This window comes from Salvia splendens, chromosome 12, assembly GCF_004379255.2.
Source record: "Salvia splendens isolate huo1 chromosome 12, SspV2, whole genome shotgun sequence".
NCBI lineage: Eukaryota > Viridiplantae > Streptophyta > Magnoliopsida > Lamiales > Lamiaceae > Salvia > Salvia splendens.
The window spans coordinates 20,991,498-21,063,586 of record NC_056043.1 but is presented as its reverse complement, the minus strand read 5'-3'; the positions used below and the strand labels follow the sequence as shown (position 1 = coordinate 21,063,586).

Sequence of the window (72,089 nt, the reverse complement as noted above, 5' to 3'; positions counted from 1 at the left end):
CCTACATGTTCCCCCCACCATCACAAAAATAACCCCCACTTGTTCTACCAACACACAACTATTTACAATAAAGAACAAACAATTCACACACACCCAAATGAAGCTGGAAAACCACACCCCTAATTATAACAGAACACGCACACAACCACATATCCCCCCACCACCACCAAACCACTCACAATAAATAACAAGTCATTCAAACACAAAAAAAACTGGAAACGGAACAAACACACAACAAATCCACACCCCTAATCTGGAAAAAAGCGGAAACCCCCCAACCCCCCCTCCCCATCCCCAACCAAAATACTCCTGCCCATGCTGGGGACCACAACAAACAACAAATCCAATGTCCCCTACAAACTCAAACCCTAAATACAAGCTTGAGTTCACTGTCAAACCCACAAACAATAAAAATATTGATACTCAAGCTTGGGAACAACAAATAAACAACAAATCCAAATGTTCCCCAAAAAAGTGAAACCTTTTAAACTGAAACAACCCTAATCTATATAAAATGAGATACATTTCCAAGCACTTTTAATTAAAAATTTCACGTGGATTACGTCTCGGATGCGGTGGAGTTTGAATCGGACGTGGTGGTCGCGGTCAATTTTGAGACTGATGCATTTTTTACTAGCATTAAATAAACCTGCAAGTATATATAGTGTAAATAGTATAGCTAAAGGTCAGTACCGGATACCGATCACGGGAAAAACTATCACAGACTGTCTACCTTCTGTTAAGCTTCTACTACTATTTGGAAAAACAAAGGTTTCTGGGTTTTGAAAAGTAAAATTTGTAAAATGAAGAAAGCAAGTAAACAATTGCAGAAAAACCACAACGATAAAACAGATGAGATAAGGGAATTCAGGGATGTGCTTTCACAGTTATGTACAAGTTTCAACTACAACACAACACCCTGGCACAGTTCATACTTTGCTACAACAAGTCACATAAATATTGTCCATGTGACACAAAGTAGATTACAGACACTAGGGGCATCAATCCTAGATTTGTAGCTCCTAAAAGCTCGTAAGACTCCTAATGTTCTCGCTCTCAATTAAGGGGAAATAATTGTAACGTCAATTAAGCTCTTGTAACAAACAAACCTCCTCTCACGATTATGTTGCACGTCAATATATCATCATAGAATGTGTCACTCAAACATGGAGCAATTATCCAACACTTAGAATAGAAGCAAAGTAATGAACAAAACAGATATTAAACAAATAGGAACTTTATAAACCAAAGTCGGTCTAACACATCCTTGGAATTCTATGACTTTAGTTGCACATAATATAAGCTAAACACATAGTTTGTAGGAAAAACATAGAAAACATGAAAACTAAAGCAATAGAACCCAAATGTTGAATCTTGTAGTCTTCGTCTTCTCTTGAATCCACACTTCGAACACCTTTGATCTTGATGAACAGTGGATGGAACTCTCAATGGTCGCTGGCTGGCTCGAATACTCAGATTTCCATCTTCGACTTTTTGCTATCTTTTAATGCTCTATTTTGCACATTTCTCATAAAACACATCAAAATACCAAAATAGATAAAATATGCAAATAATGGACACGTAATGCAACTTTGACACTCAAAACAACCAAATAAATGCCTTAAAACAGTGCAAAATCCGAACATATCAGAGACGAAGGTGGTGGTTGCGGTCGATTTTCCACGGTGTATTTTCACTCGGGGGAGGTGGATTTCAGTCGAAGGATGTATTTTCATCCGGAGGAGCTGGCTGACTGTGTACCGCCTTCTTCCTCCTTTCGAACTTCCATTGGCAGTCGTGAGGGGCCCCGTAGCAACAGAAATAGGAGTCATAGACGTACTAGCTCTTCTCCTTCTACTTCCCGTTCTCCTTTTCCTTATGATTCTTCTTCTCCATCTAGGGTTTTTTCGTTCAGCCGAGAAACTAGGTTAGCTCTCGTGCGCCGTCGTCCGGGAATAGTATTCGCCATTCGATCGCCGCTCAGAGAACAAGGGTTCCGTCGAAGTGAGAGGGGAAGGGGAAGTGTGAGGGTGAGAGACGTTTCGAATTTTGTTTTTGAAATTGTAAGTGTTAACCCACTCACTTTGTTTAGTTTACCGTTCTATTTCATTTTCTTTTTTAGTATATTTATTTTATATTTTAAACGATAACTTATATGGTCGGTGGAAACTGGACAGAAAATCACAACAATAGGACATGAAACAACACAAATACGAAAATTGAAAAATCACAAGATTGGTAAGAATAATTGCATTTGAATGATAACAGTGGTGTGATTTGCAGTCGAATGAAGGTGTGGGCCTTACAATAGAGGGGATGTGTGTATTGACTGCCCTTCAAAGGCCACCACTATTAACACAGGGACAAAACTTCATAAAAATCACCCAACTAAACAACTAAAAATATGCTATTTAAGCCAAGGCATTCATAACCAAAAAATACCTAACCTCATTGGTATCAAAACCATGTATGCTTTTCAAGAAAGGGCGTACGTTACCTTCTCTTCGTCTTTAGGTCGCCACATAGATTTCTTAGCGCAAAGCAATCCTTCCTTGTCCCTAGAGACGGACATGCGAATATCCCATTGAATAGATTTGAATATGGCCTCAAGCTCGGTGATGACATCCACCTTGTCCCGGATGATGATCTTTCCTTCGGGTCTTAAAATCCGATCAACTTCCGCTACCAAGGCCATGAAATTACACCTGTTAAGACCAATCGACAAGATTTAGAAGATCAAGCATAAAACAGCAGTTCGCTTGTCAAAACAATGGCAAAGTGTACGCACTTTTTCTTAATCTTGGAGAAGAGGTGGTCAGCATGAAGAAGATCATAAGATCTTGGGTAGGTACTGAATGATTCACACCAGTCATGATAAATTCCAAATAGGCCGCGTTCATAGATTACAGGAAGTGTATCGGGAGCATCTATATTGATAATATTCATTACCCAAATATTCATCTCTCTCATAGCAGCTGCCAATCTGCAAAGTGGGGTACAGCAAACAGTGAGGCGGTAGCGCTATAATACATGTCACCAACATATGTGAAGAGTAATTTCAAAAAGCAAAAACATGATTGTGTCAGGCAAGTAAGAAAATTAGTGACCTCTTTAAACTAGAATAAATTGGAAAAAGGGATTTGTTTGCAGATTGAGGAAGCAAATTAGGGAGGAAAGACTGCAGATGTCCTAAAGAGTATAAACATGAAGTCAACTTTTTCGTTTCCCTTACTTACCCTCCATAGACTGCTCGCATATCCATGACATTCCTTACATTAGGCCAGTCTATTCCAAGTCCTTGGAGATATGAGTTCTTTACAACACGTTTCCAGTGTTTGTAATCGGACACAAAATCTTCTGGAGCTGGTCTACCATAAACTCCGACCTCCGAACTTGACAGCCAGTAAGGCGCTTTCTGCAACCTCGCAGGCCATTGTTCGGGCCATTGAGATCCACGTTCTGAAGAAGCAACAGGTATTTTGTGCATGCATGCTTCAAGAGGCACATTCCTGATAATATCAACGTAAAAGGTCAAAATATAAACAGGTATCTGGTTATGCTACGTTACCTCTGAACTTCAGAGACCAGTGTATAATCACATTGACATAATAAAAAGATTCTGATTTGCAAAACTATACCAGGCAGCACTCGGGTCATCAGAATCTTGACATAAGGGAGGGTCATTCTTTGACCTTTGTTCATAGCACTCATTTGTCTTAGGTTTGCGATAAACCGCAACTCCTACTCCATTTATTCTGTCCTGGGTTATCGAAACAACTTCCCAGCATATAGCTTTAGTCAATTTCTTCATGGCTGTCAAAATTACCAAGAAAGTGACAACTTGTTAACAATCAATGATACATATTAGCTTTACGTTGAAGAAGAGTAACTAAAATGTACCTTCCCATATCTCAACATCTTCAGCAAGTTTTTGGTAAACGGGAGTGGCAGACCAAACAAAGAAGCCTCCAGGTCGTAGTAAGCGATTCAGCTCCAATAGAAGTTTCCCACCTAAATTTTAATGATCATAGCATATCAATAATTCTTGAAAGTCACCAAAAGGTATATAAGCAAATGGAGGAATTAAGTACCTTCAATGTGCCAAGGCACCCGGCAACGCGCACAATGGACGATATCAAAAACTCTTCCAGGATATGGAAGCCTCTTGGTACCCATGACAGCAGATATTGCCGGAATTCCTCTTTCAAGTGCAAACTGAACCTGAGCCTCATGCTCATCTTTTGGAGCAAATGACATGGTTAAGACATCCCTATCAAAGAGGAAACCCCCAAAGCTAGCAACTCCGCAGCCAACATCCAGAACCACTCGGGATCGGTTCCCCCAGGCAATTTCGGGCACGGACTACAGAACATATGATATGGAGTAAGTTAAAACTAAAAGTTAGAAACTATTATAACCACAAAAGTATAAAACACCAATCAAAGAATGACAGTGATATTAGGCTTTGTGTTTCTTGAGTGCTCAATCAGCAGTCCAAATTATTCTTTCAAAAGTTGAATGCAACAGTATGAATAATTTTTATAATGTGCATATAGATGGCCTAAAAATTTAGCAACAAAGAAACTAGGCAAAGAATGAAAAGATTACAATTTAATATTGCTAAACCAAATCCAGATAAAATATAATTTGACTTTTTAAGATCATATATGGTGCCATGGTGATATCAAAGATGATTCATACATGGAAAAATACGAAGTATAAACCAACTATAAAAAATGGGAGATGCACACCAGGCTGATATAATCAAGCACATAATATATTACCTGCTGTATGAAGTCAATGTAGTGAAGAGCACCATGCGGAAACTGGGTTCCACCACCAGGGAAGGTAAGGTATTCACCACTAACTTTAACCCAATTTTGGTGTCCTTTAAAATCTGCAAGTTGGGTGTAGGGAATGTTATGGTACCAGATCTGTGGAAGGGGACATAAGTCAATTAGTAAAGAAGAAAAGCAGCAAATTAAATGCATAACACAATTTCAACAAATTGTTGTACCTTTTCCCGACTTTTAGGCCACTCTATTGAGCGTTGATATTTTTCAGGAAGGGGAACAAGACAGGTAGGTGGATTTTCTGGACAATGTCTCTCTCTGTGTTCATAGTGTCTAGTTGTTCTAAGTTTCTTTACTGCCTGCAAGTTATCAAGGCACGGAATGTAATCGGGTCCAGCTGTTGTGTTACAAAGCTTCCAACTGTATTTACTTGGGTCCTGAGAACCAGATGACTTTTGGGCTTCTTTCTCATTTTTTGACTCTGCAGCCTGAGTAGAAAACGATCCATTTTGAGTTGTTGATTCATCTGCCAGATCTGATTGGGCCCCAGATGGTAACACATCATTGGATTTTTCCTTTTCCTCAGTGGAATTCTCTTTGTCCGCCTTCTCCTCTGTCTGACCATCTGTTTTACCTGAGTCTTCTTCAGCCTTCTCATTATCTAATTTACTTTCTTTAGTTTCTCCAGCTTCGGAATCTTGATTCACTTGAACTTTATTTTTCTCATCATCTTTCGATCCATCTCCTTTCTCTTCTCCGCCATCTTTCTTTTCATCCGCTGATTTCTCTTCCGGCTTTTCCTCTGTGGTTTTATCCGTGTCCTCAGGAACATCATTTTTCTCCACCTGGCTTGCATTTGAATCCCCTTTGGTTGCATCCTCAGGTAAATCCCCCGGGTTATCCTCAAACTGCTTTTGTTTAGCATCATCATTTGGAACATTATCAGCGTTGGTAGCATCGTTGTTGTTCTTTGCACTGATCTCAGTTGCAGGTGTTCTCTCCTCACTTTTATTCTCCTGTGAAACATCAGTAGTCTCACCAGGGGCTACAGAGGAAGACGTCATCATCCATACCCCAGCTAGACAAAAGGCTATGAAAACCACAATTGTGACTGTCGAACAATAGCCTGACGATGATTTCCTAGCATCAACTCTAGAGTATTTCCCTAAAGCCATTGCTTCAACTTCTATCCTTCAATTATTTGTTATAGCACACCTAAACACAATAAGATCGGGTCAATCAAAATAACATCAAAGTTCATCAAGATAGAGCAAGCAAGGTACAGCTAAGATGCACACCGTTAAGATACCTGATTTGAATACAAAAATAGAGGAGTAAAACAGAACCGCTCAACAGCTGAATTTGATTTCAAAAATAGTAACCATCTAAAATACGCTAACTCATTTCGAATCAGTTCGCATTTTGATACAGACCAAACAGGAGAACTCATCCCTGTTAGGAGAGAGAGCTCATTATATACCCCACATCGGTTGTGATAGTAACCATCTAAAATACGCTAACTCATTTCGAATCAGGTCGCATTTTGATACAGACCAAACAGGAGAAATCATCCTGTTAGGAGAGAAATTGAGTTCGTAACATTCGAACAACCGATGTGGGAATTGTATCCGTAACATTCGGAACCGATGTGGGAATTGAGTCCGTAACATTCGACCCTCCTTTAAGGGCCAACATCCTCGTTGGTCACGGCGGATTCTTTGCCCGGCCACCACTCTGTGGGTCACCACTCCGAGAGGTCCCAAACGTACTCGTTGGTCACGGCGAGTTCGTTGCTTGGCCACCACTCCGAGCCGTTTGGGCTCTCAATGAAAGCACCAATTGATACAGACCAAACAGGAGAACTCATCCCAAAAACTAGCCTGTTAGGAGAGAGAGCCCATTTAGTCTATATACCCCACATCAATTGTTCTCACAACCGATGTGGGAATTGAGTCCGTAACACATTACCAGACACATCTAAGAAGTTCTCGCAGCAAAATTCTCGGCATTCCTAAATCCCTAGAAATCAGGGGAAAAAACATAGCCAATACTGAAAAACACGAAATTCAACAGCGCAGATCTACGAAGCAAAGATCTAATCCAAAAACACAACACAAACAACAATTTTCACTCCATATTCCTCAATGCAGGCGCGATATAAACGAACAACACAAAAATCAGCTGTGTGATTTTAAGTACCTCTGCCTCTGAAAATTTTGAACACAGAACAGCATCAACTGGACTGATTAGCCCATACACGAATCGTCGGAGAGCAGGACTGAATGATTCAGCTCTCGAGGAAGAAGATTGCAGTGTGGGAGTGAGGAGTGTATATATAATATACGCGCTCAAAGATAAAGGCTCCAAATATTTCCTTTTATAGTGGATTTTAACGAAAGATGTCTACATTTGCAGAGCATTTTTGCGCCTTAGTTTTTACCTTTTTTTTGTATTAACTGTTTGAAATCAGGATTGACAGTTGGGTGAATTTTGGATGGAAAGAGAATGTGGAGAGCCACAGAATGGCCGTGAAAGACGATTTCCTTTCTTTTCCAAATTGAAAAGGTCTCTATAATCCAAGGTCACATCTTTTAGGCATGTCAATTGGGTTGAACCATCCGATTTCGGGTAATTCTATCCAGTGTGGGCAAGCAAGTTAGAACGTTTTTGGATTAAAATTTTCAAATCTAACCCTTAATAATTTTATTGGGTAATTGATAAAATAAGAAAGAATAAAAAAAATTGAAATTGTATAATCGATTGTGGAACCCATAAATGATAAAGAAAAAAACAATGTAAAAAACTAAAAATGTTGTTCCTATAGAATGGATAAAAAAGGAAATACACTGTGACCTATTTCTATGGGATGGATATGGAAAATTTTAGGCTAATTCATCAATATAATCAGATTGAATACTAAAATCAAAAATTTTAATTATTATTCTTGATGATCCTTTATTCATTTAATTCCCGAAATAAAATAAAAATCTTAAAGAAATTGCATGATCTCTATAATAAATAATAGGAAAAGATAACTCATTTATCTATTATAGAATATTTAATTTTAAGAATTTTAGAAAATAAAATTGTATTCAAACTGGATATCACTACGAAATAACATAGATATAAAATTTTATATAAAATTTTAAAAATTAGTATTTCATCTGTCCCAGTGAGACGTTCTTGTTTGGCTATTGTTTTGTGAAAATATACTCCATCTATTCCATAGCAGTGGAGTCATTTTATCATTTTGGTACGTTCCATAGTAGTGGAGTCATTTCTCTTTTTAGTAAAAGTCGACACATTTATTCTCAATTACTTTTCCCTCTATCTTACTTTATTCCGTCTACTTTTTCATCTCTCCTACTTTGTTATCTTGTATTTAATACATTACACACATTTTTCTTAATCTCCGTGCCGAAAAAAATGCCTCCACTATTATGAAACAGAGGGAGTAATAAATATTTAAAGTAAAGAGAACGTAAAGTAAGAGAGGGAATAATATAGGAGAAAGTCGTGTCTACATTATCATCTTACTTACTTTACTTTCTATACGCTCTAAATAACGACAGAATAAAAACGCATCACTAGTAAGTCAGTCATGAATACGGTACTCCTTCCGTCCTAACTAAGTTGAGTCATATTCCTTTTTGGGATGTCTCAACTAAGTTGAGTCATTTCATTTTTTAACAAAAAATCAAAACATCTAATCACTTTTACTTTATTCAATCACCTACTTTACTTTCTCTTTATATTTCCTACGTTATTCCTCTCTCCCTCTTTTCAACACAATTTCTTAATCTCCGTGCCCAAAAGTTGTGACTCAACTTAGTTGGGACGGAGGGAGTACTAGATAAGAATGATTTACCATATGTATTGGATTTCAAAATACTTTCTCGGTCCATGAATAAAAGGCTTAGTTTGACTAGACACGGGTTTTAAGAAATGTAATGTATTAGTAGTAAATAAATGAAAAAGGACAGTGGAATGTTAATCTTATCTTTATATACTACTGCATTAGTTTTATATAATAAAATGTGACTAAAAAAATTAAGTGAAATATAGGGTCCATTATCAATAGTACTAAAAAAACAAATGAGACATTTATTGGTGGATGGATGAAAATTATACAATGTGACGATTATTGATGGACACAGGGAGTATTTCTTATAGGAAATTTAATTTTTTCGATTATTTTACTAATTACTCTCTCTGTCCCATAAAAGTAGGGACACTTTCCTTTTCCGCCCTCTATAAAAATAAATCTTTTCTATTTATGAAAAGTTCTTCCCAACTCATTTTGCATATACGTTAATGTATTTACAACTTATATCATTAAGACCTACCATTAAACAATAATAACAATGTGAGTCTCACTATTTATTAATACTATTTTAATTACCCTTCTCATCATCTTTCTTACTTTCTCAATTATGCATTAATTCTTGTACAATCCCTAATGTTCCTATTTTTATAGGATGGAAAGAGTATTATAGTATATTACAAATCAAAAGTACATGTGTATATATATTAGATATAAACTGAATGTTTAGTTTAATTTTAATTTGTTGTACTTATTTAATTTTTTTTTTATCAAAATTGTCATTGAATTATCGAATTAATTTTTAAACGATACGAAAGCATGGACATTAGTTGCACCTAATCCAATTTATTGAGCCAGCCTTACTGATAAGACTCATTTCATGCATCGGTTTAAGGGTAAAATGTATGCTACTTGATCGGTTTATCGCGCAAAACAAGTGTTAAATGTGCATAAATGCCACTTGACAAGGCAACAAGGCCGAACTGATCAAGCAAGTACAAAATGCGATAAAATGCCAAGGATCGGGGGAGTTAATCAAGGGGGAGTGATCAAGCAGTTAGGCGGGGACCGCTGGCTTCTAGAAGAAGAACACGTGAGAAAATGAGCTGGATATGGCGCACCATTCTGTTATCAAGGACGACGTTCTAGAAGGGGACACGTGCTAGCTTATGAGATGCAAGGGCGGAGCTGAGTCAGGAATCTGTTACTCAAAAGCGTCGTCATTCTAGAAAAAAGGGCACATAGCAATCAATGAAGATCTAACCGTTCAAATTCAATTTCCTTCTGTCAGAGTGAAGCCCCACGAGTGTTCTACCTCCATTTAAAATGAATTTCAAGTCGATCGAACAATGTATAGACCTCCGATCATAACAAAAGCCGAGAATGCGCAGTGCAGAAACTTGGAGAACACTATTTTCTCTCTTCTTTCCTGCTACACGTTTTTCTCTCTCTCTTTTCTCAATACAAACGGCTCATATACTCTTGGTAGGTATTTATAAGTTCTCCATTAACCGATTTAAATAAATAAATGGGTCAATACCATGTGGATCTTTTTTCCACAAGTTGAGCGTCCTAACCCAACAGTTTCGACGTACAACGTAAAATGTCCCCAATTTTGAAGTAAAAGTCAAAACACCCAAAAGATTGAGGGATTAGACACACTCCTAACTAGCCCATGTCATCAACAGAAGTGACAAGGTTTTGGACACTTTCAGCAAGAGGTGCCAACGGTTCCGGAACCAGCAGTTTCGGTTTTGGAAATTGCCAAACCGGAACCGAACCGCGAGGGTGTTTCGTGGTTCTGGTTCCGATTCCGGTTCCGAACCGGCGGTTTTCTGGTGGTTTTTTATGATTTTTCACGGTTCCAAACCGTCGTTTTTTGCGGTTCTGGCTTGGTTTCACGGTTTTTCGGTGGTTTTTCACGGTTCCGATATAGAACCGTCCGGAACTGGCGGTTCCGGCACGGTTTCGGTTCGAAAATTGTAGAACCTGAACCGAACCACCATTCAAAAATTGACGGTTTCGGTTCCGGTAAATTCTCACGGTTTCGGTTCGGAGCCGTAACCGGTGGTTACGATTTCGGTTTTAACCGCCGGTTCGGTAAACCTTGGGCAGGTCTACCTTCAGCCACGTAACTGAATAAAAAGAGGATACACAACCCTTAACTTTTGTAATTTTGTTAATTGACGCATATATTCCACTAATTCATTCCACTCACATTTTAGTATAGAAATAGAATTCACATTTCATTAACTTTTTCCACCCAATTTTCATTGCATTTGTTAAAATCCGTACTAAGTCAAATAGTACTAATTAATAGGTGAAAGGGGGGGAGTAATACAAGTATTAGTCCATTTTTCAAATATGTTGGGAGTATGGTGAGTTTTATAGTGTCATTTATGTGTGGAAAGTAGTACTCCCTCCATCCCATAGCTATCCTCATTTTCTGTTTTAGTCAATTCCATATTAGGAGTTCCAGTAACAATATTTCATAGTAAATGGTAATAGACACCACATTTCACTAACTCTATTTCACTCACATTTTATTATAACATAATCCGTATAAAAATGAGACTCACATTCCACTATCTTTTTATACCAATTTTCCTTTACATTTATTACAACTCTCGCGCAACTCAACTGAGACTGTTAATTTTTTTATGGAATGACAAACTTTTAGATTATTACTATGAAATTGAAAAAAATTTGAGATATTTCAATGCAATCTTAAATTCGTGAGCCAGCCCAAATAGCCAACTAATTTTATAGAGTTAGAGCTGTAAATTTGAAATCCGTAAAAACCACTACCCGTTTAGCCTGCACCTGATTAACTGCAACTTGAGTAAGTGGAAGGGCTTGGAAAGAGACGAAAACGTGATTAGAATGCGGATCAAGTTATATGGAATGATAACCGAACTGGTAGGATCAGTTAGCAAATGTCGTTGCCACTTAATCACTGCAGTCTTGCTAACGCTCTTTCTTCCTTACCAAAGTAATTTATAAACTCTCAATTTTGCAGTACTTTAACAGTAAAGCGGCAAGTTCGGGGTCGATCCCACAGAGAAGTTGGTGTGTCGAGTGTGTGAGTAGTGAACAGGGGGGTTGGCTGCTGCCACGCTTTAAATTGGGAGTTTTTAACTACTGTTTTTACTCTAGGCAGAATTAAACTAGCTAGCTTGATCAACAGAACTTTAACTACTGGGTCAAGTGAATTGCAGGTAACAGTGGAAAAATAAATGTGAGGATGAAAATGAAAATAACTTTGATTAAACTAAACTGAGTACAACGTGAAATTTAAACTAAGCTAACACTTCGGAAACTAAGAAAGCGGTAAAAACTAAGAAGAATCTCAGCGGGAAACTTAAGATAACGCTAACAGAAAACAAGTATTCTGCAGCGCTTCTTTGATTGCCCTTTTTAACTACGCACTACTTTATCTAAACTAAGCTATTCTAGATAACTGGACTAAGCTATAGAACTAAACTAAGCTAAACTAGACGGAAAGTAAAAGATCGGATCCCCTGTTTGTGATGGCACACCCTCTATTTATAAGCTCGATTCGGCCTCCAGCTGGATAACGATCTTGACAGGGAATATTCGCTCATGCTGAGAATGAGCGACTCATTGATTGCTACGTGCCATTTCTTCTAGAATGACGACGCTTTTGAGTAACAGGAAATTGAATTTGAACGGTTAGATCTTCAGTTGTGAATTTTTTAACGTGACTACAGTTTTTTGAGATGTTTATTTCATATATTTTGAAGTTGTAGTGATTATGTAGTATCTTCGTTGTGTTGTTAAGGATTAGATATCATTGCAAACTTTTTGGTTGTATTCTCTCCTTGGTGATAGTGGATTTGGTAGACCGGTGGGTCTCGTGGATTTGGTAGACCGGTGGGTCTCATTGCAAACTTTTATTTCTCGTGGTGAGCCGTTTGTATTGAGAAAAGAGAGAGAGAAAAACGTGTAGCAGGAAAGAAGAGAGAAAATAGTGTTCTCCAAGTTTCTGCACTGCGCATTCTCGGCTTTTGTTATGATCGGAGGTCTATACATTGTTCGATCGACTTGAAATTCATTTTAAATGGAGGTAGAACACTCGTGGGGCTTCACTCTGACAGAAGGAAATTGAATTTGAACGGTTAGATCTTCAGTTGTGAACTGTTAGATCTTCAGTAGTGCGAAAACTAGTGCTAGATAGTGATGTAGAGTCATTGAGCTTGTAAAATACTACTCCCTCCATTTTTAGTAGACTCATTTTCTTTTGATATGAAGATTAAGAAAAAGATGTAAAGTGTATTAAATAAAATAATACTCCCTCCATCTCCGAATAAGAGTCGCTAATTTCCATTTTTGGCTGTCCCTCATTAAGAGTCACCCTTCATTTTTACCATAAATGGTAGTAGGCCCCACATTCCACTAACTCACTCCACTCACATTTTATTATAAAACTAATATAAAAATGTGGGTCCCACATTCCACTAATTTTTTCAACCAACTTTTCTCTACATTTTTTAAATATTCGTGCCCGGTCAAAGAGCGACTCCTATTAGGAGATGGAGAGAGTAATAAAGTAGGAGAGAAAGAAAATGTAAAAAGAATAAAGTAAAAATAAGATATGTGTTACTTTTTTTTGATAAATGAGGAGATAACTCCATCACCATAAAATGTTTCAAAATGAAAAAAATGACTCAACTACTACGTAACATAACTAAGGGAGCATTTGGCTAGAATTGTCGATATAAATAAACGTGAGAAAATTGTAATGAATGTAATAAGACGAATGACACATGGAGCCAAGTTAAATAATAGCACCACAAAATTGAATTTTCGACAATAATGAATTCCATATAAAACACAATATCGAATTTCCGACGACAATGACTTCCAAATAAAATTACTTCCATTACTCTGTCAATAATGACTCACTTCAGCCATCAGTTTACACTCTCTAACATCTCTTGATAATCTAGGAGCATAGCAAAAGATTGAAGCAACATATCATTGGCGTATCGAATGTCCTCAAACAAATAATGTACTCTACCAACCTCATCAATATTAATAGTATAATCTACTAATATAATAGTAGTTCATAAGTCCAAAAAAAACTAGTTCCATATTTCTATTTAATTGTGTTTATCAAAATCAGTTCCATATTCAAAATTTATTGGAAATAACTGTTCAAATAAAGCCATTGATTTGTACTGCATGACTAGCAGTAAGTCTTTGTGGCCACTTGTTAAAGTATCTCTTTCATTTCCAGGCACTGAACTGCAATTTTATTGACAGAGGGAAGTTAGATGCTTGAACATGCTACTAAACAAGCTCAATCTCACCATAACCATGATGATGTCCCACACACTTTACTTGTTCTTGCTCATCTCAATATATTCAACACTCAAAATCAGCAGCGCCCCATACACCGCCACGGAATTAATTCTCCTAAGCTGCGGCGCATCAACAATCACAAACGACACCAGCCTCCGGAGTTGGGAGAGCGATCAAGGTTCAAAATACTCGCCATCAAACGCTCCCTCCATCTCTTCAGCTTTATGATGCTTCGACTATGGAATCTTCGGTATCTCTTGTCCCTTACAAGACTGCTCGTGTTTTCCACTCCGTTTTCACATACCCTTTTCCCCTCAGTCCAGGCCAAAAATTCCTTCGCCTTTACTGGTACCCCAATGTTTATTCCAACGTCGTCAATCTTTATTCTGTGTCAGTGCAAACGGATACACCCTGTTTAGAAACTTCAGTGCTTTCCTTTATTCCAAGAATATAGGACGACCTTCTTTCATGATCGAGTTCATCCTTATCACTTGAGCAACCCAAAGACTTGACTTAATCTTCATACCCATGCTAGAATCTTCTGCTTTTGTAAACGGAATTGAAATTGTGTCCATCCCTGATAAACTCTACCTCAGGGAAGAAGGCGAGCAAATGAAATTTGAGAAAAGCTTGTTTAATCCTCTCAACAACAACACGGCTTTAGAAAATCTTTACAGGAGGCGGCGGCAGGGTTGCGATAGAAGAAGATAGTGGCCTGTTTCGGGGCTGGAGTCCGGATGAAGACTACGTATTCTGCTGTGACTATGGTTCGACGCCGCATAACGAGGAAGCTGTGATTAACTACACCAGCAATACTCCTCCCTATACTGCTCCGCCTCAAATATACACATCTGCTAGAACAATGACAAACCTCAGCACAAGTTTAGAGTGGGCATTTTCTGTTGATTCTGGATTCTTCTATTTGCTTCGCCTACACTTTTGTGAATTTATTCTCCAACAGCAAAACGAAAGAGTGTTTACGATAAGCATCAATAATCAAACAGCAGATATTGAAGTTGATGTCATCTCCTTGGCCGGCGGCATTTGGGTTGTGAAAAATCCGCACCATTTGGTAAGTCAAAGTAGTGCATAATCAATACCGTATGCTCAATGCTAACGAACATTGATTAGGAAATAAATAATTTATCAAGATCTCGTCTTTCAGTAGATAGCATAAAGACTTGTCTCGCTGTTAGATCCAATTCAGTGCTCTACCCCACCAATGTCATCTTATCTCAGTAAGGCTTAGAAATATGCGGACTAACATTGCAACCTTTCACGATAGGTAGTCTAGGCATATCTGGGTTGTGAAATTCTTATTTTTCTTTGTTCAGAACTGACCGTGTTACCTTAAAGTGAACGACGCCCACAACCGGTCTACTAAAACAAGGACTTAGAATTTGTTAAGTTACTTATACATTTAAACATGCAATAAACATCCATTAAACGTAAAACATAACAACATTATGACAAAAATAATTTGTTGCATCCATTGGAAAATAAAATAAGAGTTTTTATAGTATTCAATCTCTCAAAGGTGATTTATAGTATACAAGCTCTAACAGAAACAAGCCCTATAAAACTGCTCACACTTAAACCATGCTTGTCCTCAAGTATGGAAGAACAAAAAAAGAAAAAAGGGAAAGTTACATGCATGGTTCCCTTGACTGACACCTGGAAATTAAGAATAAACTCGACTGACTCTACTAGACTCGACACAGAACATACACCAAAACAATCAAACAAGCATTCACATTTTTTATGTCTGAAACTGGTTGAACTTTTGGCAACATTCCCCACAAGCTCAAGGCCACTCCAATTATTTTGCAGTCTCAAATTTCTCCCTCCTCTTTGGGTAGTTTGACCAGTCTCTCAGTTTGTCAAGATAGCCCCTACTCTAGCCAACTGTTAGATTCACTCGGTCACTCATTTCACCAAAAATGTTGGGACCATTCTCTCATTCATTTTACCTTACCACTGATGCTTTGAGTTCTGCTGACATAGAGAAGTTCCTTAAGGTCTTTTCATTTGGTTGTAATGTGGCCAGGAGCTCGTAGTATGTATAGGTGAGAATTCTAAGGGTTTTAAGTTCAAGAAGTGTAACAATCTGTAGAGGACATGTGAACTTAGGGACAAAAGTTACGAGCAACCTCCCTTTTACAATTGCCTTCCCTCACCCTAAAGATATCCCATGGCCATTTTGGTCTTATTCAACTATTTTTTCTCCTATTAGGCCAGGTTACAACTTCTTTGTCTTAATTTTTTTTCAATAACTTTTCTCTTCCTTATCTTTTTTCTTTTTTCTTTTTTTCTTTTTTTTGGATCAGGTTACAATTTCTCCTGTCCTGTTTCCTTCCTTTTTTTGGGTCAGGTTATAACTTTCCTGCCCTTTTCTTTTTCTCTCTATTTTTGTACCCTTGTTCATCACCTATTCTCTACCCCGGTTGGTGAGCTGCCCCCACTCCTGTCTCCTTGTTCACATGACATGAAAGGTAAAGGATCAAAGGAAAGGGAAATTATGATTCAAACTCAAAGGGGCTCGCTAGGGGTGCCTTTACAATGTGGCATATTCCTTAGATTCGAAAGAATTAGGCTAGGATCAACTGGTTCTCCTATTGCCTTTAGTCCTTACTCCCCTATGCCATTTCCCTCTAAGCATCAAGTGGCAGCCACTCTGTTATCTGTTTAGTAGAAAGTGTTATACTCTAGGCTTTTAACTCACTTTTTAGAGGGCTTCACAATTGATCTAAAAGTTTGGGTTCTTCCATCGTTCTCACTTCATTCAAACTGACATCAACTTGTCTAGAAAGAGGGATCTCACAGATCGACATGCAATTTCCTCTTCATTCACTCTTGCTAAAGGGTGGGTTTATGCTCTTCATTACAGCCAGCTCACACATGTTTTCTTAATAGGACTAAACACATACTTATCAAGCATACTGACTTAACTATCCTGCCAACTGACCTATCAACCGATCAATTTAAGATTCGACATGCTTCGTTCAATTTGATCCAAATAAATGACAGGTACAACAGACATCATGCATAATCAAGTCAAGTACTCCTCTTATCATGCTTCTATACACATACTCCACACTACTCCCCCCCCTCACTTTATCTTAACTTGCCCTCAAGCTAGCACGATAAAGTGGAAAAGAGTAGTAAGTGTTGCAAAACCACATAGCACATAAAACCATATGGACAAACACCAACTTCTCACACTTAGACCGAGCATCGGGCTAAGTGGGAGAAGACATCAACACTTACCAAAGAAAACATTCAAACACAAACAAACTTCTCACACTTAGACTGGGCACCAGGCTAAGTGTGATGAAGATAAGCAAGAACAACTGACATATATGTACAGAAACAAAAACTTAAAATACTTTGTCGAGGGGTGGTCATTTCCTTGACTGACTCTTTCTGGAGTCAGCGGTTCTGGGGTCCGATTCATCTCTTCCAAGCGGCCTTCTGCTGCTAGCGCCTTGTGCTGTGGATGGGGATGTACCTTGCCTTTGCGGGACTAGATGTCTGGCCATCAGGGTCACCATCTGCTGGACTGAGTAGACAGCCGCTCTAACATCCTCATTATGTTTCATATGCAGCTCCAACTGGGTTGTCTACAGCTTTATCTAGGCATCGACATTCTGGGCTAGTCTCTCCAGGAGTCCCTCTATCCTTGCCCTCCACTCTTCCGCCTGCTCTGTTGGCCTAGCATTCATCTCAGGCGCAACAGCCTCAATCAAGGTGTGCGTAGTGGGTGTGGCAGTATCGGTTTGTGTGTTGTTCCCCTTCTCAACTGCAGTAGTCTTTGACACCTTAGGTTTGGTCACTTTGTAGAAAAAGAGCTTCCCGCCTTTCCGCGTCATAACGCCCACATTGACAAAGAAGTCAGTCTTGAACGACTCTGGTTCTGGGCAGTAGGCCAGCCTTGGTATTCCTCTTCCTATAGTCACGTCGAAGCAATTGTTGAACATGGCACCTAGTATGTGGCAGATGTTCAGGTGGCTGGAAACGTGTTTGGCTATATTGTGGCAAGTTCGAGCGATCCAATACCCCAAGTGCACTTTTCTCTGCTCCTCATGCACCACATGAAGTATAATTCCACTTCAGTGATGGTGCTGGTAGTGTCGGCTTGGCCCAACAAATTGTAGCCCAAAAAGAGTTGAGTTAGTTGGAGGATGGGGTATTTGATGCAGTCTGCTCTGGACGTTGTTGGCTGGAACTCTACGGTACTTTCTGGAACAAGTAGCTTCCAGACAGCCTGCTGATTGTATTCTGGGCTCTCCTTGGCTTGACCAATGTCTCCCCAAACCATTCACTCTCCTGGTCCGCAGTGTACAGGCTAAGCCTCACGGACCATTCTCGAATGCTCATCCTCATCTCCCTCGTGAACATTCTGAAGCTGATTGACTCTTCCTCCAGATCCGTTGTATTATTAAAGTGGAAAGAAGTGAAGAACTCCTTAGCCAACTCCACTGGAATGCGTGGCAATTGCATATCCAAGAGCTACTCAAACCCTATCCTTGTTATGTATTCTAAGAATTCCGCCTCACCTCGTACAACTTGTAGGGAGGGTTGATGTAGTTGCTTTCCAAATCGTTCCCTCTTGCTTGTCCCGATTCTACTATCGCACTCATCATCAATTTTGTTCGTCTAGGCGGATGTGTATCTTCTCAAACTGTATTTTGGCCACCTTGGGCCTCTGCTCCGACGTATGCCTGACCTCGTCATACCTCCGCTTTGATCGATGCTCGAATCTCACCGCCTCATCTTCCTCGGACTCTGTCTCTTCTTGTCTCACAACAGTGGGGTTCCGTTCTTGAATGACCAAGGTCGATGATGCCTGCCTTGGCTTCTTCTTTCTTGGGGCAGCAATGACTTTCCCCTCCCTCTTTCGCTCTCTCCTTTCTTTCTCGCTATCGGCCATCTCAGCTGGAGAATCGGGTTCTCTTCGACTTGACAATTCTTCTATCGATGTGCAGAAGACATCCACTTCTTCTTTTGTCTCTTCGTCCATAATGAGTCTCCTCCTGCGAAAAGGTCTCTAGCCGCGCTCCTAGCTGGGCTCTCCATATATCTCCTAGTACTTTGACCTGGGCCTCCCCTTTGTTGTTCTTCTTCAGACCTCTTCTCAGAGGTCTCTTCTCTAGCCGGCCTCCATTGATAAGTGTGAACGGTAGCGGCTCTCACCTCGGCAGTCTCCTCATTAGGGGGCACCTTCTCTGCCTCCTCCTCTTCATCAGTCACTATCACAATCTCCCTCCTCTCTGGTATCTCAACTTTTGTTTCAACGCCCTCCACTCGTTTCCACCCTCGCAGTAGGGTTCCAATCGACATTAAGATTCTCTTCCACTTCCATATCCACCCTTTTAACTTCAAAATTTCTTGCAGCCAATTTCGCTGCGACCTCCTCAGGAGTAAGTAACGGTTGCTCTGCCTCTTCTGTAGGATGGTCCATGGGAATTGACTCAAAGTAAGTCTCCACCGGTACTTCAGTTGTAGAACTCGGCTCTACCTCCGTGGTTATCTGTCTGACGACGTCCATAACATCATCTGTTTTGGTGGTGGGCTCCTCTACACTCTTCTCGGCAATAGGCAACTGTTGCTCCACCTCTTCACCCTTTTCCAGTAGTTCCTCCATCTCTACCCCTACTTCATTTTCTTCTTCGATTACAAGGGTTGCATTACTGCGCGCATACTCTACGTCTGTATCACTGGCCTCTATGTGGGGGTTGTGAAATTTGTTGCACGGCAGTGGGTGGTGCAGGGTTAGCTTCAATTTGGGTCAAGAACAAAGCAGGGTCCACGTTTGGTTTCAGCGACCGGATCATCCTCTCGAGCTCGTCTCTAGAAATCGTGATAGTGGAAGGGCGGCTGCTCTCGGAGACGTCAAGTGCTGTGTTGGTTGAAATTGCTCCATCTATTCCAACTTCTCGGTGCACGGGCCTTGAACTTCCCGTGGATTTGGTTGTTGAAGTACTGCCTGAATCTTTTTGTGACTTTCGTTCCATTTCTCTTGGTGGATTGTGGTTGATTTTCAGTGCTAGGGTTTACTTTTCACTAGAATCCGCAATGAGATAAAGGGATGAGAATTTTGTGGGTAGTTGTGGGATCAGAGTAGGGGGCGGTTCAAATATGCACTATTTTATTAGTGAGTTTTCAGTTTTCCCCCCAAAACTCATTTTCCCCCCTTTTTCCCGACATGTGTCGGTCACTTCCCCCTCTTATACACTTAAAAAAATTTAACAACACTACCTAGTTAACGTGGGAGTTTTGACTCGACTGGATCAAGTAAGTTCTATCGAATGGAGCTCTTGATTTTCTCGTACGACAACTTAATCTAGTTAGTTCTAGACTCCCAAAAATATTTTTGAAATTTTAAACTTTTCAACTTGTTTAAAAGATTTTTCTTTAAAAAGGATTTAAAAAGATATGGATACCAACTTGATTGTTGGTGGTTGCTGTTGGGTTGTGTTCTGGTCTGTTCACCTAAAGTTTGGATGTTCCCTCCATAGAGCATCCCTCTGTCTCCCAGGGTTCCAACCACCATTTTGATTCCAATGTCCAACCGCGTTCACCTGAGCTTGAAAATCCAGCTCCCCTGGAGGTTCGTAGTTGGGGTAAATCTCTTCTTGGCGTGATAAACCTTCACTTTCTCCAGAGGAGCAGACTGGTTGTTTTTCTCCATAGCAGCTAGGATCGCTTTCTCCAGTCTATCCATGCGGGCTTCCATTCTGTCCTCAGTTGCTTCCACAGGCGAATTTGCCGCTACTCGCCTCAATATCATGGTCCTCGGAGTATCATACGCTTTCTTGGCATTGATTAGCCTATCGAGGACCCTCTTGGCTTCACTTACTTTCAACTTAGAGAAGTCACCGCCGCTAGAGGAATTCATAAGATCCTTACTTTCTAGTATCATTCCCTCGTAGAAATTGTTATAGATTTCCGTCTCCACCATATGATTATTGGGGCAGGCATCCAGCAGTCCCTTGAATCTATTCCAGTACTGACCTAGAGTCTCATCACTCTCTTGATGAGCTCCCTGTATCTCCATCTTCAGAGCATTTATCTTTGTAGATGGAAAGAAATAATCCAGGAATGCAAATCTGAAATTGGTCCATGTCCTGATGGAATTGGGGGACAGTTTCATAAACCAAGTATTTGCCTCTCCTTTCAATGCGAAAGGTATGGCTCGCAGATGGTAGTCCTCTTCACTTGATCCTGTTGGGCGATTTTGTATCCCGCAGAGTTTGCAGAACTCATGCATGAAATCATAATGGTTATCGATTCTTCTCCCATAAAAATGCGGCATGACGGCCAACACGTTACTCTTTACTTCAATCCCTAACTGTCCGAGGGTTACCACGATAGCTTGAGCTGGCTCACCATTCCAGTGAGCATTGAGAGATCCAATCTCAGGATTGTCATCCACTATGGCAGCCATTCTAACTGGTCTTTCCTCTGTAACAACCTCTTCATTTGGTTCGGTGAACGGGGGTCGATCCTCCTCTCCTTCAGAACTCGAATGGGATGGTCCGCTTGTATTCAACCCAGATTTGGTGGTAACAGGGTTTGCTACTTCCCTGATTCTCCAATTAGACTCTGTATCCCTCCAGTTAACTGCGTTGTTCCAGCGTCCAAAATTCGAGCTCCGGTACATAAACTGAAAAAGAAAATAAAAGAAATCAAAATATATACACCAAGTATCTCAAACACATACACATAAACGCCATCCATCCCCAACAACAGCGTCGTTTGAAAGCTGGATATTTCTCACGAGTGTTCTCACGCTTACGCACAGATTAAAACATATAAGGTTCACGCACTTGATCAAGGCAAACTGTCAACAGATCAAGTAGACTACTGACTCGTCATTGGGTGTGCAACCTGAGAGACTTGGGCTTTCAAGACCTTAACGCACAATAATATGAACTAGTAAAGGGAAGTAAGGGTCAAATCCCATAGAGACGGAGGCGTGTTGAGTTGTGTTTGGGACATTTGGGAAGTTTTAGCTGCTGCCCCGCTTTCACAGTGGGTTAAGTTTTACTTCTAAGGGACTGGACTGCTCAAGTCGCGAAACTAAACTGATCAACTAAACTAGACAAGCTTAAAACAGAACATAACAAATTGATCAACTTACTACTGCAAAAAGTAAGCGAGACCACAGAAATGAAATGACGCACTACAATAAAGCTGCAATGACAAAAAATGTGACAGAGACGGCTATACTAACTAACTACGACCTTCTTCTTCTACAATCACCCAAAAGCAAATCAACTGAGCAACTACAACAACTATAGCAGATCTGAACAGAGCATCTAGCGCAAAACAGGAAAGAAAACTAATCTGAATTAGATCCATGCAATTCAAGTGAAAACAAAACAGAAAACTACTCTTACTCCATGCAACTGACATCTCAAATTCAGATCCAAATGTGAACAAACAGATTCAAAGAAATCCAAACATTAAACACAAATCTAGACTATAAACACAGATCGAGCAAAATCAAACTTAAACAAAACAAGTTCCAACTCAGAAAACATCAGATATAAACCAACTCCCATAAAAAACTTCATTTCATAAACAAACTTCAACAACCACCAGCTCAAATCCCGAATTCCAAACTCAGATTCAAAGATTGAGCAACAAAAACAGATTGTAACAAGAGTTAACTAAGAGAAACATCAAAACAACTAAGGATTCAGAAATTATTCGAGTAAGTACACTGAAAGCTAAGTAAACAATGTTTCAACCCCTCAGGATTTAAGAAAAAACGCAAACGGATGAAGGATTCTTCTAAGATTCAGCTCCCTTCTTCCTAGATGAGGAAGAACAGAGGGATGTAGTGGTAGAACTTTGACTCCAGTGGCTGCTCCCCTCCTTGCTCCATGCTATCTAGCGGCATAAGTATATGAGAGAATATAGAGAGTGTGTCGATCGATGATGATTTCTTCTTCATTTCCTCCTCTATTTATAGGACGGCTTGGGCACCAATCCCTAGGGCAAGATCCTCATGATTTGGCGTTAATGCCCCTGCCAAAAAAGGCATCCTTTCTTTCTTTCTCATCTGACTCATCTTCTCATATCTTCATGTAGTTGGCTCCGCTTGTCTTCGCCTGATTAGTTTGCTCGTGATTCTGACAGTTTTCTCTGCTTCTTTTTTGAATTGATCAAGTCGCCCTAACACTTAGCTGCTCCAATGCTTTTCAGCTCCTGCATACTTAAATGACCACTTTTTCCAACATTAGCGCCCCGCCCCGATTAGTGTAACAAAACCACCATTAAACCATGCTTGAAACGAGCCCTATCAAGACTCAATTTGACTTAACATGAGTTTTAAAAAATGTAATAAAAAATAAATGGTAAAAGATAATGAAAAGTTTGATCCTATTTTTATTTATTAGCTTTATAATAAAATATGAGTGTATTAAAATAAATAGAATGTGAGGTCTATTATCAATAATAGTTAAAAAAACAAATATGACATATGAAAATGGCAAATTGTGATGATTATTAATTGATGGAGGGAGTATTTTTTTATAGAAAACTTAATTTTTTCAATTATTTTACTTATTATTATTAAAAATAAAAAACACATGTATGTATATATATTACATATAAATGGAATGTTTAATTTAATTTTAATTTTTTGTACTTATTCTATTATTATCAAAATCATCACTGAATTTCGAATTAATTGTCAAAATACGAAAGCATGGACATTTGTTGCACCTAAATCCAACCTATCGGGACAACTTTACTTGAGTTACAGTTAATCAGGTGCGGACTAAACGAATTGTGATTTTTCCGAGTTACAAATTTACAACTCTAACTAAATAAATTTAGCTTGAGATTTGGGCCGGCTCACGCTATTTCGGATTCAATGAAAATCTCTACATATATCATAATAATATGAGTGAATTATATTGCTAACTCACCCTTAAATTACTATCTATAACTAAATGATACGCTTTGGATCATTAAATTAAAGTACAAGATCATACAACCATGACTATGATATAGTGTAAAAAAATATCAATTAGGAGTATTAATATCAATTAAAAAATTATTATAACTAACTTTTATGTCAAAGCTTTAAATGATTATAACTATCTCATTTTAAATTATTTTTCACACCACATATATCAAATGAAAGATAATTTTATAAAGATTCCAACGAGATCTTACATGTATATGTTCCGATGTCAAAATTTTTAAAAAAAATCATAAATTTTCGTATTTCTCGACACAGCTTAATATCAACATAGATAACATATATGTTAACAAAATATGTGTACAATGTCAATATTAAATTGTGTTGACATTTTCAATGCATTGTGTTGATATCTTTAATAAACTATATTGAAATTGCGATTCAAAATCCTAAATGTGGTAGTTTATTTTATTTTTGTAATATTAAAATATGGAAAAGCAAAATTATCCATGATATTTTATAGACTATTAGATCTCTTAATTCTTATGGTCATAAATTAATTGTAGTTAGCAACTAAGAGCATGCACAACGGTGGCGTCGGGCCCCGCGTCCGTCCGCGCCACTGGCAAGGACGAGGCTCTCTGCCGCTGGAACGGCGCTGCTCGATGCAGCGCCGTGCCAGCGATCAGGACACGTGGCGAACGGCGATTGGGCAACGGCATAGCCGTTGCCTTTGAATATATTTTTTTTTATTAAAAATCGGTTTTTAATTAAAAAACTGATTAAAAATTAAAAAAAATTCACTTACCAAAAAAAATATATTCGTTTATTACCATTTTTTACCACTTTTACTTTTTTTTTTATTTTTTCCCCCCAAAAATACACACTTTCATCTATAAATACCTCACTTTCACACCAAAAAATTCACATTAAATTCTCATATCCATTCTCCCTTATCCATTCTCATCTTCATTCTCTCATATTCATTCTCAATCTTTCTTCCACCCTACAACATAACAATGTCCGGACAAGGCGATGACCACCCGCCCTCTCACGATTGGAACCCCGAATGGTTCGGTTCACAACCGTTTCCTAGTCCGGAAACGGAATATTCGGCCCCTCCTCAAACCCAAAGTTCGGGCGTTCCGAGTGGCTACCGGCCATACCCAATCGAAGATCAAGGTGCCTCCGAAGGGCGATACAGGTGGACACCGGAGCCTAGGCCGACCGCCCCCTCCCAAACTCCGACTCCTCCTACTCGCGGTGTCCGCACACCGTACACTCCGACGGAGATGGATAAATTGTTCAAGGCGTACTTGGAAATCTCCAAAGATGCGGTGGTTGGCACGAACCAATCCAGCGAGCACTTTTGGTGGCACGTCGCTCGGCGGTACAATGAAAACCGGCCGCCTGGAACGATCGAGCGCAACGAGAGTATGGTGCGCAACACCATCGGCTGAGCCAATGATGAAATTGGTAAGTTCAATGGCTATTTCCTCCAGGAACAACGGAATATCGGGAGCGGCCGGAGCGAGGTCGACATCATCACTGCCGCGCTGAGCACCTATGATAAGGCTCATTTCATGCATCGGTTTTGGGGGTAAAACATATACTACTTGATCGGTTTATCGCGCAAACAAGTGTTAAAATGTGCAGAAATGCTACTTGTCCAAGGCAGCAAGGCCGAACTGATCAAGCACGTACAAAAGACAAAAAAAGGCCAAAAATCGGGGGAGTTGATCAAGGGACGAGGTCAAGCAGTTAAAGTGGGGACCGTTGGTTTCTAGAAGGAAAACGTGAGGAAATGAGCTGGATGTGGCGCACCATTCTATTACCCAGGACGACGTTCTAGAAGGGGACACGTGCCAGCTTGTGAAGACGCCAGGACGAACCGATTAGAAATTTGTTATCCAAAAGCGTCGTTATTCTAGAAGAAAGAGCACGTAGCAATCAATGAGTCGCTCATCCTCTGCATAAGTGAATATTCCCTGTCAAGATCATTATCCAGCTGGAGGCCGAATCGAGCTTATAAATAGAGGCTGTGCCACCACTAGAAAGTATCCGAGACTTTACTTTCCGCCTAGTTTAGCTTAGTTCTGCTCTCTTAGCTTAGTTTAGTTCAGATATCTAGTTTAGCTTAGATAGCGTAGTTAAAAGGGCGACCGAATGGAGCGCTGCAGAATAACCATTTCTGTCGGCGTAACTTAAGTTTCTCGCTGAGATTCTTCTCAGTTTACCGCTTTTTTTATTTTCGAAGTGTTAGCTTAGTTTATTTTCACGCTGTAATCGTATCTTAGTTTAATCGAAGTTATTCTCTCTTTTAAATCGCGCATTTACTTTTCTGTTATTACCTGCAATTTACTTGACCCAGTGTTTAAATTTCCGTTGATCAAGCTAGCTAGTTTGAATTCTGCCTAGATAAAAACCGTAGTTAAAACTCCCAAGTTAAAGCGTGGCAGCAGCCAACCCCCCTGTTCACTACTCACACACTCGACACACCAACTTCTATGTGGGATCGACCCCGAACTTGTCTCTTTACTGTTAAAGTAGTGCGAAATCGGGAGTTATAAATATTATCTTTGGCGCGTTTCGGTTCGATGATTGATTCGATTAAGTGGCAACGACAATTTGCTAACTGATCCAACCGATTCAGTTATCCTCCATATAACTTGATCCAATCTTAATCCGCGCGTTTCCGAGCCCGCCAAAATGGCGCCGTTGCCGGGGAAGCATGGTGTTACTTTATGTTTGTGTGTAGTGCGTAGGAGTAAATAGTTTATTTCTTTCTTTTCTTATTTGTTTTTCCTGCTGTTGATGAGAAGGTACCACCAAGGCGATTACTGGAATCATCCTTTGATTTATAGAAGAACTAACAATCGTTGGAGAGTCCAGGAAGCCGGCGTAGTTACCACTCGTTACAGAGCAGCTTTAGAGGCAGCAGCAGCAGCTGAGCAAAACCCACTACCACCACCACCAAAGCAAACAGAAGCAGAGATGGCCGTTGTCATCGACGACTCGGGAATCGGCTCTTTGCACGCTCATGATGAGAAGGAGCCCACACAACCCATTGCCGCCACTCCTGGGATGCAGACCATCGCTATCAAATCAGGAGTGCTGGCCGTCTTGACCCACTTCTACGGTCTCCCGAAGGAATGTCCGTACGCCTTTCTGGAGGAGTTCTGCCGATACTGCGATATTCAGCCCGTCCCGGCTGGATCCACGTCTGAAGATTAAGGGCTCAAGGCTATCCCCTTCGTTTTGAAAGGGGATGCAAGAGTATGGCTGTCAAGGCTACCGGAGGGATCCATCAGGACTTGGGCGAAATTCCGCATGATATTCCTCGACCGTTTCTTCCCAGCATCAAAGACAAGTGCCCTGAAAAGGGAGATTACAGAGGCCAGACAAGAGTACGACGAGCCCCTCGGCCAGTACTGGGACAGATTTCAAGGGTTGCTTCAAGCATGCCCCAACCACAAGCTAGGAGAAAAGGAGATCTACTTGATCTTCTACGGCGGACTCACGGTGGACAGCAAGAACGACCTCAACCTCGACCTCAACCTCGCAGCTCAAGGGGATTTCTCAAAAATCCCTTTTAGCCAAGCTAAGAATATTCTGGAGAGGCTGATCGAGGCCAAGGGGTCGTATGAGACAACCCGGGGACAGTACAGACTAGGGGCAGTGCACGCAGCAGAGGCGCGCAATGATGAAAAGCTAGAAGCTCGATTTGAGCAAATGGAGAAAAGGCTGCTGGAGGCAGTGGAGAAAGCCAAAACACCACCACCAACTGCACCCAAAGAAACGCAGTATGTGCCGCAACCACCGCCGCCAGAGGAACATCATTACTACTACTGCGAGTTTCCCCCTAAGGTTGAGCAAGTGAATGCCGCAGGCTATTGGAATGCAAATGGCAACTGGATCCGGGGGAAGCAGAGAGATGCTCCATGGAGGGATCACCCAAACTTCAGATGGACCGATCAAAATCAGAACCAACCACAACTACCCTCTCCACAGCAGACGCACTCCTCGGACGGGCAGTCCAACTGGCCGTCCCGAATCATGGATAGACCAAACACTGGAGGAAACATAGTGCAAGGGGGTCAGGCGGGTTGGTCAAGTGCCCCTCAAGGGAACTGGTCAAGCGGAGGACAATCCAATTGGTCAAGCTGACAAAAGGAAGGAGACTAGAGAGGATACCAACACCAAATCCCCCAGTATAGCAACCAGGGAAGGCAGTCAAGTAACCAAATGGTGAGTTATGTTCCACAGTACTTCCAAGGGAACCAACAAAACCACCAGTTCCAGAGCCAACCAGAGCAGTATGGATCGTCCGGTTTCTATCAGCAAGGTTATGGAGGAGGCCGATTTAATCAGAGAAATAACAGGCAGCAAAATGAAAATCCAGGGGATATGACGATTCCACATCAGCCCAATGATGCGGTGCGTGAAATACCGGAAACCCAGAGGGAACAGAGGGCTGCATTAGAGATGCTTACCAAGCAGTTATCTCAAGTCGCCATATCGCTGGGCGAGCTGAGAGGTAATGAAGGAAAGATTCCGGCTACAGTGCAACCACCAACAGGGCGGGAAAACGTCAACACAGTGTCCCTGAAATCAGAAGGAGTTTATCAAAGCTCAACTACAAGTTTTCCGACACCCAAGATCAGTCATAATGCAAACTCTAAATCCGTCACCTCTGATCAAGTCACAGCGGAGGAAGAATCTGACATCTGAAAACAGGTTGTTGAAAAGAGAAGGAGGATCGAAGCAGAAGAAGTGACCAATATGGTCTGACCTGGTGATCTTCCCCCCAAGAGAACTGACCCAGGGGTATTTACGCTCCCAATCTCCGTCAGAAACGTCCAAATAGAGCACGCAATGTGCGACCTAGTGGCCTCCATCAATATTATGCCATACTCTATATTCAAGAAGCTGGGGAATGCCAAGCTCGTCGAAACTAATATGGAAATACAGTTAGCAGACGGATCTTGCATTTACCCCGAGGGAGTTCTGGAAGATGAGGTCGTCAAGGTAAACAGATTCATGTATCCCGCGGATTTCTTTGTTATAAAGATGACGGAACCAGGAGCGGAGGAGTCTATTGGAATCCTCTTGGGGAGACCTTTCTTATCCACCGCCAACACGGTCATTGACGTTCGCCAGGGAACAATTAATTTGGATTTTAAAGGAGAGCGGTTTACAGTCGAAATTAATAAAGCTGCAAAACGGTTGCAGGACAGAGAAAGCATACAAACTGTAGACGCCATTGGCCCTCGGAGACAGAAGCATCCGATGGAGGAGTCCTTCAAGGAGCCACCACTGTCTCCACTAAGAGTAAACTGATCAGGAGAGAGGCAGAAGATTGGCTTGAAGCGACAATGACTGGAGCAATAATGGAATTTTGATAAGGCTCATTTCATGCATCGGTTTTGGGGGTAAAACATATACTACTTGATCGGTTTATCACGCAAACAAGTGTTAAAATGTGCAGAAATGCTACTTGTCCAAGGCAGCAAGGCCGAACTGATCAAGCACGTACAAAAGGCAAAAAAAGGCCAAAAATCGGGGGAGTTGATCAAGGGGCGAGGTCAAGCAGTTAAAGTGGGGACCGCTGGTTTCTAGAAGGAAAATGTGAGGAAATGAGCTGGATGTGGCGCACCATTCTGTTACCCAGGACGACGTTCTAAAAAGTGACATGTGCCAGCTTGTGAAGACGCCAGGACGAACCGATCAGAAATTTGTTATCCAAAAGCGTCGTTATTCTAGAAGAAAGAGCACGTAGCAATCAATGAGTCGTTCATCCTCTGCATGAGTGAATATTCCCTGTCAAGATCGTTATCCAGCTGGAGGCCGAATCGAGCTTATAAATAGAGGCTGCGCCACCACAAGAAAGTATCCGAGACTTTACTTTCCGCCTAGTTTAGCTTAGTTTAGCTTAGTTCATCTCTCTAGCTTAGTTTAGCTTAGTTCTGCTCTCTTAGCTTAGTTTAGTTCAGATCTCTAGTTTAGCTTAGATAGCGTAGTTAAAAGGGCGACCGAAGGGAGCGCTGCAGAATAACCATTTCTGTCGGCGTAACTTAAGTTTCCCGCTGAGATTCTTCTCTGTTTACCGCTTTCTTTATTTTCGAAGTGTTAGCTTAGTTTATTTTCACGCTGTAATCGTATCTTAGTTTAATCGAAGTTATTCTCTCTTTTAAATCGCGCATTTACTTTTCTGTTATTACCTGCAATTTACTTGACCCAGTGTTTAAATTTCCATTGATCAAGCTAGCTAGTTTGAATTCTGCCTAGATAAAAACCGTAGTTAAAACTCTCAAGTTAAAGCGTGGCAGCAGCCAACCCCCCTGTTCACTACTCACACACTCGACACATCAACTTCTCTGTGGGATCGACCCCGAACTTGCCGCTTTACTGTTAAAGTGGTGCGAAATTGGGAGTTATAAATATTATCTTTGGCGCGTTTCGGTTCGAGGATTGATTCGATTAAGTGGCAACGACAATTTGCTAACTGGTCCAACCGATTCAGTTATCCTCCATATAACTTGATCCAATCTTAATTTGCGCGTTTCCGAGCCCGCCAACCTACCAATCCATGAACTGCAAGTCGTTCAAGTACCTCAACGTTTGGCAGGATACGCGGACGCACCCGAAGTATATGGGAGGCGTAACATCCTCCTCTAGCGGGTCCTCCAACGGTCAAGGTCGGTATCCCTATCCGACGTCGGCTCCGAAGAAGTGGCTAGCCAACTCGCCGGAGCTAACTTGGGTAGCCCCGACGCCGGACCGAGCGGTTCCCAACGCCGACCGCAAGGAAGGAAGAAGGCGGCGGCCAACCGCCGTCGTGCTGAACCTGCTCCCTATGCGCCACCTCCACCCCCGAACAACTCGTTGTGGATGCTCTTATGCCAACTCAATATGGCCGATAGGTCAACTATGACCCCCATCCAACTTCAAACGCACGAGGCCACGATATTGGGTCTCCAAAAATAATTGGGGTTAGTGTCGTCGGATCAGTAGTCTTCCACGGGTAATATTAGCCAATAATTATGTAATTTTTAATTTTTAGGAGTTTAATTATGTAATTTATAATTTTTAGGAGTTTAATTATGTAATTTTTAATTTTTAGTATTTTAATTATGTAATTTTTAATTTTTAGGATTTTAATTATGTCTTTTTTATTTTATTTGTAATTTGTAATATTTATTGTGGGTAATGAATTTTAATATTATGAAAATGTTTTTGTTTAATTGAATTTTAAATTGAATTGTGCTCATCCTTGCAGAAGAGCACAACTGTGGGTGTTGTGTTCTTGCCAGAGAGCAGGCAGGAATAGTGGCGTCGGGCCCACAACTGTGCTCGCTGGCAAGAGCACGGTTGTGGATGCTCTAAGGGGTGAGTTAGAGCATCTCCAACTATTACACTAAACTTAAACTCATTTTAGTGTAAATGTCACACTAAGTATTGATTTTACTCCAACCATTTACACTAAACTCAAACTCAAAAGAATATTATCCACTCACTTACTTTTTATTCTTTTCAATCACACCTATATACTTGATTTAATTACACATTAGCCCCATGATCCTTTGTCAATAACTTAAATTAAATATAATAAGATTTTGTTTAAAATTAAGATTCTGTCAATTTTCAAACTAATAAACAATTATTAATATTGAAAATTATGTATCTGTAGTAGTATTAAGAATAATAGTGTACGTGTAGTAGTAGAATTAATTTACTAGTAACTTTTTTTTCAGTTTTGTACGTGTAGACTAATTAATTTACTAACTTTTTTCTGTTTTACTAACTACACGGTGTAGTGTTATTAATATTATTAATTTGACTAATCATCTTTAACTTTATACTGAGCCAACCCACTAATTAAAAACTAATCAAATATTAGTAGAACTAATTAGGTTATTATTCATATCTTCTTCTTCACACTTCTTCACACAGCCATGCTTCTTCCTGCAAGTTTTTCTGTATTTTAATTCTCTTCCTTTCCTTTTTGTATTTTGATAATATATATTGATTTGGACTGAAATGCAATAAACTAAAATCTGAAGAGTGTTTTTGATATACTTTTAGTATTTTTTTCTTTAAAAATCTATAATAGGATTAGTTTTGCAATACTATTGAAGGTATTTTCTATTGCATTTTAAGTTTTGTTGTGGGAGATGGTCTTAGCAATTGATCACACTAATGTACTAAAAGTTTGTCATTCTCCATCCAAAAAACTTTCCACGTAAAAATGACACTACGATAAAACTCACCATACTCACCACACATTTGAAAAATAGACTATTTCTTGTCATCCACGGGTTAATTTCATAAAATTTATTGGAAAGATCTGTTCATATAAGACATTGACTTGAAAAGTCTTTCATTTCCAGGCACTGCACTGCCATTTTATTGAGAGAAGTTAGATACTTCAGCTTACTAAACAAGCTCAATATAATCTCACTATAATCATGATGTCCCACGCTCTTTACTTGTTCTTGCTCATCTCAATATATTCAACACTCAAAATCAGCAGCGCCTCTACAGCAGCGTACACCGCCACGGAATTAATCCTCCTAAGCTGCGGCGCATCAACAATTACAAGCGACACCAGCCTCCGGAGTTGGGACAGCGATCAAGGTTCAAAATACGTACCAATAACCCCCATCTCTTCACTTTCCAATGCTTCCACCATGAAACCTTCGGTTTTTGCAGTCCCTTACAAGACTGCTCGTATTTTCCACTCCCCTTTCACGTACACTTTTCCCCTCACCCGAGGCCAGAAATTCCTTCACCTCTACTGGTACTCCAACGTTTATTCAGACGCTCATCAATCTCTATTCTCTGTCACTGCTAATGGCTTCACCCTATTTAGAAACTTCAGTGCTTTCCTTTATTCCAATTATTTAGGGCGTTCTTCTTTTATGAGGGAGTTCATCGTTAACATTGGAGCAACCCAAAGACTCGATTTAACCTTCACTCCTAATCCAAACTCTTCTGCTTTTGTAAATGGAATCGAAATTGTGTCTATCCCAGCTAAACTCTACCTTGGGCGAGAAATCACATTAGAGAATAGCTTTATTAATCCTCTCAACTCCAACACGGCTTTGGAGAATCTTTACAGGCTGAATGTGGGCGGCGCCAGTGTTGCGATAGAAGAAGATAGTGGCATGTTTCGGGGCTGGAGTCCGGATGAACACTACGTATTCTGCTGCGACTATTGTTTGACGCTGTATAACGACGAAGGTGTGATCAAGTACAACAACCGTACTCCTCCCTATACCGCTCCGCCTAATGTATACACGTCTGCTAGAACAATGAGCAACATCAGCAAAAGTTTAGAGTGGGCATTTCCCGTTGATTCTGGATTCTTCTATCTGCTCCGCTTCCACTTCTGTGAATTTGTGCGGGGGAATAAAAAGGCACGCCAAATGGTGTTTCCAATAAACTTCAAGAATGAGAAACCAGATATTGAAGTCGATGTCTTCTCTTCGGTCGATATTGATGTTGATGTCATCTCCTTGGCCGGCGGCCCTGATATTCCCATCTTCAGATACTACATAACATGGATTCCTGATGATGGAAATCGTGGAAAGCAAGACTTGCGGCTGTCTTTGTTGACTTACCTTCAGCCAGGAACAGGATATAGTAGCTCTTTGCTAAATGGTTTGGAAATTTTCAAACTCAATGATACGAAAGGAAGTTTTGCAGCATCCAACCCCGAACTCAAGATCGAGTCTCCGCCTGCGTCAGTAGCGGGGAACATGCCGCCGAAGAAGAAAAAGGGTGCCGTGATTTACATTGTGGTTGGGACTGTAATCGGCGTAGTTGCAGCTGTGATTTTCCTGATTCTCAGGCGGCAGCGGAAAGTGAAGGACGCGGCCACGAGCGTCACCAAGTCATCGTGGGTTCCACTTTCGACGAATTCAGGCATCTCCCTTCCTTCTGATATATGCAGATACTTCTCCATCAACGAGATCAAGACCGCCACCAGCAACTTTGATGAAAACTTCATCATCGGCAGGGGAGGCTTCGGCAACGTCTACAAAGGCCTCATCAACAACGCTGCCACCACCATCACAATCAAAAGGCTCAACTCCACCTCCAGCCAAGGCGCTCGCGAGTTCCTCACTGAGATCGACATGCTCTCCAGACTTCGCCACCTCCACTTGGTCTCCCTCATCGGCTACTGCGACGACGAAGGAGAGATGATCCTGGTGTACGACTACATGGCCCATGGCACCCTCCGCGACCACATCTACAATTCCGACAATCCACCCTTAATGTGGAAGCAGTGCCTCCAGATCTGCCTTGGCGCCGCCAAGGGACTGGACTACCTCCACAATGGCACCAAGCACTCCATCATCCACTCAAGTCCACAAACATCCTACTTGACTAGAAATGGGTGGCCAAAATCTCCGATTTCGGACTCTCCAAAATGGGGCAAAACACTGATTCCTTCACCCACATCAGCACCAACGTTAAAGGTACGTTCGGATATTTAGATCCGGAGTACTTCTCAAGTGTAAACTGACGAGAAAATCAGATGTGTATGCTTTCGGGGTGGTGTTATTCGAAGTTGTATCAAGAAGAGGTGCAGTGGACATGAGACTTGAGGAGGAGAAACATAGCCTAGCCGGATGGGCTCGGCATTGCATACGAGAGGGAAAATTGGATGAGCTGATAGAAGAGAGCTTGATGGGGCAGATTTCAGCAGGTTGTTTGGAAGCGTTTGTTGGAATTGCAGGAAGATGCTTAGATATGCAGCCGCAACAGAGGCCCGATATGGCAGATGTAGTTAAAGGCCTTGATTTAGCCATGATTTTACAGCAGGACAACAAACATCCAACAGAACAAGTTGAAGAAGATGCAACTGCTTGAGTCTTGAGCCAACACAGCACCACAGTTTTTGATGTAACAATATTCAATATAGTAAGATAGATGTACTTGAAGGGCTTCCTCATATAAGCTTGGAAGATATGTTTGAATTGATTCACTTCTCCATTCAGCTTCAATTGTAGATGGCGCAAAATCTTGAGATTTTTAGTCACCTTATAGAGGTGAATCAAATTGTAGTCCTTTATTGCATTATTTTAATATACCCTCTCCGTTCCCGATTAAGAGTCACACTTTGACCGGGCACGGGTTTTAAGAAATGTAAAGAAAAATTTGTTGAAAAAGTTAGTGGAATGTGGGACCCACTTTTTATATTGGTTTTATAATAAAATGTGAGTGAAGTGAGTTAGTGGAATGTGAGACCTACTTACCATTTATGGTAAAAATGAAGTGTGACTCTTAATTGGGGACGGACCAAAATGGAAAAGTGTGACTCTTAATCGGGGACGGAGGGAGTACTTTTTAAGAAAATGGACTCATTTTGATATATTGTGGACAAAAAACCACCTTTGCATTTACCTTCGAAAAAGCTTCGCGTGGATACCTCCAATGCATTCACCTCCGGTAGAAGAAGATATGGCTGATTTACGAAGACTGCGCATTGTAGTGAAAAACGCGCGGGCCTGGCGAAAGTTGCCCGAACAGGCGATTTGGCGGAATATCGAGATATAGAAAAAACGCCTGACCGGGAAAATGTTACTGGGTCTATTTTTTAAGTCCTAACTATTTAAATAGCTAGGGCACGACTTCCAAGGCATCTTTTGGTGGTTGGAGATGATTTTTAGAGAGAGAAAGAGGCTTGAAGTCCATTTTCTTGAGGAAGAATAAGAAGCTTGAGGCTAATTCTTCCTTAATCTTGTCCATATGGTAACATTTACTTGTTTTCTTGTATTGTTGCGCACTATGAGTGGCTAGATTTTAGGGATTACTCTTAGTTAGTTAGGGAAGCTTGTAAATATGAATTCATGATTGTGTCTTGATTGATTTTTGTATTTTGGTTCTTGTCTGTGTTTATTTCTAGCCGTATTGGATTTTGCTAACAAACTTAATCTAGTAAAGGCCTTAACGTCAATGTCTCTTTAACTTGGAGTAGGGAGCTAACACAGATAAGGAACCATATGCTAAAACTGATCAGGGGATATCTCGGGGTGGATCTTGTGCGTTGAATATTTTTAGAAGCCAAACCCGAGCTTATTATGCGACTGTAGAAAAGATGGGTTGGTGAGTAGAGCCTAGGAGACATGGTCAGCTTATCTTAAGTGTGTAATTTCCACAATCAGTGATCAGCTGCGTGAGAGGGTAAAATCAACACGATCCCGATAAATAATGGAAATTAATTAGACATTAGGATTCGTGTGAACAAGTGGCCCAAAACAAGCTAGGAGTAGTCTTCCCTCTTTATCGTGATTCTCTTGCATTTTTCTTTCTCGTTCCGTCCTTCACTCGCCTCTTGATCAAAAACCCAAAATTAAACTATTTTACTGCTTTTTAGTTAGGTTTGCTAGTTTTAGCAATTAATCTCCTCTATGTTGGTTCGACACCTTTTATACTGCATTGCACATATGTACGCTTGTAGAAGTAGTATTTTTAAGAAATTATTACTTTTTTGTGTACTTAAATTGCACCCTAAAAATAACAACAGTGGGCTCGAAGCATACATTCAATGCGCTCAATAGAAACTTTAGCTCATACTCCCCATCCCACTTAAGACGACTCTCTTTCCTTTTTAGTTTATCTAACAGAAGATGACACATTACTAAAAATGAAAATTATTTTATCTCTACTTTATTACTTCTCTTTTACTTTATTCTCTCCATCTAATAAACAAAATATAACTGCATAAAATTCTTGTGCCGCTCAAGAAATAGGTCATCATCTTCCTTGGGATAACAAGAGTACCTTGTTATAGCGATCAATAACATTTTCTCAACACGTTTCCTTTAAAGAGTTCACAAAAATTAAAATTTTAAAAATGTAGATGTAGTACTAGAAAGTCCTTTGAATATACTCAAATGAATAAGCACTACCACTAACGATCATTCAGAAACAATATAAGACGTTACTTGTAAAACCTTATTAGCACCTCACCTAAGGGTTTTAGGTTTAGGCCACGCCGTAACAACTCTCGATTTGCAAAAAATTGAAATAGTGTTTCCGTTTGATCTCGTCTAGGAAATCCTTTGCCGCTTGCAGTGAGATCTCTGAAGCGATTCCGCGTCGTCGCATCGACTTGGGGTACTTTAATTGAAAGTGAGAGAAGGAAAAAAGTAGTTGAAATAATGTAGTGGATAATGAGACTCATAAATGATAAAATAGAAAAGAAGAAGAATAAGTTTCAATAAATGGATATAGACTGTTTGTATGGATAGATAAAAAAAATTCAGCATATTTCCATGGAACTGAAGGAGTACTAATTTATTAAAGATAGTTGCAATTTGATAAAAACCAAATTGTGACGAAATCCTAAAATAATAACTTCATGTAAGCAAAAACTTTTTATCAATGGCTCCATTACAAAAAAAAAATGTTAACAACCACTAATGATTATTTAGAGACAATATAAGATGCTATTTCTAATACCTTATTAGCACTTCAGCTAAGGGTTTTAGGTCACACCGCAAGAACTCTCTATTCGCGTCAAATTGAAATGGCGTTACCGTTCGATCTCGTCGAGGAAATCCTTTGCCACCTGCCATTGAAATATCTGAAGCGATTTCGCGCCGTCGCACCGACTTGGGGTATTTTAATTGAAAGTGAGAGAAGGATAAAAAGTAGTCGAAGTTAGATAGTGAGACCCATAAATGATAAAATTTGAAAAAAAGAAAAATATATTTATAAAAATGTTAACTACCACTAATGATCATTTCAAAATAATATATACGCTACTTCTGAAACCTTATTAGTTCGTCAACTAAGGGTTTTAGGTCATGCCGCAAGAATTCTCTATTTGCGTAAAATTAAATGTCTCGTTATGTTTATTATTGATCAAAATTCTTTGACCAATCACAATTCCAACATGATCATCCGCAAAGAGGTTCGAGAGCAATGGTTTTGCATGAGTGAAAAAATGGACCGAATGATGAGTTGTGTGGATTGAAGTCGAACTTATGTGAATTGACTCCAATACTCCATATGTGATGATTGACTCACCCATATGCGTGCGTGCTTTCGCAAGCCAAAGCGCGGTTGCAATATGTGCACTACCTATTGCAACACAATACTTTGCGCTAAGGACGTAGTACCGTGCTTCGCATACAACCAATGCATTTTTGATAATTCAACATTTCGCCCGCAGGGGCGTAGCGCAGTTGGCAACGGAGGGGCAGATCTTGCTGCAATTGATAATTCAACATTTCAAAATATAATTGATGGACTCCATATGTGATGATTGACTCACCCATATGTGTGCGTGCTTTCGCAAGCCAAAGCGCGGTTGCAATGTGTGTGCACTACCTATTGCAACACAATACTTTGCGCTAAGGACGTAGTATCGTGCTTCGCATACAACCAATGCATTTTTTGATAATTCAACATTTCAAAATATAATTGATGGACTGTGATATACTAAGAACTAATTCTAATGCAGAGATGTAGAATTATCAGTTTTAGATAACAGAAAGTTCATTTTTAATTCATTTAAAAAATCCAGATTTGAAAAATACAAAATTCATTTATATTCATTTACGAGGACATTTGTAGTTAGTTTTGAATTAATTTTAGAGAATATAATTTGAAACAATCTTATATTGACCTCCATAGTTTTAAAATTTGTACCTTCTAAAATAAACTAATACTAATAAAATTAGTCATATCTAATAATGAGAATTCTGGATAAAAAATTAGTTCTATTTTGATTACATCCTATCCTATATTCATATATTGTAGTACTGTATTTGTGATATTTAATGATAATTTGGTATTAACAATAAATTTATAACAGTGAATATATTTGTTATAAATAGTTTCAAAAGTGATTACGAGATCAATTGGACCTATTTCCGTTAAAAATGTACTTGTATCATTCATCAATTAAAGTTTGCTAATTTCAAAGCCAAATAATTTGAAGTTAAGAAGAATGCATCCGATATTTGGGAGAGTGGTAGCGGAGTGGTCATCTCCGTCGCAGCAAATCTCCTCGCCGGCGCCGTTTCTGTATTGCGTGCACCTTAATGGAAGCGACGATTCGGCTCTCAGAGTTGTCGCCACCGATTTTCAGAGCAATACATTTCAGGTCATTAGGTCTCGCCATCAGCTGGAAGACTTGGTAATTTAATCTTTTCATCCTCACATATTATTAATCCAAACTGTTTCCTCTTTTGTTTTCTTGTTCCAGTTTAATGTTTGGATTCCTGCTATATTTTCGCGGGTTGTTTCAGTTATTGATCACTTACCGAGAACAATTACTGAAGTGATGATGCTCTAATCGTAATGAAAATGAAAATAGAAGATTGATCTCTTTTTTCTTTTGTTTTTTTGGAAATACTGGCATTGAGTCTTTTCTTCGCAATTTAGGTTTGCTTCAGCCTTGAAAATGGGGCAAATTAAGAGTATTTGGCAAATGTGTTATGAACTCTCTTACCTTCATTTGGATGACTTGTTTCTTGGCACATTGCTATATATACTGTGGGTTCAAAGGTCAAAAACATCGGAAACTAAGCTATCCATTATAGTCTAACTTGGAGTTAACTGATATATTTGGGTTTTAATTATTTTGCCTTTGATAGATGTTTATAAGCAGTAACATTCACCTAGTATTGTTGGTGATCGTTGCCTCTGAGGAATATAAAGTAAGAAATGCTGCAATTGGAGCTATTTTTATGATCTTGGTTTTAATTTCCGAGGCATGTGGCTAGCTCAAAGGACCTATGTGGCATGTGCCATGGTCTGTGTCTTGCATTTTCTTACCTCATATGTTATTTCATATTAGCTGTCGCATGATATGGATTCAATTACAAGAGAGAATATTACGGGTAAGGCTTGCTGGGGTATTTTGAGATGATATAGGGATTGGTGGCTCATGGTCTGAGTATATCGACTACATCACGACTTCCCTAAAATCAGGAGATGTGAAGCTTGTCTTGGATGGTGTATCAGAATTGGAAGGTAATCCAACACTCTTAGTCTTGTATTCACAATCATCATAGTGAAGGGTCTCAGTTTGCTGTAAACATGAACTGAGAAGAAAAAGTGACCTCTTTCTCGTGAACTGATAGCATGTTCTATTCTTCACGGCCGAGACCGGAGATCTAAATTATTTGAACTTTTTTTATCGAAAAGACATCTCTCTCTCTCTCTTAACATAGTAAATACTAGAAACATGAAAACGATATTCAAATTAAAAGTATTTTGATCTGTTTTTATTAGAATGACGTTTCTCTCCCTGGGAAACCTTTTAGCAAGCAATGCATAAGTGTGTAACTAAAAAGCCCTTCCAAGCCCTTCTTTACAATTTACATGTAGAATAGCCATGTAATTCTATTTTCAAACCTATATAATCCACAGAAATATAGTAAATCTAATCAATACTATTATTTAACATGGAAAGCTAGCAGTAACATTGTACGATGAAAAGCTTAAAATATGAAAATAATCTAGAAATCAAAACACATGAAAATTAAAGACTTTTTTGTTTTGCTTCGCTTCGCTTAGCGGAGTGGAGCTTTATTTTCTTTACAACACCAATTAGGAAAGATAGAAAAGAAGCATGTGGTTTTTACCATATCATTGTTTGCCTCATATTTGCGGTGAAGCGTAGATATATGTAAACTAAACAGAATCACTCTTTTGACTTTTAATTTTTAGTATTTCTTTTTCTTATTGTTTCTGATAAAATTATTTTGTGCTCAGTGTACAGCAGTGACCAACTTTCCAAAACTTGTTTCGTCAGGTTATTGCCTATCTAAGTATATCTAACGTCAGTAATTTTCATGAGTAAAGGAGATTTATATGTAAACCTTATCAGTTTGGGAGGATGATATTTTCTGATATATTTTCTGTACCCAGTTTATGATTTTGTAATATCTTCCAAAAAATTTGCATCAAGCTATACCTAATGTCCTTTGTGACTTTAGGTGCTTCTCAGGAAAAATTAATCTGCCAAAAAGCAAAAGGAATGCCACGGATCTTGTTAGCCCTTTGTAAGCTCGTCAATGGTGCTGCTAGTGAAGAAATGGCAATTCTTTCACTCGAACTATACAATGGTTTCAAGGACACTGAGTGTTCACTTGCAGAAGGTCTTGTATTGATTAAATTACATAGAAGTATAAAGTCTTCCTCATCTCAATCTGCAGAATTAAATCCACTCATAAATATGGTTAGGTTTTACTTTAGTTGAGAATTAGCTCACTGTTAAGAGAGTTCTTTTTCTCTTCTACATTTAAAAATGAAACTTTCTTGATTCCTCCAGAAGGGGTTGTTTACTAAGATCTACCCATGTGGTTTTCGTCAATAGCGTTTACAGTTTTTAAAAGTATAACGTAGGGTTAATTGCTGAATAGATAATGACTTTTTCCCTAAATTGCGTATTAACATGAAATTTAAAACATGTGAACAATACCATCAACGATGTAGCAAATTCAACATTTTTATTTTTTGGTGAATTTTGTCCCTGTTCTGAAATGCATTTTACAAATAAACTGGAGTTTTTTTTAACATGAAAAAGGTTAGAGTTGATGAATTTTCTATTAATTAAAATGTGGTGCTTATTCAAAGGCTCTTAGAGTAGTGTCAAATTTGCAAACTAAGGCAACTGTCATGGTTTATTCAACAATTATCCCCAAATGGTACTGTTTTTCTAAAACAAATAATACTGTTGGCTATCGCGTCTGGTGATGTGTTTTTCTTGATTTTATTTCTAAAAAATCCTTACTACTGAATAACCGAAGCTTGCTATTTTTTTATCAACTTGTTTCAAGTGTTTGTTGATAGTTTTACTACTAGATCAATTCCAATGTTTACTTAAGTTGTCATAATTGCTCTACATCAAAGATAAATGAATCTTCATTGGTGAAGGAATGTATATCTGTTGTATTTCATTTCCCTTACAGTTGTGAATGCTTAAACTAGGTACCAATCTTTTCTCCATAGTTTTTGTCCCACAGTTTGTCCACACGTGAATAATTTAACGAACTCACATTAAGTAGGAGTGAGAGTTGTATTTGTTGTTTTACTGTGGGAGGAGATTGTTATAAATGACTATATAAGAAATAGCTTCTCACCCAATTCATTACACGAGCACTTCTAATCAGGTGTTTCCATTTCAATAATAAATAATAAATGCAAGCTCTTTGATCATTCACTTATACATCCAATATGTGACAGATGTCATGAGTTTATGGGTACTTTTGTTTTTGTATTGTATTTGTTATTATTCTTATTGTTGTTGTTGTTATTATTAGTATTATTATTGTTACTAATGCTAAAGACTTCTGTCTATGTGTCTGTGCATCAGAGAAAGGGAGCAAATATCACTTGCAAAAAGCTCTAGCTACTGAACAGGTACTTGTTATTGCTGGCCAAAGAGTGGTTCCTGTAATAAATATAAGGAACACGTTTTATCAATCTTTATCTTTTTTCTGAATGCTTATATGATCAGGATGTTGTAGTATTTTACCTTTCTTCTATTTCCTGTGTCAACCAAGTAGATATGTTAGGCCTATTATTCATTGCAAACTTGAGACTGAGAAATTTTCTGGTTTCTTTCCGACTCTTGTAGTTTCATGTATAAAAAGCTGGCTTAGAGTTTCTTCTTGCTATTTCTCTCTTCTAGTTGAGGATTCTAGCTATAGACTGTTGTTAATCTTCGCCTTTTGTAATTTCAGTAATAATTGTTATTGTGGTATTTCACTTGTGCCACTAATACTCTCATTGCATTTGTGATATCAAATCAAGCGATTTATATTTGCTTCCTAAGAATCAAGCACTCCAAAATTCTCCAATGTGTTGATTATGACAATTTAGATCTCTGTTGCGGTTATGCAACTAGCTCCATTGGGAAGCTAACTTGGTGACTGTAATAATGGAGTGCTCATTTCAGTTGGAAGAAGCTCGGCTAGAAAGGAGTTCGGTAAGCTCGGCTTACCGAGCTGGAACTAGCCTGGAACTAGCCGAGAAGAAGAAGAAGGCAGAAGTCGGTAAGCTCGGTATGGAAGCTCGGTATGGAAGCTCGGTAAGGAAGCTCGGCGTTGAGCTGAATGAGCCGAGAAGGAAGAGTTCGGTTGTAAGCCGAGAATGAGTTCGGTTGTAAGCCGAGGAGGGAGTTCGGTCTTGAACCGAGGAAGGAGTTCGGTCTTGAACCGAGAAGGTAGAAGCAACCTAGCCGAACTAGCCGTTGGAGCAGCAGTTAGTTAGCTGAGATGTAGCGGTTATTCTTCTTGCTTTCTTGATTCTTCTTGTAGTTAGTTAGTAGCAGTTGCTACGTGATTATAGAGCTTTAAATAGCTCACCATGTATGTAGTTTAGAGTAGAGTTTAAGCAATAAAGAGTTTTCCAGTTTTCTCTCCAAGATTATCATCTTCAATACTCAAAGTGTGAGTGTGTGTGTTTTCTGCATTGTGTGATCTCATACAACAGTGAGTGTGTGAGTGATCTTATTGAGTGTGTGAAAGCCTTGTGTGCGTAAATCCCAACAAGTGGCGCCGTATGTGGGAAAGGGATATTGAAGCTGATTTGCAGAGGATCAAACGGTTTCAGAGATGGCAGCAAGGCTTGATGCAGAGAAGTTCACAGGCAAGAATGATTATGGCCTGTGGAAGATGAAGATGAAGGCGGTTTTAATTCAACAAGGCTTGGCGGCAGTTCTTGCAAAACCAGATGAGAAAGGAAAGGCTCCAGTGCTTGATGAAAAAGCTCAGGCAAAGATGGAGGAGATGCAGCTCAAGGCACATTCTGCAGTGATTCTGTGCCTTGGAGATAAGGTCTTGAGGGAAGTTCAAGAAGCCAAGACTGCGGTGGAGATCTTGGACAAGTTAGATGAAGTTTACTTGGCCAAATCCTTGGCTAACCGGCTGTATCTCAAGAAGAGGCTGTATGCCTATAGTTTTTCTGGAGATAGGTCCATCATTGAGCAGCTAGAGGAGTTCAACAAGATCATTGATGACCTGGGATCTGTTGATGTCAAGATCTCAGATGAGGATAAGGCCATTCTCACCTTGAATGCCTTGCCTAGCTCGTATGACCAGCTAAGTGATGCAATTATCTATGGAAGAGATAAACCTATCACCTATGCAGAAGTCTATTCAGCCTTGATGGCCAAAGAACTCCAGAAGACAGCCAACAGAGGCTCTGCAAGCTCCAATGTTCAAGCTGCAGAGGCCTTGAATGTGAAGAAGTTCAAGAAGCAGAACTTCAAGAAGAAGTTTGAGGGCCCTAAACCCTCAAGTTCAGATGCTCAGAAGGAAACCAGAGCTTGCTATTGGTGCAAGAAACCTGGACATTTGAAGAAAGATTGTCATGCATGGAAGAGAAAGATGGCCTCAGAGGGACACAATCAATCTGATTGTGTGGAGAGTGCTGATCCCCCGGCTCAACTCATGAATATCAGTGATAGTGGGGTCAGTCATAGGTGGATAATGGACTCGGGGTGCAGCTTCCATATGTGCCCCAATAGAAGCTGGTTTCATGATCTTCAAGAAGCATCGGGTACGGTTGTTCTTGGTAATAACCACATTTGTCAGATCAAAGGAATAGGGAAGGTAAAGCTAAGCCTACAAGATGGCTCTATAAAGATCCTAACTGGGGTGAGGTATATTCCAGAAGTAAAGAGGAACCTCATCTCATTGGGAATGCTGGAACAGAAAGGGTTCACCATATTGATGAGTCAAGGAAAATTGTTTGTGAAATCTGGAGATGCAGTGATGATGGAGGCTGACAGAGAGCATATTCTCTATTATCTGAAGGCTAAGGCTGTTGATGGAGAAAGCAATGCAGTGTCAGATGATTCCATAATGCTATGGCACAAGAGATTGGGCCACCCAGCCGAAGGAAGCTTGAAAGAACTCATCAAGAAGGGCCTGATCTCTGGAGATTTCAACAAGATGAACCCCTGTGAGCAATGTATACTTGGAAAGGCTAAGAAGGCACCCTATCCTACAGGTATTCACTCTTCTACAGCCCCATTAGACTACATACATAGTGATCTTTGGGGGCCTTCACCGGTGTGTTCAATTGGTGGAGGAAAGTATTATCTAGCTATCATTGATGACTATACAAGAAAGTTGTGGGTATATATTCTTAAAGAAAAATCTGAAACACTCACAAAGTTCAAGATATGGTGTAAGGAGGTTGAGCTAGAGAAGGGTAGAAGTGTTAAATGCTTAAGGACAGACAATGGCCTAGAGTTCTTGTCTGCTGAGTTTGATCTGTTCTGTAAAGAGAAGGGTATGAAGAGGCACCGGACTGTTCCTGGTAATCCTCAGCAAAATGGTGTTGTGGAAAGGATGAATAGGACAATCCTAGAGAGGGTGAGGTGCTTACTTCTTGGGTCTGGTTTGAGCAGCAGATTCTGGGGTGAGGCTGTGTATACAGCAGCCTATCTCATCAATAAATGCCCATCTACTGCCCTGAAATCTGAAACTCCTGATTACATGTGGTATGGAGCTCATAGTGACTACTCAAAATACAAGGTGTTTGGGTGTGCAGCCTATGCTCATGCTAGGCAAAGTAAGCTTGAAGCTAGGGCTCTGAAATGTATCTTGCTGGGGTATCAGAGGGGTGTTAAGGGGTATAGGCTCTGGTGTATTGAGCCCGGTAAGCAGAAGGTCTTGGTGAGTAGGGATGTGGTGTTCTTGGAGGATCAGATGCCATTCCTGAAAGATAAGCCGGACTCCAATGAAGATGAGGGTGATTTCTTCAAGGTGGAGCCTGTGGGGGTTGGCCTAGGAGCAGGTGGAGTTATTGACTCAGGGAGTGAGTCTGATTCAGATAAAGAAGAGGCTCCAACTCAGGGCAACCAGGCTGGTGAGTCTATATCAGACTCCATCAGAGACTATCAGCTTGCAAGGGACAGAGTTAGAAGAGAAACAAGGCCACCAACAAAGTTCTCTGATGTTGTGTATTATGCTCTGTGTGCAGCTGAAGGTATTGATGGTGCAGATCCACTCACATATAAAGAAGCTATGCAGAGTAAAGATAGAGAAAGATGGATTGAAGCCATGAATGAGGAAATAGAGTCTTTACTCAAGAACAAAACATGGATTTTGGTGGACAAATCCAAGCTGAATACAGATGGAAAGGAGAGGAAGCTGATCAGTTGCAAGTGGTTGTTTAAAAAGAAGGTAGAAACCACTGATAAAGACAGAATCAGGTTCAAGGCAAGGCTGGTGGCTAGAGGCTTTACACAGCAGGAGGGAATCGATTTCAATGAAGTGTTTGCACCTGTTGTGAAGCACACTTCGATTAGGATTCTATTGGCTGTGGTGAATCAGCTTGACTGGGAGCTACAACAGCTTGATGTGAAGACAGCCTTTCTCAATGGAGATCTAGAGGAAACTATCTTCATGGAACAGCCAGAGGGCTATGTGAAGATTGGAGAAGAAGGCAAGGTGTGCCTGTTACAGAAAAGTCTTTATGGACTTAAGCAAAGTCCTAGACAGTGGAATAAGAAGTTTGATGCACAGATGAAGAAGATTGGCTTCTCCAAGTCAGAATATGATGATTGCATCTACATCAAGAAGGCAGGCAAGACTCCCATTGCCTACCTATTACTCTATGTGGATGATATGCTACTTGCAGGGCCTTCTATGACAGAAATTCAGAAAGTTAAACAAGATCTGAAGTCAAGCTTTGAAATGAAGGATCTAGGAGAGTCAAGGAAGATCCTAGGCATACATATTCAGAGAGATAGAGGCTGCAAGAAGCTGTGGATGCTGCAAACTGACTATATTGAGAAAGTTTTGCAGAGATTCAAAATGGAAAATGCAAAAGCTGCATCAACTCCTCTGTCCCAGAGTTTTAAGCTATCAAAGGAACAAGCCCCTAAAACTAAGCAAGAGGCTGATGAGATGGAGGCTATCCCTTATGCTAAGTGTGGTTGGAAGTGTTATGTACACTATGATTTGTACAAGACCAGATTTGGCTCATGCTATCTCAGTGACTAGCAGATACATGGCAGACCCGGGGAAGGAGCATTGGAATGCTCTTAAGTGGATATTGAGGTACATGAAGTCAACTAAGGACTGGGGGATTGTGTTCAATGGCTGGGAAGGTGAATCTGAGGAGGTTGTGCAGGGCTATTGTGATGCAGACTATGCTGCAAACCTGGACAACAGAAAGTCCCAAACAGGTTATCTTTTCACCATGTTTGGAACTGTAATCAGCTGGAAGTCAGGGTTGCAAAGTGTTGTTGCTCTCTCAACAACAGAATCAGAGTATATAGCTCTCACTGCAGCTGTACAGGAGAGTTTTTGGATTCAGGGAGTGATTTCTGACTTTGGTTTTGACCAAAAGACAATGGTGATTCATTGTGACAGCAGCTCAGCTATGTGCTTGGCTAAACATCCGGGTTTTCATGAAAGGAGCAAGCACATAGACATAAAGTTGCATTTCATTAGAGATGAGATTGAAAAGGGGAGAGTGAAGGTGATTAAGATTAACACCTTGCACAATCCGGCTGACATGCTAACAAAGTCTCTAGGTAGAGACAAGTTTGATCATTGCAAGAAATTGATCAATGTTTGTGCAAGAACTGAGATGAGCCCTCAGGTGGAGAATTGTAATAATGGAGTGCTCATTTCAGTTGGAAGAAGCTCGGCTAGAAAGGAGTTCGGTAAGCTCGGCTTACCGAGCTGGAACTAGCCTGGAACTAGCCGAGAAGAAGAAGAAGGCAGAAGTCGGTAAGCTCGGTATGGAAGCTCGGTAAGGAAGCTCGGCGTTGAGCTGAATGAGCCGAGAAGGAAGAGTTCGGTTGTAAGCCGAGAATGAGTTCGGTTGTAAGCCGAGGAGGGAGTTCGGTCTTGAACCGAGGAAGGAGTTCGGTCTTGAACCGAGAAGGTAGAAGCAACCTAGCCGAACTAGCCGTTGGAGCAGCAGTTAGTTAGCTGAGATGTAGCGGTTATTCTTCTTGCTTTCTTGATTCTTCTTGTAGTTAGTTAGTAGCAGTTGCTACGTGATTATAGAGCTTTAAATAGCTCACCATGTATGTAGTTTAGAGTAGAGTTTAAGCAATAAAGAGTTTTCCAGTTTTCTCTCCAAGATTATCATCTTCAATACTCAAAGTGTGAGTGTGTGTGTTTTCTGCATTGTGTGATCTCATACAACAGTGAGTGTGTGAGTGATCTTATTGAGTGTGTGAAAGCCTTGTGTGCGTAAATCCCAACAGTGACAATAGAACTGTTTTGAGTGAGGGACCCTACTTTTTTATGCTAGAAAAATGTCACTGGACACAGCTTTTGAACAACTTCCACTTTTTGGTGCTGGGATAAGGTCATTGAACACCGCTTATAAATATGTTAACATCTTTATGGCTAAGAGTTTTCCCTACCTGAGTTTAGATCATGCCACTGTATTTTTTAAATTAGATAAGCATTTCCTCTTTACTCCTTAATATTTTGTACCCATGTACAATGTTTATTCATGTATCTCACCCATATCTATATATGGAAAAAAATTGAATCTACTTCCTATTTTCTTGTCACATTGATGGTTGCCATACTTTTTGTCAAGTTGATATTTTGGGTTTTGTTTTTCTAATGATATTTACTCAACCCGTCTCAGGAGAAGAATGCTTATCTCCAGAATAAACATGACATTTTACTCAGGAAAGCACAAGTCACAGAAAATAAATGATAGAAAAGACCAAGGTTCTTCATCTGCTATAGTTTCAGCAGAGTCACCAGGTATCAATTCTTCAATATAAGAAAGTTCGTAATCCTTTCATTTTTCCCTTCATGTTTTTTAGAAAAACTTTCTGTTTATCATGTAGCTCTTTGCATTTGCTTGTTACTAAGTACCTGATCTGTTACTCAAGGACATCTTTTACTCCTTGGAGCCCCGAACAATTAATGTTATCTGCAGGATTTGCTAGTGCCTTCTGACAAGTTTTTTAGAATATGCTTGAGCAATGAAATTAGTAACTATTACAGTTTAATAATTACTCTCCATTCCTCTAATTGTTTTAAATCTTAATGAAAAACTACAAGCTAGCTACCAATGAAGCATCATCAGTTGAGATCATTTTTGTGGTACATAATGGGTAATGTTGTATTCCCTCTGTCCCACCATAAGTGATCAATTCCATTTTGGGTTGTCCTACCATAAGTGATTGATTTTCTTTTTTTGGTAAGAAGCAACATCTTTATCTCTCATACTTTATTCCATCTCTTTTACTTTATTCTCTCCTACTTTTTCCTCTCTCATACTTTATACTCTCCACCTAACTCAATAAATACCATTTTCTTAAATCTCGTGCCCAAAAGAAATTCCTCACATATAGTGGGACGGGGAAAGTATTCAATTCAACTGTTGAATTATACGTATATACTCACTCTGTCTTAGCTAAGATCACATGCATTCCTTTTTAGTCTTCCAGATAAGATGACACATTTCTAATTTTGGAAACTTTGTATGTCCAATTTATACACTTCCAATTTTTCTCAATCCAATTAAAATATTTATCTCTCTCTATTTTAATACTTACACCCCCTTTTCTCTCTCCAATTAAACACATTAACCAATAACTCCTAATCCCGGCCCGGCCCGGCCAAGAAATGTGTCGTCTTAGCCGGGATGGATGTAGTAGTTTTTTCCATGGCCAACTTTAGTAATGTAACTTTAAGCGGCCTGCTTTGGAGGAATTTACGCTCTCTTATTCTAATATTTGGAACTGACATTTTCCCCCCTCAACATTTTGTGCTGGAATTGTAGACAAGAAAACTGCTTCTGACACAAACGTAAGAAAGGGAACTAACCGTGTTGTACCGGCATACCGCAGGTTACTATCGGTTTTTGGCATGTTTGATTAATTGCTTAGAATCTAGTTTGATGGCCATAATCTCCTTTTACAGGTCTAAAGTAAGAGGAGCTATTTTAAATGACACCGAAGATGATGCGTAGAATTTCAAAGGATCATGGCAACATGTCTTTGTATCATGTTCATTACACAGTGTCACAAGTTGATAGTTCTCGATATCAACCGACGCTCAGTGGTTGGAGTACTGAGTCTTGCTGTGCGTTAGTGGATTTTATTTTTAAATAGGAAATGGAAATATCTCACAGGCAGCATCTTCTGATGTGAATTTTAACTGCTAGTACATGTTCTTGTGACAATTTTTCTTGTCTTTTTATCATTTGTTATTACTAGAAATGAAATTAGAACGATCTGGACCATCTGGAATTGATTTGTCAGAAAAAATACATTAGTAGCCTGCTTGATTGCCATTTTCAAAATTATACAACTTGTCGGCTCTTGCTACTGTGGTTGTGGCTTCATTGCTTAGCAACTGCTGGTAAAATATTTGCGACTAAGATTAAATTCTGCTTTCAACTGGGATCTGGAAGGTTTCAGCTTTCAGGCATGCTTACACTTGAGATTTGAGCATCTGGATTCGCAGCATTTCGTATATAATCTCCTTGCTGTGCTTGATCTACATGATCAACTTTTGCAACTCTGCGATTTTTTACAGAACAGGCACCCTCCCTGTCCTCTTGATTTGTATTTCTTCTCGCTGAAAGATATTGACAAGGTATGGAGTAATTATTAACTAGGCTGTACAGTTTTGGAGTTGAAATAAGTACGATACGAGAAGCTATCAATTCCGTACGTTCTGCAAGTTCATTTATATTCTGATTCCCTGTATTCATCTATACTGCTTAAAGTCTATTCAGTGCTTTGAACATTGAGGTTCTTTACGTTTTGATCGATATTATTTGTTTCCATAGCCTATTTTTTCTATGCCAAAACTATGATGACTCTACTGCTAAGAGCAAAGATTGGGGAAAGTGTACCTGGTAAGATTACTGATATTACTCTTTCTGATGATATTTCTACTCTTCCGATAATCTGTTATGGCTAAATATATAATCTTCCACCACTCTTTATTTGCTTGTTTATCAGGTCCCTCTCTTGAGTGCTTTCTCGTCTTGGCCTTCTTCTTCCTCTTTGAACTGAGAGATACAGGTAAGAACATCTTTAGTAAAAACACTTCGCTTTCCATGCTTTCGCTCCTGCATATTGGTTTAGTGTTGGCGCTTTTCGTTATCAAGGGGGTTTTATGCTTCACTTTCTCGTCATCTGTTACCGCACCCTCCTTGTCTTGATGCTCGACTATATCTTTGAGCGTCAGTTCATATGAAGATTCAGGAACGTCTTTGAGCATCTCCATGAGCTCCCTTCTACCATCAACAATTGCCCTTAAACGGGACGTTGGGGAGAGGCAGCTATACTGGTGGTTCTCAGGAAGCAAAGTGGAGGTTTCCGGTCTTCTCCACAGTGGAGGCGATGGCGCTTCAACTTGATCTTCTCCGAACATTTGGAATTCAAACAACTCATCCTCGCAGCAACGGTGACCAACCGATAACCTTTCTTCCCAAAACTTGAAATCGCTCGATCTTCCCATCACTCCAGGTATCGTCTCATCAACTGCGTTTCGATTTTGATTTTGGTTTCGGTTTCCTTGATGAAGAATGAAGGGTGAAGGTTATGATAGGAGAGTAGAGGCTATGAAGAGTGGTTGGTTCATTAAATTAAAGATGATTACAAGTCGAATCTATATCTATTTTGATATTAGAAAAGTTGCAATTTTCTACAACTTATTCTTAGTCTTTTGCCGTCTATATTGGGACGAATAGAAAATGTGACAACTATTCAAAATTTCTTCCAAATGTGCTTGCCAAAATTCATTGGGTTTAATTCCCCTTTTTATTGTCTTTTCTTATTGGAATTTTAATGATTAGTCTGCATCATAGTTTATTAGAGGAAGTTTAAAGTCGCAAGGAAGAAACAAAATCAATTTCAACTTCTGTAAAATATTTAGTTTATTAGAGGAAGTTTAAAGTCGCAAGGAAGAAACAAAATCAATTTCAACTTCTGTAAAATATTTCATAGATTAGTAATGTTGCAATTTGAAGTTTAAATTTTTTAATGTTGCAATTTCATCTGAAAATCTAAATATTCAGTATTGTTTCACTAAATTGTGCATATTTTATCTCGTCGTACTTTCTATATCGACCGAAGTGAATAAACTAACACTATTTTAAGTATTTCTTTTTCTTTCTCATGCTTTACCGATTTGAGATTAAAACTCATTCAGTTTTATTAGTATATTTTAGTATTTGATATAACTTCCTCTGCTCATCCATAGTTCAGTGATAAAAGTATGAGAAAATATGTTCATCATTAACATGAAAATGACTCAATTATAATACAACGTTATGCTATTTAGTTTTTGTTTAACATTATACATTTTCTCGATTTAAAATCATGCATGAAGCTATGAAAAATATGAATGTATTCCAAATGCATGATGAAATCGCATAAATATAGGAAGAGATTATGAGAAAAATTATACTACTAACTACTATTTTCTCTATGAATATTTTTTTTAAAATTTTGGTTCATTCATGAAATTATTCATGGTTAGTCTCTCTTGTGAGTTAAATCTCATTTTTTACTACTCCTTCTGTGTTAAAAAAAATAGAAACATTTGAAATGGTACGAGTTTTAATGCACAATTGGTAAAATAAGTTAGAAAAATTAGTAAAGTAACAGAGCTGAAAAGAAAAATGTGTAAAGTAAGAGTAAGGAAGAAAAAAAGAATTGAAAGTAGCGTTAGTGGATTGTGGCGTCCATGTCCTAAAATAGATAAATTCTAAAGTTTCTATTTCTAAGGAACGGCCTAAAATGAAAATAGTTGCTACTTTTAAAAAACGGGGGGAGTGTTAGTACATAAACCCTTTTTCTCTGTATCTTTCACATTAAAACTTGTACACTTATTATCAAGATTATTTTTGTGGAATAATATAGGTGAATATATTTTTTTTCAATATTATAGTACTCATTTTTGTTTAGCGTCTTTGTGTTATTTTAACAGAAAGAGCTAAAAGTATATAATATCAACCAATGAATAATAAAATCGATCAATAAGATAAAGCATTAGATGTTATATTACTACTCAAAATACTCACTTTTCATTTAAATTTGTCCACTAAAGATATCACATTTTCATTTTGGAAAAAGTGTTATGTCATAGTATTAATTAGATATCATATTTCATTTTTGAAAAAAGTATTATGTTATATTAATATCAAAAATGTATTTTCTTTTTTTATTTAATATATAATTTTTTTAATAAAATCTTGTGTTATTTTATAGTATCACCTTTTACGGAACGGATAGAATATGTATGTCATATGAAAGCTCACGGTTTGACCAATGGCAATTTTGACCATCCAGAAACTATAATTAATTGTATCACGACATATTTAAAACTAATTTATTGGAAAAATTACTCAATTTTGTTATGTAGTTGGAAAATGGCGCTCTTAAATTCTGGTAGACCCCTACTCCACGTTTATAGACTAAGTTTGCATTTGACTAAATGCACTGAACACTAGAACTATAGGTAAGTTGACGCTGAAATTTTAAAAAAACCCACTATAAAAAAAGTCCACCAAAATTATAGTAAGTCTAAATATAAAAGGTTGTCAATAAATAATATTCCCTCCATTCTACAAGAATATGCACTCTTTCCTTTTTAGTCTGTCCCACAAGAATATCCATTTTCTAATTTTGGAACTCTTTTCTCTCTAATAAGGTGAGACCCATTTTCACTAACAATACTTTATTTACTTTTTCTCTCTACCTCTTTCTTACTTTACCAATTTTGCATTAGGCCATTAACAATGGGGCGCCCTAAAGCGCGTCACGTCATCAGTTTTATCCTCATACCCCCCACCTGCAATGGGGCGTCCTATGGCGCGCCCTATATGTTATACTATTGTTTTGTTAATTAATTTAAATGTTTTCAAATATGTAATGCAAACTAAATTAAAAAACACAACGATTAACTAAAAACCGGCGAAGTTTGCATTCATTAAATAAAAGTTACACGATTCAAGTTGGCTAATCTACGCAATTCCCAACTTCCGGCGCAGCTCATCGATCAACCCCCGGAGATATTCGGCTTCGGCGGGGTCTGTACACTTCTGGAGGGCCTTGTGCGTCTGCAACAACGTCTTCGCCATCGAGGCTGTTGCCAACTGCTCGTACGCAGCGGCCGTCGGGTTCGGGGTCGGGAGCGGGATCGGGATCGGCAATGGGGCGGCAGCAGTCGAGGATGATGTCGCCGCCGCCTTCCTCTTGGCCTTCGCAGCCTTGACGCCTATGGGACGCAGGGAGGACATCGGTGTGCCGGAACTCTCAATGTCCTCGTACGTCCGGTTGAGGTCTACCGGACGAGTTCTCCTATCGGGAGCCGCGGCCCAACCGTGTCCTAGGGCGGGAGCCTCGGCTCCCTATTGTGGACGCTCTTAAGGACCTATCTCCTTGCAATGGAAGGGCCCATCTTTACATTTCATTTCCACATCATCAATATTTTGTTTAAATTTTTTTGAACTTCTATATTTAATATGTTTTCATCTTAATCAAATTAAAATGTAAAACTTTACTCCCTCCGTCCCATACTACTTGCACATTTCATTTTCGGATTGTCCTAAACTTTTTGGACTATTTCTATTTTAGATAAAAAAAAACTACGGTATTTAATTAAGATATTAGAGTTAGTTCGTGTTTCCTTTATCAAGTGTTGCCTTATTACACTTCAAATTTTAATTTAATTACACTAATTACTCATTTTCAAATTTAATGTCAAAGTGAAAAGTGTGAGTAGCATGTGACGGATGGAGAATAATACAAGAAATAAATTTTAATTGATCCCAAATATGTGACAACTTATTAATTAACTAGATGAAAACCTAAATTAGGTAATCTCCAATCTATGGTCCATTTATTTAATGAAATTATTGCCCCACTAATAATCCCAATAGAATTAATAAAATTAGTTTAAATACAACAAATTAGGGTTCCTCCTCCTCCTCCTCCGATGATCGACCCCTCTTCCACAATGACGGGCCGATGGGGGAGCCGATCATAGGCTCGACTGATCGGCCCCCTATTGCGAATGCCCAGAGAGAAGGGAGAAAAATTAATCGAAAGGAGAGAAAAAGTAAGAAAGAGAAGGAGAAAAGTGGGTATAGTGTGAGAGAAAGTTTCCATTTTTGAAATGGGACTATTTTTTGTAGACATCCCAAAATGGAAGTGAGTATTTTTTTGGATTGAGGGAGTAATAATTACATTTTAAATTTGAATTGTGTAATATTATTATTATGTTCTCATTTTTTATAATTTGAATTATGTATTGATATTATTATGACTGAAATTCGAATTACTATGTACTTCCTCCGCACATAAAAAATAGTCTCATTTGTGGTCGACATGAATTTTAATGAGAAATTGGTAAAATATGAGAGAGGGAGAAAAATTATTTAAAGTAAGAGAGATATGGAGGAAAAGTAAGTGAAGTATGGAAGAGAGGTGAAAAAGTAAGTAAAGTATGAGAGAGAAACTTTTCATTTTTAGAAATGAGACTATTTTTTGTGGACATCTCAAAATGGTAAAATGAGGCTGTTTTTGTGGACGGACGAAGTAATATTATGTACTCCTTCCGTCCATAGAAATAGTCCATACCCGTTTATGAAAACTTTTTCTCTTTCACTCTTACATTATTATTTATGGGTCCAACTATCCATGAATACTATTTCAACTATCTATTCTACTTATTTCTTACTTTACTAATTATGCATTAAAACTTGTGTCGTCCCCAATGCTCTATTTATATGAGACGATGGAATAATAATAATAATAATAATAATAATAATAATAATGATAATGATAATGATAATAATAATAATAATAATAATAATAATAAGTTATTTTAGTGAAGTGTTTCGTATTTTATATCTCTAATTTCGTTTGTAATAGACATGGCTCTGAAAACATAACAAATGCTAAAAAGAAATGATACGAAGAAATTCATAAAGAAAGAGAAGAACTTACTAAATAGAATAAGCAACAGTGTATGATGAGCAAACTGAATTTAGTTCTTTGAACTTGTATTTATAGAATATGATAAGTCTACATATTTCTGGATTAGAATTTTATCTGCAAGGTCTTGGAATGAGATTAATACTCTCTTAGTCTTTAAAAAAAATACTTCCCACGTTCCATGTTAATAGAGTTATTTTTCTATTTTGAGAAATTTCAAGTTAATTGAGTCATTTCTATTTTTAGCAAAAAGTAATTCTCACTTTTACTTTATTCTATTTTCATCTCTCTTACTTTTTTCTCTCTTACTTTTTCCACCATCCATTTAATACACTATTCTTAAACTCCGTATCGAAAAGAAATGCCTCTATTAACATGAAACGGAGGGAGTAGACAATATTTAAAATGAAAAGAATTTTAATGCACAGTTTGTAAAGTAATAGAGATAGAAAGAAAAAGTAATTGCAATATTGTTAGTGGATAATAAGACTCACCTCATTAAAAAGACAAAAAGTTTTCTTAAATAAACTTGATCTACGTTTAAGGAACATCTCAAAATGACAAATATTACCTATTTTGAAGAAACATACTCCCTCCGTCCCATTAAATATGAAACATTTGGATTTCGGCACGAGATTTTATGTAATGTTATTTTGTGATTTAATTAAGAGAGTAAAGTAACAGAGAGGAAAAAATAGAGAGAGTGTTGTTTCCATTTTTAGAAACGTTTCATATTTAATGGGACAACCCATAAAAGAAAATATTTCATTTTTAATGGGACAAAGGAAATGCCATTTAAGAGAATTTTCATTTATCTATTGGATAATAATATAATTGGTTCCAAGTTTTAACCGTGTCAAGCTTAAGAGTCTCAATAAATGAGATTTGACTAATATGACACTTTTTATTCTCAATATGGAATCAATCATGCATTAATATTGTATATTATTTCCTTTCTCAATGATTAAATGTCTCATATTTGACTAGCACGGATTTTAAGAACTATTTGACTTTATAAAGTAAAGTGGATAGAAAAGTTAGTGGAATATGAGATGGGGTGGATCCCCTGCTGTGCACACACAAAAAAAATTTTTAATAATAAAAAAAAATTATTTTTTTTCCCCTGTCGGTGCACAGCACAGCAGGGGATCCAAATCCATATGAGACCTATTTTAATATATTCGTTTTATAATAAAATGTGGGTGAAATGAGTTAGTGGAATATATGATCCACTTATCAAATATAGTAAAAGTGAAATGAGATATTTATTAGCAGACGGACGAAAAAAAGTGGGACATTTAATGGCGGACGGAGGGAGTATGTGCTAATACAATTTTATAATATAGTTATCAATATTTCGTGAAAAGTGGGCGGGAAAAGTATCCAAACAAGAATTCATCTAAATCCAGAAATGCTGCCTAAATCTTAGCCCTAGGATTAGGTGATCCAATGATTAATAATTGATAAAAAAACAACTAAACAATAATTGTGAGCCCAATAGCAGTGACGGCCCATCAGCCCAAAACTCAAGGAAGAGTATCAGTTCGGCACAACCAAAGAGTTCGGTCACAGCCTATAGCTCGGTAAAAGCCGACCAATCGAGCTCAACTCTCAGATCGGCAAAAGCTGATCGGCAAAGTTCAGCAGTTCGGTCTCAGTATTCGACCGAACAAGGAGATAGTAACCCAAGGAAGAGTATCAGTTCGGCACAACCAAAGAGTTCGGTCACAGCCTATAGCTCGGTAAGCCGACCAATCGAGCTCAACTCTCAGATCGGCAAAAGCTGATCGGCCAAGTTCAGCAGTTCGGTCTCAGTATTCGACCGAACAAGGAGATAGTGGACCCATGCAGGATCTCCACGACCTCCATTACACCCACGATCTATTTAGTGGTATTAAGCAGTTATCAACCCCCCTACCAGGGCTGCAAACCACGATCTTAGTTCGAATGTATAAATAGAACTTAGATCAGATAGACCAAGGTTAAGTTCTCTAGATCCTGAATCTCATATAGCAAAATCAGTATTGTAATCTGTAAGCGAGATCAAGCAATACAAATTTGCCCTCTATTCTTCCCGTGGACGTAGATTTACCTCAGTAAATCGAACCACGTAATTCTCAGTGTTGTGATCTTCATTTATTACTTGCATTTATTCCCATAAAAAATTCGCGAAATCATCACTGGCGCCGTCTGTGGGAAACAGAGAACCAAAACTGTGATAAAAGCGAGTTTTTGATCCTCTTCCACTAAAAAATGCGTACCAGATCACATAATACCCATACTTCCGTCCGTGATGAACGTGAGGAAGCTAGTCCAGCCCGTAGGTCTGGAAAACAGCCTCGGGAGAAATCTGCCTCCAGTTCTCACGGTGAAAGAACAAACCACTCAAAAAGTCATCGCACCGAGCCTCCCCAGCAGCTCGATTTGAATGAGGCTGTCAAGTTGTTCTTGGCTGAGAAGCAGGATGAGTTCTTAACATTCCTGCAAAAGAGCCAGAAGCCGGAGAAGAAAACGGCGGATTCTCCCTCCCCCTCCAGACATGAAAGTCACTACCGCAGTAGTGTCGTATCTTCCAGGAGAAAGAATCCTCACCACCGATATGTTCCTTCTCCTCCTTGTTACCGAAATCACAGGAGAACTCCATCTCCACCATACCGCAGAGATGTCGGATTCGCTATGTATGGAGCGCTGAAGACTCCATTTTCGGATGATATCACCAGAACTCCGTTGCCACAGAATTACCGAACTCCGTCAGTGACTTATGACGGGTTAGTGGATCCTCATGATTTCCTGGGACGCTATCAGTATAATATGGCGAACCAAGGTCTCAATGAGGTTCATATGTGTAAGCTGTTTCCCGAGCTGCTCATCGGGAACGCAAGAAGGTGGTTTGATAGCCTCCCTCAAGGCAGCATTAGATCTTACAGAGATCTAATGGATGCTTTTCATAGGAGGTTCTTCCAGAAAGCTGAAACCCGAATCACTTCGGCTCAGCTGCTTTCTATACGTCAAGGTCGCGATGAAAAGATTAGCGACTTCATGACAAGATTCCACAAGGAATGCCTACAAGTAGATGATCTCAATGATCTACTTGTCATTTCGGCATTCCAAAATGGAATTCTGCCAGGAGCTCTCTACAGAAAGCTTGTTGAATGCAGTCCGCAAACAGCTCAAGAGATGTGGGACATTGCGGACCAGTTTTCTCGTGCTGATGAGGCAGACCGTCGAAAACGGTCTTTAGACAGCTCTTCCAGAGGAGACAAGAGGAAGCCCGATCATAGCGATCAGGGACATCCTCGCCGAACTCCTTTTGAAAGAATTCAAAGGGCACCGGTACAAGACAGATTGGGACCACGTCTCAATCCTGAGAAACCACCCGCTCAGTTCGTACCATTGAACAAGTCGAGAGCGGAAATTTTCGAACTGCATTCTGATATGTTCGAAAAACCAAAGCCGATGACGAAATCGGCCACGCGCCGAAGTCAGGATAAATATTGCTCCTTCCATCAAGACCACGGTCACGATACCGAGGAGTGCCGAAATTTGGCAGCAGATATTGATGTTCTTGTGAAAGCAGGGACGTTAAAAAAATACCAAAGCAAGCCGAAAAAGAATAAGAAACAGAGAAGTGCGAACTGCGCTCCTCAGGATCCTAAAAGGCAACAGGATCCCGAAGACGATGACGAGCCGCAATATGATGGAGTGATCCAGACTATTGACGCTCTCCCAGCCGGGAAGACTAAATCGTCTCTAAAATCAGAGCGCAGAGGCTTCAATCGAGAGGAGCCAACACATAAAAGGCTGAAGAAGGAGGAAGTAATTACATTTTCAGATGCAGATCCCGTCCCGGCCATTTCTCCTCATCAAGACGCTATTGTCATTCAAGCTGGAGTGGCAAACAAACTGATCCACAGAGTGTTTGTGGATACAGGAGCGTCGGTTAGCATTCTTTTTAAAGAATGTTTTGATAAACTGGAAGTGGATCCAGCTCGGCTCAGTCCGGCCCCACTTCCTCTGAAAAGTTTCGCCCAGGAGGACACCCGCCCTGAAGGTATTATCAGCCTTCCGATTACGGTAGGAAGAGCGCCTACTAGCTCCAGTACGATGATCGAGTTTTTTGTGGTAAAAGCTCGATCCCCGTATAACATTATACTGGGAAGAGACTGGCTCAACACAGTTCGGGCCATTTGCTCTACTTATCACCTCACAATCAAGATCCCCACTAAAGGAGGGATAGCAGTCATCCGAGGTGATCAAAAGAGAGCAAAAGAATGTTTGCAGATTGCGCTTAAAAGTGCCGAACAATCAGATCGGCACCATCAAGCATAGCAATCACAGCAGCCGGAGTCAGAGGCAGGCGAAATGAACGAAGTCACACCGGAGCCGAACTCGATGAAAGTTCAGTTATACGAAGATGATCCATCCAGAACGGTCAAGATCGGTTTCGCGGGAACACCTCTACTCCGGGAAAAGACCATCCAGCTCCTCAAAGAGTACAAAGATGTCTTTGCGTGGTCTCCGTTGGACATGACTGGAGTGTCTCCCGAGGTAATTACACATCGGTTAAATATTGATCCTTCAGTCCGGCCTATAAAACAGAAGCAAAGACTCTTTGCGGCAGAAAGAAATCAAGTCATCCATGACGAAGTCCGCCAATTACTGAAAGCGGATGTATTATTTGAAGTAAAATATCCTTCTTGGGTGGCCAATCCTGTGATGATCAAGAAAAAAGAAGGAGGATGGCGGATGTGCATAGATTTTACGGATCTAAATAAGCACTGTCCTAAAGATTGCTACCCCCTTCCCAACATAGATAAAAAAGTAGAAGCTCTGATAGGCTTCGAAATTTTCTGTTTTCTTGATTTGTATAAAGGATACCACCAAGTTTTAATGGATGAGAATGATGCTTCAAAAACGGCTTTCATTACTGACTTCGGTATTTTTGCTTATAAAAAGATGCCATTTGGTTTAAAGAATGCCGGAGCCACATATCAAAGGATGGTAGATAAGCTATTTCGGCACCTGATCGGAAAAGAGGTTGAAGTATATGTTGACGACATAGTTGTTAAAAGCAGAAGCACTTCGGAGTACGAAAACAATCTCAAATCCACTCTCGACGTGCTCAAAAAAGCCAACCTCAAACTCAATCCCCAAAAATGTACCTTTTTGGTAGATTCGGGAAAATTTCTGGGTTGTTGGGTTTCAAAGGAAGGACTCAAGGCAAATCCCCTAAAGGTTCAAGTTGTTCAGAACATGGCAATGCCGAAGTCCGTACATGATGTGCAAAGGCTAACTGGATGTCTAGCCGCACTGAATAGATTCCTTTCCCAAGCAGCCGAAAAGCAAATGCCGTTCTTCAATGTTTTGAAGAAGGCACCAAAGTTTGAGTGGGGAGCCGAACAGAAAAAGGCTTTTGACGAACTCAAAAGTTATTTAACCGAACTTCCTACTCTCTCTGCTCCAACAGATGCCGAAGTGATATTCTTATATTTAGCAGCATCAGATCAAACCATTAGCGCGGTGCTTGTACGAGAAGAAGGCCTAAAACAGCGTCCTATCTACTTTACAAGCCGAGCATTAAGAGGTCCCGAAACAAGGTATCAACCTCTGGAAAAAATTGCTCTGGCATTAGTAAATGCAGCAAGGAGACTGCGGCCATATTTCTATGCTCACAAAGTATGCGTCTTAACCGATCTTCCACTTCGGCAAGTTTTGACTAAGCCAGAAGCATCAGGCAGAATTGCCAAGTGGGCCATAGAGTTGGGAGAACATTCAATAGAATATCTACCTCGGAAAGCCATCAAGGGACAAGCCTTGGCAGATTTTCTTGTAGAGGCAAAGTTCGATCAGGCAATCCCTATTATTGCCGAACAGAAAAATCCTACCAATGATGAACTAACACAGCCCCAGAAACCCGAAGTAGAGCCGCCGGACTGTTGGATTGGATTCGTAGATGGAGCTTCGAATAAGACAGGAAGTGGAGCTGGTATTCTACTTATCGCTCCCGACGGACACGAAGTAACTTATTCACTTCGGTTCTTATTCCCAACCACTAATAACGAAGCCGAATACGAAGCCCTTCTTGCCGGACTTCAGTTAGCGCAACATCTACTTGTCAAATCTCTCAAAATTCATTGTGATTCACAAGTCATAGTGAATCACATGCTGGGTACAAGTGAAGCCTGTGGTGAAAGGATGAAAAAATACTTGGACAAAGCGCAAAGTATTAGCCGAAATTTCTCTTATTTTCGGATAATCCGCATTCCCAGAGCGGGAAATAGCCGAGCAGATACTTTAAGTAAGTTGGCCTCATATCCGAGCTCAAAGGTGGAGGAATTACCGCACAGAAGCATTGATGAAGCTGAAATACACTCAGTAACCAGTTCACCAAACTGGATGACGCCAATATTAAAGTATCTAGATCAAGGACAACTGCCCGAGGATAAGAGAGAAGCAAGGAAAATCACATGCCGAGCACGTCGGTATGAACTTCATGAAGGAGTCCTATATAGAAAGTCCTACCTTCAACCGTTATTGCGATGTGTAGGACCAGAAGAGACGGATTACATCCTTAGAGAAGTTCATGAAGGATCTTGCGGTAGCCACATCGGAGCTAGAGCATTAGCTAAAAAAGTTCTGAGATGGGGATATTATTGGCCAACTTTGGTACAAGAAGCAGTACAGCTAGTTAAGAAATGTACGAAATGCCAAATCCATGCAAATATCCCAAGGACGCCGCAGACTGATCTATGTGCTATGCAAAGCCCTTGGCCTTTTATGCAATGGGGCATAGACATAGTAGGACCACTACCACAAGCTCCCCGGCAAATGAAATTCTTGATCGTTGCCGTGGATTACTTCACAAAGTGGGTGGAGGCTGAACCATTAGCTACGATAACAAGCTCAAAGGCATTAGATTTTGTCTGGAAGAACATAGTTTGCCGATTTGGCATACCCCATATCCTCATTTCAGATAATGGGACTCAGTTTACTGACAAAACATTCAAGAATTGGTGCCAAGAGTTGAATATTCAACAGCGGTTCACTTCAGTCTCTCACCCACAAGCAAACGGACAAACGGAAGTAACAAACCGTACTTTGGTGAAAGGATTAAAAACTCGGTTAGAACAAGCCAAAGGACAATGGGTAGAAAATCTTCCTCAAGTCCTATGGTCTTACCGAACTACACCAAAAACCTCCAACGGTGAAACTCCGTACAGTCTAGTGTACGGCACTGAAGCCGTAATTCCGGTTGAGATCGGCATACCCAGCCCCCGAACCCTTAATTTCTCAACAGAACTGAATGGCGACGGACTGAGAGCCGAACTAGATCTTGCCGAAGAAAGAAGAGAATTGGCCTTCATAAAAGAAGCCAAGTACAAGGAGCAAGTAACCCGGTATTATAACCAAAGGGTGAAAAAGCTGCAGTTTCAAGTGGGAGATCTCGTATTGAGAAACAATGAAGTAAGCCGAGCAGAAAAGCTGGGCAAACTTGAACCCACATGGGAAGGTCCGTATCGGGTGTCAGAAGTCCTGGGAAAAGGGTCTTATAAATTAACCCACATGTCAGGAGAACAAGTACCCCGAACATGGCATATTTCCAACCTCAAGAAGTTCTATTTGTAAGAGACATGGTCCGGTCAGTCTTGTGTCTAGTTCGGTCCTAGGGTTATGTGCTTTCATATTTTTATTGTTCTTGTGTCTAGTTCGGTCCTAGGGTTATGTGCGTTTTGTCTCTTATAAATGTTACTGAGGTATATTGCTCCTTAAAGGCTCATCCCCTTTTTTTAGATCATGTATTAAAGACAATTGTGAGTCCAAGCTTCTAAGGAAGATACAAGATTCCACAATTCAGCTTAAGAAACAAGCAATTCGTCTGAAACGAACTGCAATAAGCCGAAAACCACTCCGGTTAACTAGGGAAAGTCCAATCCAAGCGATAAAACTCGCCAAATAAGGACACTAACTAAGTCCGGTCAAAGAAGAGTTTACTTCATAAGACCGAGGACGAGTAAAGACAATTGTGGGTCCAAGCTTCTAAGGAAGATACAAGATTCCACAATTCAGCTTAAGAAACAAGCAATTCGTCTGAAACGAACTGCAATAAGCCGAAAACCACTCCGGTTAACTAGGGAAAGTCCAATCCAAGCGATAAAACTCGCCAAATAAGGACACTAACTAAGTCCGGTCAAAGAAGAGTTTGCTTCATAAGACCGAGGACGAGTACAATAAATGAAAAAAAAAATCGCTGAACTGTAAATACGCAGTGATAGAAGCGAAATGAAAAAATTTCATTTACTAAGTCTTGTTGGGCATACAATTCCGCTGCCGTACGAGAATGCGTTACACCATTACAAAGGACTATTCTACTGTCTACGATTGCTAAAGTTGAGCCACCTATCCGAAAAATCCTCATGATGCTGAGTTCGGGCGTTCCGAGCAGTTGAAGAATAAGTAGGTGGACGAGATGCTCTGATCGACCTACCGCCTCTTCCCTGAGTCCGGGAAGTTCTAGCACCTCGGCGGCGAAGAGTCTCTTCACGAAGCATTCGCTGATCTTGCTCACTCATATTCACAACTCCTCTACGAACTTCAGGGCGTTCTTGTCTTGACGTTTCCGGTTGCTCCTGAGTCCGTTGCTGATTTGGAGTAGAATTTTGAGTAAGTGGATTAGAGGTTTGAGTTGGAGTGTGAGCATCTGTTAGCGGGAAACGGCTAAGGAATCTCTCGATTGAGGGACGCCGGGAAAGAATGATGTCGTACAGAGAAGCCAAGCGCCGCAATGATTTCACAACTTGTTGGCAAGCCGAGCTCTCCAGCACATTGTTCTTCCGGAGTACATGAAGCTCCTCCCACAGTTCATCAACTTGATTCTGAACTTCAGATATAGTCATTCCCCCGCGCCCGCAGATGAAATCTTCATATGCAGTCCTCTCAGCGATGACAGTATTCAGCTCGGCCTCCAGATCTTTCTTTATGGACTCTAAGTCCTTATTGTTGGACTCCAGCTCCACTAAACGAGCCAAGAGTTCATCATACTTCATCTGGTCATCTATAGCTTTTTTCTCAGCTTCATTTAAAGCCAAAGAGTATAGCCGCTTCCAGTGAAGTACCTCCAGCTCCTTAGAGTTAAGAATACGAAGCAGCTATGTCAGTTCGGCATTTCAGTTTACCGAGCAGGCAGTAAACCACAATAGGAGTAAAAGAGATTAAGAAGAGCTATAAGGAAGACACGAGTGTAGAAAGAAGAATTTTTTTCATTCACAAGAAAAAATTTACACAAGGAGGGCTTCAAGGCCATTTTACAAATAGAAAGAAAGAAACTAAACTAAGAGAAGGGAGACGAAATCATACTCCGCCAGTTTCGTCTCCGGCTTCCCGGTGGGTTTCAGCTTCTTTCTCCTTGTCGACCTCGGTCTCAGCCTCGGCCTCCCTCCTCCCTCCCTCCGGCTCGGCGCCCCCATCGCCGATCTGCTGCACCTCTTGCTCGGCGTGCCCGTCGCCGGTCTGCTGATCCTTCTGCTCGGTCTCCTTGCCGGCCTCATTTTCCTGCTCACCCTCTTCTTTGAAAATTGAAGCGGGTGAAACAGGCCCCAAGGAGGCAAAGATGGCCTCCATGTTCTCGTCACGGTCAGCACGGCAATCACGGACTCGTTCAGCAGAAAGCAGGACCGATGAAGACGCAAGCTCCTCAAGGAGCGGCAGACTCTGGAGACGCGCTGCAATCTCTCGGCCATACAGCGGCAAGACGACTTCGGGTTCCTGCTCAACATTATCGGTCATCAATTTCAGCAGATCACCGATAAGGGCCGAAAATTGATTGCTCAAAAAGAGTTTCTCCGTGTAAACACGGAGAGCCTCCCCCTGAGCAACCACGGCAGCCGCCTCCCTCTGTTTCGACCGCTCTCTCTGGATGATGAGCTGGTCTTTGGCACGCTGGGCTTCATCCTGAGCCGAGATCATAGCGGCCCTTGCCCCCTCAAAGTCTGCCCGAGCCTGTTCGGCCTGGTGACGAGCAGCATTCAAATTCCTCTGCATCTCATCATAATCGCTGGACGCTTTAGAGAGTTCAACTGTGACGAGTTTGCAGAGCATATTGTTCCTCTGAAAATGGAAAAAGGAAAAAGTCAACAGAGGGGCCACAAAAAAAATATAGGAAAGAAGCAAAGCCAGAAAATCAGGAAGAAAATTCACCTCTACAAAGTCCTTTGGCCATAAAAAGGGCTCAGAGATATGTTCCGAAGTGGCCGTAACCACTCCTGATCCATAACCCCCCTGGACAATGTCTCTCTCTGGCGCTTTTGGGGGTTTCTGAGTCTTCGCCTTCCCCCTTGCCGAGGTCGATCCCGGCTTTTTTGGATCCGAAGACTGACTCGAAGAGGTCTTCTGCCTCTTCGGATTCTTCTCGGCATCAGACGCCGAGCTGGTGTTTTTCTGTTTCTCCGGCTCCTTTGATTCGGAGGATTTGCGACCAAGCCTGCTTAGCATGTTCACTGCCAAAAAGCAAGAAAACAAAGTTAGTTTTCGCCGCTAAAGCAGTAAAACATAAAAAAGAAATCCTCACCCTCAGTCTCTTCGTCCGAAGACGAGGAGTCGAACACGAAGTCACCCTTGACGAGCTCAGATTCCAAATACTGTTTCCTAATCATGGGAATCTTATTGAGCCCGCCCTCGAGCTCGTCCAACGGTTCTACCCGAGGATGAGGAATTACGGACTTCGGCCCTCTCCAGGAAAAGTCCGGAGCCGCTGTCCTATTGTAAAAAAAGAAGCGATTTTTCCACATCGGCCATTTGGTTTTGCAGAAGGCTCTAAAGGGCTGTAAAGGGATCAAGTAAAACCAGGATCCCTTTCTCTTAAACTGAAAGAAATTAAGGATTGCCCTCAGAGACAGATCCTTTTCTAGTCTACGCAGCTCAGCAGCAAAGGCCGATAAGTGCCTCCAAGAATTTGGGGTCACCTGACCTAAAGGAAGTTGGAAAAAATCAAGAAGCTCTACAAAGGCGGGGGGAAGAGGGAAACGAAGCCCGCATTCTAAGCAGACTTCGTAAACGGTGGCATAACCCTCCGGCGGCGAGTTAGCCCTATGAGTGTCGTCGGGAATCACCACTAACCCCCCAGGAAGAAAATATTTTCTGTGTAAGGATATCACAGTATCCTTACTCAAAATGCTGTGAAAATATTCTACCGTCTTCTCCCCGGACTTTTTCCGGCCAGAAGATCCCTTACCCCCCTTCCTACCACTATCTGATTCAGAAACAGTTTCAGAAGAAGAAGACATGATTCTTACTCTTTGATGGTCGAAAGTCTCTGAAGAAATTCTTGAAGAAGCGGAAGAAAATTTTACGAAAAAGAGAGAGAATGCAGAAGAAATAATCGCAAAAGTGCTCCAATGATGAAGAAAGGAAATATTTTTCAAATTCGTCGCACCGTTTCAAATCCCACTTTTTCTGGATTCTCTGGCCGGATTTGCTGTCACATTTAATGCAGACACGTGCAGAGCACGTCCCCTGACGTCAGCCTCCCCCTTACACTTATCCAAAATGCCGAAGTGATTCACTTCGCTTTTCGGGGGGGGTAGTGATGGGATACGAACTAAACAACTAAACAATAATTGCGAGCCCAATAGCAGTGACGGCCCATCAGCCCAAAACCCAAGGAAGAGTATCAGTTCGGCACAACCAAAGAGTTCGGTCACAGCCTATAGCTCGGTAAAAGCCGACCAATCGAGCTCAACTCTCAGATCGGCAAAAGCTGATCGGCAAAGTTCAGCAGTTCGGTCTCAGTATTCGACCGAACAAGGAGATAGTAACCCAAGGAAGAGTATCAGTTCGGCACAACCAAAGAGTTCGGTCACAGCCTATAGCTCGGTAAGCCGACCAATCGAGCTCAACTCTCAGATCGGCAAAAGCTGATCGGCCAAGTTCAGCAGTTCGGTCTCAGTATTCGACCGAACAAGGAGATAGTGGACCCATGCAGGATCTCCACGACCTCCATTACACCCACGATCTATTTAGTGGTATTAAGCAGTTATCAACCCCCCTACCAGGGCTGCAAACCACGATCTTAGTTCGAATGTATAAATAGAACTTAGATCAGATAGACCAAGGTTAAGTTCTCTAGATCCTGAATCTCATATAGCAAAATCAGTATTGTAATCTGTAAGCGAGATCAAGCAATACAAATTTGCCCTCTATTCTTCCCGTGGACGTAGATTTACCTCAGTAAATCGAACCACGTAATTCTCAGTGTTGTGATCTTCATTTATTACTTGCATTTATTCCCATCAAAAATTCGCGAAATCATCACTGACCAGATTTCAATAATAAAAAAAGACATTCAAACGCGCAAATGTAATATTATTGAACAATCAATAGGGTTGTAGAATGGAAATGACTTGCCTTCAAAATTAAAGTGTAATAGCCGAAAAAAAAAAAAAAATTTTTGATTTCTTGTTAGTTAAGGTTTGATTTTGTGAATATCTTGGTTAAGATATGTGTGGAAAGTCTTAATTGATTTATATTATTTATGTGTGTGGATATTTAGTTTTTATGATTAATTGAAAAACAAAATAAAATCCTAATTAACAATTAAATCTCTCTCTCTCTCTCCCTCTCTCTCTCGGTTTCTCTCCCTCTCCCCACTACTTCCTCAACCTCTCCCCACTCCCACTTAACCGATACACTCTCTCCTTTCCAATCTCTCCCCCACATCGGTTTCTCTCTTTTCTCTCTCGCAATCGTTCTCTCATCACGGTAAGGTTTCTCTCTTTCTCCCTCTCGGTTCTCACCTTTCCCCCATTCACTCCCTCTCATCGGTTTCTTGGTTTCATCAAGGTGTTACTTCCTCTCGTATTGAATCGGAGTCGGAGAAGGGAAAACTTTCGACCCTTATTTGAACTCTCCGGGAAAGGTAACCCAAGACCCTAACCCATGCTAATTTCGAAAACACATGCATATAGGACGTTTTTGAGTTGTTTAGATGCCGTATAGGACTTGTGGCTATGTGTTGGTGTGAGTTTGATTTTGGTTGTGACCGACAGTGGGCTCCGAACCCTTTTTGACTGAGCAAACGATCTCCTTTTGGTACGAAATTTTAACTGTATAAACCTTGGTGTGTCTTCTGTGTGGTGTTAAAATTTCAGCTTCTTTGGAGGTCTGGTGATTTTATAATGATTTTTGTAAGTGAACTGCGCTTTTCTGATGGATGTATGTTTTTGGGTGATGTATTTATGTGCAATGGGTGTGAATCTGAGTGTGTGGTCTTTGGGATGTATGTGGGTGTGTTTGGCCAAGAGATGGCTCGGGGAAAACAGCGTTTGGTTCGGGTGGTTTGTGTGTGTTGGCCGAGAGTTTTGGGGTTCGGCCTAGGGCAGTGTTGTGGGGAGTTTTGAAGGTTTGATCTCATGTTTTCGGGTGTGTTTTGGGTTGTGGAATGTGTGTTGTGATTGTCGTATAAGGTTTGAGAATCGTTGGTTGGGGGAAAGTTTGTGTGCACGTGATCGAGCCAGCGGCCGAGACGCCGAGCCAGATGCCGAGACAGGTGTCGAGCCAATGCCGAGACAGGTGCCGCGCCAGGTGCCGAGCCAGTGCCGAGACAGGTGCCGCGCCAGGTGCCGAGCCAGATGCCGAGACAGGTGCCGAGCCAATGCCGAGACAGGTGCCGCGCCAGGTGCCGAGCCAGATGCCGAGACAGACGCCGAGCCAGTGCCGAGCCAGGCGGCGAGACGGTCGGCCGAGGTGCCGAGCCAGGACGGCCGAGACGGTCGGCCGAGGTGCCGAGCCAGGCGGCCGAGACGGTCGGCAGAGGTGCCGAGCCAGGCGGCCGAGGACGGTCGGCCGAGGTGCCGAGCCAGGCGGCCGAGACGGTCGGCCGAGGTGCCGAGCCAGGCGGCCGAGACGGTCGGCCGAGGTGCCGAGCCAGGCGGCCGAGACGGCGGCCGAGGTGCCGAGCCAGGCGGCCGAGACAGTCGGCCGAGGTGCCGAGCCTGGCAGCCGAGACGGTCGGCCGAGACACCGAGCCAGGCGGCGAGACAGCCGGCCGAGGTGCCGAGCCAGGCGGCCGAGACACCGAGCCAGGCCGAGACGCCGATCCTTTTTCCGAACCTTTTCCGAGCCAAGTGAGCCGTTTGCACAGTGAGGGTATGCCGGGGGTATGAGTGTTGCGTGTGTGTCGTGTGCGCGTCTTGAGTACGTTGTATGCGTGTCGGGTGCGTGCGTGGTGTGTTTCGGACGTGTGTTTTTGTGTGATTGACTTATAAGATGTTGTTAAGTGTGCGTACGTGTAACGTGCTAGATGTCGAAGTCATCCACGTAGGATTCATGCATTTTCGTTAAACCCCGTCTTTCCTGATTCTAATTATGATACTTATTTATCTTTCAAAAGGGTGATCTTTTACGAGGAAATTGTGGTTGAAGAAGGAAACTGTTTAAAAGCTAAGCAATCGAGGTGGGCTTTTCTACCCTACTATTTTGTGGGTTATCTTTAATACGGACGCTGTTCCGGAAATGTTTATGGAGATGAACTGTTTGTCTTGCCAACTGTTTTGTTTTGAAACCTATCTGAAGTGGTTTACCACATATGTTTAATCGAATTCGGGTCTGTTGGGCTGCGAACCCTCAGGCTAGTGTACACGAGATCGGGAGCCATCTGAGAGCAAGTTGGCCGGTCTAGTTGACCTGGGGTGTGGCCACGCCCCTTGTCACCCGTTGGATCAGATAGTGTATGATGGTGGGAATAAGGGTGGCAATATCTGAAAATGACTGCGCAGTCGAATTTATGAAATATGTTTTAGTGTACTTGGGTTATTTTCTTTACACTTAAAACCCCAAGGTTACACTGTTATGGCATGACAAACTATGATTTTGGCGTGTGTCCACTGAGTGCAATAAGTACTCAGCCCTGCATGTTGTTTTCTTAATGTGCAGGTTGAGCGACGATGGGGATGACGGATGTTGAGCAATTAAAGTCAAAATTGTGTTTTTACTTTGCCTTTTGGATGGTGTCGTGTCGTCATACCCGGCATTATCTATCTCTTGGTCTTTTCCGCTGCTTTGTAATCTGATACAATGTTTTCATTTAAACTCTGTTTACTTTAACTTTAGAAATGTCGCTACAGTACATTGTTTTGAAGTGAACTTCCTCTAATTAAACGTTTTCGGGTCAAGTATTCTTGTTCTCCCCTTTCTTCTCCGCTTCTTTATTCCTCCCCTAGTCGCGGTCCACCGTACTTCCTATCCTTAGGAAATGCGGGCGTGACAGAGTGGTATCAGAGCCTAGGTTTTCTTTCTGCTCTGGATCCAAGAGTCTTTTTCTGTTTTGAGTAAGTTTTCAAAAGTGTCATTGGCTCAACATCCGACTCATCGCACTCAACCTGAAATGAGGTAATGAAAATTTTGAATTTTTGGAAAGTATATGGAAGTGGAGGAAATTGTGATTTTGGGTTTTGAAAATGATTTTTGGAAAGTAAGTAAATATTGATGCATGTGGAAGGGTACAAAGTGATGTGAAAAGTTGGAAATTATGAGAGTTATGAACTGTTTTTGTGTGTTGAATTTATATGAAAGCATGTGGCTGATGTGTGATGCTATGATGACGTGAATGTTGATGTGAGCTGTTACGTGTGAATGTGTTGGCCTTTTGAATGTTTGAACTTAGACGTGAGAGGTTTCACTAGTGCTTCTTGTACCTATAGTAGATAAGGACTTATGGCCTTTGAACACCAACGGGTTGGAGTTAGAACAGCGATACGTCTGCATACACATATCTCTCTCTTCTTCGGTTATGCACCCTGTTTTTATATGCGAGGCGATTGTTTCTGTTTTTCTATAGATGGCGCGTATGTTCCGAACCCCGCGACGGAGTGATCGTGATAGACTTAGGGCACAGAGGGTGCTCAGAGAGTATAGAGTGTATCGAAAGAAGGATCACATACCGTTGATTGAGTTCGTAGCGCACTTCGACACCCTCTGGAGGGCAGCTCAGGAGTTCGGAGTGACAGAGCTTGACGGCATTGAGAAGCTAATAGAATTGCTCCCTGACAGCTGGAAGGAGTGGGCTGAAAGAACGGCGAGGAGGTACACGTGGCATGAGCCCGTTACCGATGACATGGTGGGCGACATGGCTGGCTTTCGGAAGGCCGTGTATTGTGCACTGGTAGACTCTCGAGAGGAGCAGCCCCCACAGGATGTGCAAGAGAGGATCGTGTATCGGGACAAGTACGTGAGCATGTACGAGGGTGAGCAAGGGTTTGAAGATGACTATGAGGAGGAACTCGAGGTGGCTCC

The 72,089-nt window shown here is 40.5% G+C and overlaps 2 protein-coding genes, 1 long non-coding RNA gene and 1 pseudogene across 8 annotated transcripts; 3 read left to right on the top strand and 1 right to left on the bottom strand.

Annotated features, from left to right (window-relative positions):
- Nucleotides 1-2,211: 2,211 nt before the first annotated feature.
- On the bottom strand, nucleotides 2,212-7,292 carry LOC121759566 (probable methyltransferase PMT26). Its single transcript, XM_042155203.1, has 9 exons — nucleotides 6,993-7,292; nucleotides 5,018-6,008; nucleotides 4,785-4,934; nucleotides 4,092-4,362; nucleotides 3,901-4,011; nucleotides 3,639-3,813; nucleotides 3,237-3,509; nucleotides 2,789-2,983; nucleotides 2,212-2,705 (listed from the first exon to the last, which is right to left on the bottom strand). The coding sequence occupies exons 2-9, from the start codon at nucleotides 5,966-5,968 to the stop codon at nucleotides 2,477-2,479; spliced, it is 2,355 nt and encodes a 784-aa protein (XP_042011137.1). The 5' UTR covers nucleotides 5,969-6,008; nucleotides 6,993-7,292; the 3' UTR covers nucleotides 2,212-2,476.
- Nucleotides 7,293-28,753: 21,461 nt separating this feature from the next.
- On the top strand, nucleotides 28,754-29,218 carry LOC121757694. Its single transcript, XM_042153199.1, has one exon. It carries the CDS (start codon nucleotides 28,754-28,756, stop codon nucleotides 29,216-29,218), a length of 465 nt encoding a protein of 154 aa, XP_042009133.1.
- A 3,064-nt stretch (nucleotides 29,219-32,282) lies between these two features.
- LOC121759699 lies at nucleotides 32,283-35,065 on the top strand (annotated as a pseudogene).
- A 3,696-nt stretch (nucleotides 35,066-38,761) lies between these two features.
- LOC121758721 lies at nucleotides 38,762-51,517 on the top strand. 6 transcript variants are annotated; one of them, XR_006041550.1, is made up of 8 exons: nucleotides 38,762-39,874; nucleotides 40,843-41,004; nucleotides 42,222-42,268; nucleotides 48,482-48,603; nucleotides 49,631-49,697; nucleotides 49,771-50,713; nucleotides 50,820-50,882; nucleotides 51,060-51,517. It is a non-coding gene; the product is annotated as an uncharacterized LOC121758721 (long non-coding RNA). The 6 variants fall into 6 exon arrangements; XR_006041548.1 differs by having other exon boundaries at nucleotides 51,049-51,517; XR_006041546.1 differs by having other exon boundaries at nucleotides 50,969-51,517.
- Nucleotides 51,518-72,089: the final 20,572 nt, after the last annotated feature.

Coding starts and splice junctions, on each gene's coding strand:
- LOC121759566 (XM_042155203.1), bottom strand. CDS start 5,968: ATGGCTTTAGGGAAATACTCTAGAGTTGATGCTAGGAAATCATCGTCA. Junction 3,510..3,638: donor GATGACCCGAGTGCTGCCTG/GTATAGTTTTGC, acceptor TGATATTATCAG/GAATGTGCCTCTTGAAGCAT. Junction 2,984..3,236: donor ATGCGAGCAGTCTATGGAGG/GTAAGTAAGGGA, acceptor CCCACTTTGCAG/ATTGGCAGCTGCTATGAGAG.
- LOC121757694 (XM_042153199.1), top strand. CDS start 28,754: ATGTGCGACCTAGTGGCCTCCATCAATATTATGCCATACTCTATATTC.